The 60,948-nt window shown below is 35.6% G+C and overlaps 3 protein-coding genes and 1 pseudogene across 3 annotated transcripts; 2 read left to right on the forward strand and 2 right to left on the reverse strand.

Annotated features, from left to right (window-relative positions):
• The first annotated feature begins 10,386 nt into the window (after positions 1-10,386).
• LOC108328330 (UDP-glycosyltransferase 74G1-like) lies at positions 10,387-12,821 on the forward strand (annotated as a pseudogene).
• A 31,091-nt stretch (positions 12,822-43,912) lies between these two features.
• Positions 43,913-47,079, forward strand: LOC108326781 (acyl-coenzyme A thioesterase 2, chloroplastic). Its single transcript, XM_017560339.2, has 5 exons — positions 43,913-44,437; positions 45,055-45,232; positions 45,473-45,939; positions 46,318-46,446; positions 46,579-47,079. Exons 1-5 carry the CDS (start codon positions 44,027-44,029, stop codon positions 46,738-46,740), a joined length of 1,347 nt encoding a protein of 448 aa, XP_017415828.1. The 5' UTR covers positions 43,913-44,026; the 3' UTR covers positions 46,741-47,079.
• Positions 47,080-49,861: 2,782 nt separating this feature from the next.
• Positions 49,862-54,278, reverse strand: LOC108329615 (formin-like protein 1). The gene is made up of 4 exons (XM_017563917.2): positions 52,200-54,278; positions 51,774-51,973; positions 51,249-51,493; positions 49,862-50,951 (listed from the first exon to the last, which is right to left on the reverse strand). The coding sequence occupies exons 1-4, from the start codon at positions 54,023-54,025 to the stop codon at positions 50,124-50,126; spliced, it is 3,099 nt and encodes a 1,032-aa protein (XP_017419406.1). The 5' UTR covers positions 54,026-54,278; the 3' UTR covers positions 49,862-50,123.
• A 1,724-nt stretch (positions 54,279-56,002) lies between these two features.
• On the reverse strand, positions 56,003-60,646 carry LOC108326938 (rhodanese-like domain-containing protein 4A, chloroplastic). Its single transcript, XM_017560566.2, has 4 exons — positions 59,940-60,646; positions 58,864-58,966; positions 58,298-58,543; positions 56,003-56,185 (listed from the first exon to the last, which is right to left on the reverse strand). The coding sequence occupies exons 1-4, from the start codon at positions 60,569-60,571 to the stop codon at positions 56,135-56,137; spliced, it is 1,032 nt and encodes a 343-aa protein (XP_017416055.1). The 5' UTR covers positions 60,572-60,646; the 3' UTR covers positions 56,003-56,134.
• Between the last annotated feature and the right edge of the window lie 302 nt (positions 60,647-60,948).

Consider the following 60,948-nt stretch of genomic DNA (forward strand, 5'->3'; position numbering starts at 1 on the left):
AATTGGTGAAAATATGTTGAGTTATACTCGTTATGGTCAAAAATGAGTTTATAATATGAAGTATGATAGCTGGCGATATGTTTAATTTATTGACACCAAAATAGGTTATTGTCAAATTATGATTAGAGAATGAACATGATTGAGTTATGTGGAGAAGAGGTTATGAATTGTTGATTTGATGAAATGTTGGAGTGGATAAGAGAGTATGAAATGTTGATGTGATGAAATGTTGGAGTGGATATAAGAAATTATTGCTTATGAAATGATGTTTCCTACGGGAAGTAGTATGTTCGGTTATACCATGAGAGCTTGGTATGAACAAAGTAACACCTGAGGTTAATGAAAGCAGGCAGCAAGTGGTCTGACCATAAGGCTTTGACATAAATATGTGGTTCATAAGTTTTATAGAAGCAGGCAGAGAGCGGTCTGACCATAAGGCTTCAGAGAGTAAAACATAGTATACAGGTGAGGCTTAAGGAAGCAGGCAGAGAGCGGTCTGACCATAAGGCTTCGTGAGTAAGCATAGTATAAATTGTAAGGTTTATGAAATTGAGGAAGATGATTTTGATAATGATGAATTAATGACATCGGGGTAATAATATTTGAGTAATTGTAGAAATAAATGATTAAACTATGCTTATTACAAGTTTAATGATTGATTTGATATGGTTGGCTTACCCTTATTTGTTTATGCTATGATCATATAACTCATGTTATATGTGATTAGATAATGTTGCAGATGTGGTTGAAAAAGCTTAGAGATGAGAGAGATGCGGGGAAAACCTTTCATGGATTTTTGTAAAAAGAATAAATTTGTATTGGGAGGATTATGTTGTGTAAAATTTAAAAGTTGAAATGTCAACGGTGAATACTATATTGTTTAAAGTTTGTAAGTTTGGTATTGTACTTTGGAGTAATTGAAATAAAGTTTGATTGTTTATATGAGATATCGAATTAATTTAGTCTCTACTATCAGTAATACCCTTTAAAATATTTGGGTGTTACATTATGGTATCAGAGCAATGGTTTTCGAAAGTATTTTGGGACTATGGGGAGTGAAATTATTATTCTTAGTAAAACTATTAATTGTTATGATGAAAACGACTATTGGAGGAAATTGATATCATATGCTAAATTGTATTGTTATCTTTTTGAAGAAATCATTTAAACTCGACAAAGATGCAGCAACAACAAGTTGATCAAGTACCTCAAAATCATTCTAGCTTGAATGACTTCTTAAGGCATGATCCAACTAAATTTAATGGGGAGGCTACTCCGGATGAGGCTGACTCTTGGCTAAGGCAGAACGAGAAGATTTTTCGGGTAATAACTTGCTCAGAAGAACAAAAATTAACTTATGCATCATTTCTTTTGGTGGGGGAGGCTGAATATTGGTGGGAAAGTATGCAACAGTTGATGACGGTTCGTGGTGAGGCTGTGAATTGGGAGAACTTTAAGATAAGGTTCTTGGAAAAAATATTTTCCAAACAGTGCAAAATTTGCAAGGGAGGCGGAGTTCCTGACCTTACAACAAAGGAGGTTATCAGTACAAGAGTACGTAGTAAAATTTAATTATCTCTCGAGGTTTTATACTCAGAATATCACAGAAGAATGGAGATGTCGAAAATTCGAGGGAGGACTAAGGCATGAACTGAAGAAGGTACTTATGCCATTGGAAATACAAGAGTTTCCAGCATTGGTAGAGAAAGCCAGAATGATAGAATTATTGGAGTTTGATCCAAGTAGAGTTTCCAGACTTGCCAAGGGAGAATCTTCAATGAAATTCAACAAAAAACCTTATGAAAAACCACAATTATCATATCGAGGAACAGTGAAGTGTTTTGAGTGTGGAGGGGCACATTTCAGACGTGACTGCCCTAAACTTATTGGGGAAAAAGTTGAAGGGAAGAGATGTTTCATCTGCAATGATCCGGGACACTTTGCTAATGTTTGTCCAAAGAAAAAGAAGGTGGGAGAACCACGACAACAAGATTCTGCTGAAGTAAAGCCCCGGGCAACAGGGAGAGTATTCGCAATGTCTGCAGAAGAGGCTACTAAGCCAGGTACATTAATCTTACACACCTGTATGTTGTTAGGAGAATGCGTATATGTTTTGTTTGACTCTGGAGCCACACACTCCTTTATATCCCTAGCATGTTTAGAAAGACTCGGATTACCGATGCTTGATCTAGGGTGTGAATTAGTAGTTTCTACACCAGCATCGGGACCAGTTACGACCAGTTCAGTTTGTGTCGGATGCCCGATCCAAATTGCAGGACGCAAGTTCAAAGTGAACTTGATCTGCTTACCCCTTCAAAATCTAGACATTATTTTGGGAATGGATTGGTTGACTGCCAATCACGTTCTTATTGACTGTGGGCAACAAAAGATAGAGTTTCTAAATTTGAACGATTTAGAACTAAGCTCAACTCGAGTCGTTGCGAAGGATATCAAAGATGGAGCTACCTGCTTTGTGGTGTTAGCTCAGGAGAAAAGAGAGAATACTGAAGAACAAATCATCGGAATACCTGTGGTAGAAGAATATGTTGATGTTTTTCCAGAAGAAGTACCAGGTTTACCACCTAGTCGAGAGATTGATTTCACAATAGATCTAATGCCTGGAGCTGGCCCAGTTTCTATGGCTCCATACAGAATGGCTCCTGCCGAACTAGTAGAGTTGAAAAAGCAAATCGAAGATCTGCTGGAGAAGAAGTTTATCCGTCCAAGTGTGTCTCCATGGGGAGCTCCTGTATTGCTGGTGAATAAGAAGGATGGAAGTTCAAGGCTGTGCGTGGATTATCGACAGCTGAACAAGGTTACAATAAAGAACAAATATCCTTTGCCAAGAATCGATGATCTATTAGATCAGTTGAGAGGAGCAGAGGTGTTTTCAAAAATTGATCTCAGATCTGGGTATCATCAGATTCTGGTCAAGACGGAAGATGTGCAAAAGACGGCTTTCAGATCTCGCTACGGACACTTTGAGTACGTGGTAATGCCGTTTGGCGTGACGAATGCTCCAGCGATTTTTATGGACTACATGAACAGAATATTTCGGTCATGTTTAGATAAGTTCGTGGTAGTATTTATAGACGATATTCTTATCTATTCAGAGAATAAGGAAAAGCATGCAGAACACTTGAGGGTGGCGTTGGAAATTTTAAGAAAACATCAACTGTATGGGAAACTGTCAAAGTGTGAGTTCTGGATAGAGAAAGTACAATTTTTGGGTCATGTGATTTCTGCTCAAGGAATCTCAGTGGATCCAGCAAAGGTGGAAGCTGTGCTAAAGTGGGAGCGGCCGAAAACTGTAACTGAAGTACGAAGTTTTGTAGGATTAGCCGGTTATTACCGACGTTTTGTTGAAGGGTTTTCCAAGATTGTAGGTCCTCTAACTCAGTTAACTCGTAAAGATCAACCATTTCTGTGGACTGACAAGTGCGAAGCCAGTTTTGAGGATATGAAGCAACGACTAACGTCAGCACCAGTATTAATCATTCCAGACTCTAGCAAATCTTTTGAGGTGTACTGCGATGCGTCATATCAAGGATTGGGGTGCGTCCTAATGCAAGGAAGGAGACCTGTAGCTTATGCATCTAGGCAGCTAAAGGCGCATGAGAAGAACTACCCAACGCATGACATAGAACTTGCAGCAGTAGTATTTGCATTAAAGACATGGAGACACTACCTCTATGGGGCAAGTTTCCAAGTTTTTAGTGACCATAAGAGTCTAAAGTATTTGTTCGATCAAAAGGAGCTGAACATGCGACAAAGAAGATGGATGGAATATATGAAGGACTATGATTTTGAGCTTTTATATCACCCAGGAAAAGCCAATGTGGTGGCAGATGCATTGAGTAGGAGACAAGCTCAGATAACAACAATGATGGTGAAGGAATTAGAACTGTTAGAAAAGTTACGTGATATGAACTTGGGGTTGCAGTTAACCCCAGATCATATATGGTGTGGTCATTTAGTAATCACTAGTGACTTCTTAGAACAAGTGAAGGTTGAGCAGTCGATGGATCAAGAGTTGCAGCAAAAGATTAGGTTGTTGGACACCGATCAGGTTAAGGACTTCGTTCTAAGTAAAGATGGCATTCTTCGATTTAAGAACAGAGTGTGTATACCTGCAAAGAGTGAATTAAAACATTTAATTTTAGACGAAGGCCATAAAATTCGTCTTAGCATACATCCAGGTATGACTAAGATGTATAAAGACCTGAAAGAGTCATTTTGGTGGAATGGAATGAAGAGGGATGTGGCCGAGTTTGTAGCAGCCTGCTTGGTGTGTCAGAAGGCAAAAGTGGAGCATCAAAAACCGGGAGGGATGTTACGACAGTTAGACATTCCTCAATGGAAGTGGGACAGTATCTCGATGGACTTTGTAACACATTTACCAAAATCATCAAAAGGTCACGATTTTATCTGGGTTATCGTTGATAGACTAACCAAGAGCGCTCACTTTTTGCCCATTAATCAACGTATGTCTCTAGAAAAGCTGACGGAGTTATACATCAGGGAAGTAGTGAGGTTGCATGGAATACCTACAAGCATTGTGTCAGACAGAGATCCAAGGTTTACTTCAAGGTTTTGGCAAACGCTACAGAAGGCTCTGGGAACGCAGTTGAGGATGAGTTCGGCTTATCACCCTCAGACTGATGGTCAAACAGAAAGGACTATTCAGTCTTTGGAGGATTTGCTAAGAACTTGTGTATTAGATCATCTTGGAAGTTGGAATGAGATACTACCATTAGTAGAATTTACTTACAACAACAGTTATCATTCCAGTATTGGTATGCCACCATATGAAGCTTTATATGGAAGAAGATGTAGAACCCCGTTGTGTTGGTTTCAAGATGGGGAAGCACTAACAGTGGGACCCGAGCTATTACAGCGAACCACAGAAAAAATAAAATTAATCCAAGATCGGATGAAAGCAACTCAAAGTAGACAAAAGTCATATGCCGACAAAAGAAGAAGACCGTTAGAATTTGAAGAAGGAGATCATGTATTCTTACGAGTAACACCAACTACAGGAGTCGGGAGAGCTATCAAGATGAGGAAACTGACACCAAAATTTCTCGGACCGTATCAGATTCTCAAAAAGATTGGGCCAGTGGCTTATGAGGTAGCATTACCACCTGGATTGGCAAATTTGCATAACGTTTTTCATGTATCCCAACTGAGGAAGTATATTCCAGATCCAAAGCATGTGTTAGAAGTTGATGAAATTCAGGTCAAGGAAAATTTAACAATGGAAGTTGGACCAGTGCGTATACTAGATGTTCAAATGAAAAAGCTAAGAGGGAAAGATATTCGCACAGTAAAAGTACTTTGGAATGAAGACACACAGGAAATGACTTGGGAATTGGAAGAATTTATGATAAAGGAATATCCATATCTCTTTTGTAAGTAATCTTTTGTTAGATAGTCTTTGTTTAAATAAATAATTTTCGAGGGCGAAAATAATTGTTGTTGGGGAGATTGTAAGATCCTTGAAAAATATTTGTAAGTTAAATACTAGATAAAAAAAAAAAGTGAATAGTAAATTGTGAATAGTAAAAGGTGAATAGTAAAAAGTGAATAGTAAAAAAAAAAAAAAATATTTTTGGAAAGGATAAGTGTTCCACGTAGCTTTGAGATCAGAATTTATCAATTTGCAAATAAAAAAATTATTTTTGTAATAGTAAAATGAATAAAAAAATGAATAGTTAAAATGAATAGTAAAAATGAATAGTAAATTTTTTTGCTATAAATAGCCAAGGGGGGGAGGCTGAAAATTTACACCAAAGAACTTAGAAAATTTTTGAGAGAAGAGAGTTGGAAGAATTTCAATTTTTGTAAAGGGGATATTCTGGACGTTTTCAGAGTACGAGGGGATTAAGTCTGTAATAGAGGTAAGGGGAGCTAACTTTGAGTATTTCCTTTTGTATTATCTTGAGTCTTGGATATGCTATATTTTTCTTTTCTGATCTTATATCTTGAATATGGAGTATTTTGTTTCTGTATGATCTTAAATTTTAAATGAGAGTATGCTTTGTGTTGATATCCAAGTGTGATAGTTGTAAAATGTAATGTTGATTATGTTATGCCACTTGTATGTTATTAGTTGTTTATTTTTTTGTATTTTGGAAGGATTAGAAATTGTCTAACCGGCTCTGCCAGATTCAATTTCTTGTTTCCCCAAACATTCTATTGTTTTCCTTATTTAATTTTATTGTATTTTGGAAGGATTAGAAATTGTCTAACCGGCTCTGCCAGATTCAATTTCTTGTTTCCCCAAACTTTCTATTACTTCAGTTATTTATTTTATTGCACTTTTGGAAGGATTAGAAGTTGTCTAACCGGCTCTGCCAGATTCAACTTCTTGTTTCCCCAAACTATTTATTGCTTTACTTATTTATTTTATTGCATTTTTGGAAGGATTAGAAGTTGTCTAACCGGCTCTGCCAGATTCAACTTCTTATTTCCCCAGACATGTATTGTTCTTGTTATTTAATTATATTGTATTTTGGGATGGATTAGAAGTTGTCTAACCGGCTCTGCCAGATTCAACTTCTTGTTTCCCATGAATGTTTATATTAAGATTATTCTTATGATTGTCAAATATTGTATTCTTCTATGACCATGTATAGTAATATCTTATTATGGGTAATTGTTTATAATTATCTTATATGAATTCTATAATGAATGAGTTTCTTGGCTGAAATTGATCTTGTTGGAAGGTCTGGAGTAAGGATTCTGTAATAACTTGTATATGAGTATTAAATAGATGTAGTGATACTATTTGAGGTTGTTGTAAGAGGAAGTAAAAATATTAAAATTAGGCATTTTAGATTTAGAGCATAAGCGAACAAGGTAGATAATTTAAATAAATAAATTGTTAATTATTGAAAGCCTCCCTTTGTTGGTAGGATAGAGGAACCTTAAAAACCTGAGTTGGCACATCCCTGATCATAGAGCAGCCCTGGCCTGGTCCAATCAGTTGTGACTAGTCATATGTGTTGGCGTCGAAGGTGAGTTTGATGCGTTCAGACATCTGGGTCCTCTCCGGTGACCAATTGGGGTAAAGAAAGATCTCTAATAGGATGAAATTAAAATAAAATAAGTTAATTGGAGATGCATAAAGTTATCATGGTAAAAACTTCATATATATTTTATTTATCGTTACATTGAGTTCAGACTTTAATACGTAGTGGCTAAGATATGATGAAATGTTTTGGCTGATCTATGAATCTTTAATTGGTGAAAATATGTTGAGTTATACTCGTTATGGTCAAAAATGAGTTTATAATATGAAGTATGATAGCTGGCGATATGTTTAATTTATTGACACCAAAATAGGTTATTGTCAAATTATGATTAGAGAATGAACATGATTGAGTTATGTGGAGAAGAGGTTATGAATTGTTGATTTGATGAAATGTTGGAGTGGATAAGAGAGTATGAAATGTTGATGTGATGAAATGTTGGAGTGGATATAAGAAATTATTGCTTATGAAATGATGTTTCCTACGGGAAGTAGTATGTTCGGTTATACCATGAGAGCTTGGTATGAACAAAGTAACACCTGAGGTTAATGAAAGCAGGCAGCAAGTGGTCTGACCATAAGGCTTTGACATAAATATGTGGTTCATAAGTTTTATAGAAGCAGGCAGAGAGCGGTCTGACCATAAGGCTTCAGAGAGTAAAACATAGTATACAGGTGAGGCTTAAGGAAGCAGGCAGAGAGCGGTCTGACCATAAGGCTTCGTGAGTAAGCATAGTATAAATTGTAAGGTTTATGAAATTGAGGAAGATGATTTTGATAATGATGAATTAATGACATCGGGGTAATAATATTTGAGTAATTGTAGAAATAAATGATTAAACTATGCTTATTACAAGTTTAATGATTGATTTGATATGGTTGGCTTACCCTTATTTGTTTATGCTATGATCATATAACTCATGTTATATGTGATTAGATAATGTTGCAGATGTGGTTGAAAAAGCTTAGAGATGAGAGAGATGCGGGGAAAACCTTTCATGGATTTTTGTAAAAAGAATAAATTTGTATTGGGAGGATTATGTTGTGTAAAATTTAAAAGTTGAAATGTCAACGGTGAATACTATATTGTTTAAAGTTTGTAAGTTTGGTATTGTACTTTGGAGTAATTGAAATAAAGTTTGATTGTTTATATGAGATATCGAATTAATTTAGTCTCTACTATCAGTAATACCCTTTAAAATATTTGGGTGTTACACAATTAAACATTAAAATAATATGCAAAGATATGTGTAAGTTATTATAGTGAATTAATTCTAAATATATATTAATATAATAAGCAGTTTAAATTTGAATCAAATGTTAAGAACAATATTTTGAAAAATAATTGATTTTTAGTTTTTCAAAGAGTAGTTAACACGTGAAAAATATGTTCCAAAAACATATTTGAATAAGACGTGACATGAATGGACCCTACTGGGATCTTTTAGCCTGTGTTCGCATGAACAGATTGTACTGTTCATGCAAATTTGAGAGCGACGATTTACCAATGCATGGTTGTTCGTTTGAGCTGAAATGAACGGATCATCGAGAACGAATTTGTGGGATGCACTCCGTTTTCATCACTCGCAAAATTGAAGAGATTTGCGTGGATTGTTAATGAAAAGTCGTGTGTGCCCTCCACTTGATACGCAACACAAGGGTGGCGTAACCGGTTACAAGAGAGTCGTAACCGGTTACAGGGGTATGAAGCACATGTAATGGGAGGGGGTGGCGTAACCGGTTACAGAAACATGTAACCGGTTACAGGAGCTTATTAATTTTGGTGGCACACACGTAACCGGTTACGCAACGCGTAACTGGTTACAGATTTTTTTTTATATATTTATTATGCAAACTTATTTTTCAGTTTTTTTTATAATTATTTTAATATTATAATTTAAAAAAATCTACATCTTAATAAAATTAGGTATATTATATTTTTTAATTTATTAAAAATAAGTTGATTATTTAATTTTTATAATTTTTAAACATTAATTTTATAAATTATTCATAATTTTTTTTTCTTTATAAACATTTTTACAATTAAATATAACATTTATAAATAACATTTTATATTATTTTTATAACTAGGGGTATTTTGGTAATCTTCAATTTCTACCAATTAAACTCATTTTTAAAATCTACACATCAATCAAATCCTATACTAATTCTCACAAACTTTACTTCCAAATCCAATCTCAAATACCCACAAATCCACTCAAAAAAATGAACAAAAAAATTACCCTCAAATCTACTCAAATCCATTCAAATCATCTCACCCAAATCACTCTAAACGAACAAAGCCTTAGAGAAGTAAACAGGTACTATTATTTTGACATTGATTACCTAGTTTTAGAGATATTTTAGTCATTTAAAAAATTTAATTTTTTATTTATAAAGAAAGAAAAATAATGAAAGATAAAATAATAGATATAAAATGCATATAAAATTTTGTTAGGTTTCAAAATAGTCCTACTCAACATGTACAAGTCTTATTTATCAAAATTGGTTAAAAATATTTTTTTTAAAGTTGACCATATATGCAAATAGACTTTTTAAATTTTTTATATTAAACATTTTAAGTTAAACGTTTTTTAACATTTTTTAAATCTTGCAATGGAGATCAGTTATCAAACACAGAGTTTACATATAATTTACACAAGAAATTCTTAAATTAGCGATGACTAATTATTTTATCATTAATCAAATAGAATTTATTATGAATATTTATCGGATTAATTATTTACATATTTTAATCATTGGTAATTATTAATAATGTTTTCTATTATAAAGATAAAATGTATTGACAATTTTTATTGTTGGTAATTTTAATTTAAAAATAAATTGTATATAGTTTTTTTTAGTTGTGATTTATAATATTGTAATTCATGTGATATATACCACCAAAATTGCTTACTTATTATTACATGACACTACTTATTTAGATTTTCTCTCACAGTAAAATTGTCTATAATTTAACTAAAAACATTGCATTGGTTTAGCAAAAATGTTGTGATCTTCAAAACAAAATTAAAATACAATATTTCTCCATGATAGTGATAATTTGTTTTCATGTTATAATAAGAATAGTGATGATTGTGAAGGATTATTAATATATTAATTTAACGAAAGATTCCTATAAAAGTATAGTCGAGTGGAAAATAAAAATAAATTTTTATATTCATTTAATATTATTTTTTCTTATTTTTTATTTTATTTTAAAAGAAAATATAAAAATTAAATTTTTGTAATTATTGTGAAATGAACATAAAAATATGTCATTGTACTATAAAATATAAAATAGGTATAACATTTATAGATTTATGATTTTTCATTATAAATAGGGCCTCTGGAGTCCACTTGAGATGTAAGAAGAGAGAAGTTGTATAGAACACTAATGGAGAAGAAAAGCATAGCGACTATGGTGCACTGTTTGGTCTTAGCATATCCAGCTCAAGGGCACGTTAACCCCATGCATGACTTCTCCAAGCTCTTGCAGCAACAAGGTGTGAAAGTGACCTTAGTCACCACCTTTTCCTTCTTCAAAAAGTTGCAGAACGTACCCACTTGTATTTCACTTGAAACCATTTCTGATGGGTTTGACAATGGAGGGTTGGATGAAGCAGGTGGCTTCAAAGCCTATTTTGAACGTTTCTGGCAAGTGGGGCCAAAGAGTCTGGCCGAGCTTCTTGAGAAACTTCAGAGATCAGGTGACCCTGTTCATTGTGTTATTTATGATTCACTCTTCCCTTGGTCTCTGGAGGTTGCAAAGAGATTTCAGATTGCAGGGGCTTCTTTTCTCACTCAAAACATGTTTGTTAATAGTATATACGCCCATGTCCACCATGGGAAGCTGCAACTTCCCATCACACACGATCAGATTTCTCTTCCTTTCTTGCCCAAACTTCAACATCACGACATGCCCTCCTTCTTCTTCCCTACAGATGACACTTATCCAACTTTGCTTAATGTCTTAGTTGCTCAGTTTTCCAACATCCACCAAGCTGATTGGATTCTCTGTAATTCATTCTACCACATGGAAAAACAGGTATCTGTCTCTGTCTCTGCATCATGCATCTCTCTCTATATATTCTTACGTTTAAACTCTTTTTAATCTTTTTAATAAATACTAGGATATTATTGCAGCATTAATAACTTTAATGCATGCATTTAACCATGCGGGTCTACCTTCATTCGTTGAAAACAGCAGAAAACAAAATACAAAAAAACAGATTATTCAACTCTTCCAACAACCTATTTTTCATCATTTAATTCTCTTCAACAACTCATTTTTCATCATTCAATTAACCTATATAAACATTTTAAAAAAATATCAATTGATAAAAAATAATTACATCAATTTTTATATGAATTTTATATACTAAAAACTATTAATAAATAAACTAGTTTCTATTCATTATTCACCTTCAAATTATTTTTAGTCATCACGAAACAGAAAACCAACCCATATTATCCCTCTTCCACTACGACCCAACACATTGAACATTACAGAGGAACCACAAAGCAATTATAAACAGGGAGCAAGATAGGGAGAAGAGGGAGTCGCGGTGGTCGCAACGTCGGCGAATGGCGGTGGCATCCCGAGCTGAAGGCGTTGGGGGAAGTAGAAACCCTTGTTCGTTGGCGAAGGGAGATGAGTGGCGCAGCTGTTGTGCTGGTGACCACGCGTGGAGAGAACCCTAGCGTTGGTCTCGTGCATGATTGTGTCGCCAGCGCTGGTTGCAAGCGTGATGGCGACGGCGTGGAGTTTGCCGGAGTGCTGGTGCTGGTCCTGGATGAGTCAAGTTGACTCAAGCGGAAAATTCAGTCGAGTTAGCTTGCACTGAAAACACAGTCGAATCGACTCAAACTGAAATTTGAATGATTTAGTTCAGGCTAAAAATGAAAACGGTTCCGTAATCTCTTTCTTTGTTTTGATATGTAGGTAATTGACTCGACGAAGAAGATTTGGTCCAATCTCAGGACCATTGGGCCATGCATAACATCCATGTTATTAAAGAAGGCACTTGGAGACGATGAAGATGAGGATGGTGCCACACAATTTAACAACGAAGAATGCATGAAATGGTTAAACGGTAAACCAAAAGAATCTGTTGTTTATGTTTGTTTTGGGTCTATGGCAGTACTGGAGGAAGAGCAAATAAAGGAAATAGCTTATGGTTTGAGGGACAGTGAAAGTTACTTTGTGTGGACGATGAGGGCCTCGGTAGAAAATAAGCTGCCAAAAGATTTTGAAAAGAGGTCAGAGAAGGGTTTAGTTGTAGGTGGTGCTCCCAGGTAAAGGTGCTAAGTCATGAGGCTATAGGGTGTTTTGTGACGCATTGTGGTTGGAACTCGACGTTAGAAGCCTTGAGTTTAGGAGTTCCAATGGTGGCAGTGCCATGTTGGTCTGAACAGTTCTCAAATGCTAAGCTAATTGAAGACGTGTGGAAGATTGGAATCAGAGCTAAAGCTGATGAGAAACAGATTGTGAGAAGAGAAGTGCTGAAACATTGCATACTGGAAATACTGAAGAGTGAGAGAGGCAAAGAGGTGAAAAGCAATGTCATGGAATTGAAGGCTTTGGCTGAACATGCTGTCAGTGAGGAAGGAACATCTCATAAAAACACTCTTGAATTTCTTAATAGCTTAGCTGCTTCAGCTCAGAAGCACCCTGCAGGAGCTATTATTGACACCTTCAAAATTAAATAAAACAGTTCTATTAATTTCTGTTTGTACGAGGTAATTCTATAAGAAATTGAAATGTTGGTTTGTAATTTCTTTTGTTTGGACAGTGTAATTGAAGTATTTTATATTTTAATTTCATTATTTAGATAAAATAACTAAATTCCTTTTTTAAGATAAACTTTGCAATCAAATATTATCCAAATTTTAACATTTAAATGATATTTTATGTTTTTTTTTTCAATGTAAGAGAAAATAACTAGTTTTAAATTTTAATTTTCTCTTATATTGAATGAATTACAAATTTTATTATTTAGTTATTTAAAATAATTTCTGAAAATTCTTAAATTTTAATTTTGTTTTCAAACAACTCATTTAACACCAAGATTAATAAACTGATTTTCTTAGTATTTTAGGTTGATGACACTATGAAGTCTCTTGTGTAGCTTGAGGGAGAGAATGTTGAGGAGTCCTTATAATATTGAATCTCTTCCATAAATATTTTCAAAAGACCATAATAGTAGATGAATACCTAACCTTAAATTTAAAGTTATGCGTTTGAATTAAAATATAAAATAAGGACGTATGTTCACTGTTGACTATGGAAATTTCAAATACCTGTACAACTTCAAGTATTAAATCAGATTAAATTTAGAAATAAAATTATGAACTATAATAAAAAAAATTTAAATATTCAATATATATATATATATATATATATATATATATATATATATATATATATATATATATATATATATATATACCATATTACCTATGAACAACTCTATAAAACCGTCAGATAATTTTTAAAAAAGTCTCATAAATTGTTTGAACTAATTGTAAATTTCTTACTCATCGTTGGGTTGGATTTTTCATGAGCATACGCATGATTTGAAATGATCCTACAATTATAAATGTCTTCTTACACCTGTTATACCATATTAACAACGACTCTTTCCATGTTGCCAAATCAGATACATGGTGTATTATTGATTGTTTGGTCAACTACAGATCACACGATCAATCGTTAATCAAATGTTTGAATGAATTATTATTATTGATTGGACTATCACCAAGATCAGACAGTCATGAAGCCTGATTAATCGGTCAAATGTTAGAGTAATTCGTTTTAATGTTAAACAACTTAAGGTAAGTGTGATTACTACCAATTGGATCGTAATTAGATCGTTGCTAATGAAAGTCTCACTTCGAAATTTATATATATAGGTTTGAGATAAAAAGATAAGTAATTACATTATCATTAATATTTGAATGATCAAAATATCTGAATGATCAAAATATCTGAATGATCAAATGTTGAACTGATTTTGGTATTAGAGTATAAATAAACAATTACAGGAAACTTGGAATGAAAAACAACATTTAAACCCTCTGAACTACTTTCTAAATATTGGACATTAACCTTGAATGTAACACCTAAATATTTTAAAGGGTATTACTGATAGTAGAGACTAAATTAATTCGATATCTCATATAAACAATCAAACTTTATTTCAATTACTCTAAAGTACAATACCAAACTTACAAATATTTTACAATATAGTCTTCACCGTTGACATTTCAACTTTTAAATTTTACACAACATAATCTTCCCAATACAAATTTATTCTTTTTACAAAAATCCATGAAAGGTTTTCCCCGCATCTCTCTCATCTCTAAGCTTTTTCAACCACATCTGCAACATTATCTAATCACATATAACATGAGTTATATGATCATAGCATAAACAAATAAGGGTAAGCCAACCATATCAAATTAATCATTAAACTTGTAATAAGAATAGTTTAATCATTTATTTCTACAATTACTCAAATATCATTACCCCGATGTCATTAATTCATCATTATCAAAATCATCTTCCTCAATTTCATAAACCTTACAATTTATACTATGCTTACTCACGAAGCCTTATGGTCAGACCGCTCTCTGCCTACTTCCTTAAGCCTCACCTGTATACTATGTCTTACTCTCTGAAGCCTTATGGTCAGACCGCTCTCTGCCTGCTTCTATAAAACTTATGAACCACATATTTATGTCAAAGCCTTATGGTCAGACCACTTGCTGCCTGCTTTCATTAACCTCAGGTGTTACTTTGTTCATACCAAGCTCTCATGGTATAACCGAACATACTACTTCCCGTAGGAAACATCATTTCATAAGCAATAATTTCTTATATCCACTCCAACATTTCATCACATCAACATTTCATACTCTCTTATCCACTCCAACATTTCATCAAATCAACAATTCATAACCTCTTCTCCACATAACTCAATCATGTTCATTCTCTAATCATAATTTGACAATAACCTATTTTGGTGTTGATGCACGGGTCGCACCGCACACAAAAGTTGAGCATAAAAGAAATGCAGTATAGTTTACTAGGATTTGACTCCTAGGTCGTCTCCCAAGGGTCAATTTTATTGTGGTTCAGTTTTAGATCTTAATACGAAGTGGGGGGGGTTTGATTATTTTTTTTTTTAGAAAATTAAATTTAAATTAAAATCAAAATTTAAAAAACGTTTTCAGAAATTAAAAGCTGAAATAAAATCAACATACTGTAAAAACGAAATTTAAAATGGTGTGCAGAAAACATAAATATAGTAAATCCTGAAAAATACAAAATACAGTAAAAACTAAAAGCAATAAATTCCAAAAATGGTAAAAACGAAAATTGACTTTTGTAAGTAAACATGACAGAAAAACGAAAATCACCGGGCAGTAAAAAATAAACAGAAAAACTTAAATTGCAGTTGAAAATGTAAATTGGAAGTGAAAACTGACAGGATCAAACTTCGAAATAGGAAACATCATGAAACTTGATGAAATGAGTTGAGCAGAAACGTGAAATACAACAATTTGAAGTGAATTGGAAAATGGCAGTGATGAGATTAAAGATTTAAACTTCAAAAACAGAATTATAATTGACGCAGATCAAAATGAAAATTAAACATCAACTGAAAAACGAAGACTGGAAATTACATTAACACTAGAAATAAACATCAACAACACTGAAAAACGCAGACTGGAAAATTAAGATTCAGTACATCATCAAACTGGAAAACGAAAATAAACCCAAAACCTCCCCAAGGGGGGAGGGGGAAAAAATGAACTCCAGACTACACTACTCCTACGCTACTGGAATCTGTCTACTACCCCTACTCCTACTCTATTCCCGTTTCTTCTGTCCAAAGCTCTCCTTTTATTGTGGTAAGAGCCGTATCTGTGTGCCTGTTCAAAACAAAATGTAAGGGCCCTCCCTTCTGGTTCCACCACTTCACTCCCAAAAGATGATTGAAATTTTTGTCATCAGCTTCTGGACTGTGGAGCTCGTGAAGAATGGATGTCCGTAGCTCTTGTCTGGTTCAAGTCCGTGAGCATTTTACATGTGTTGCTGCTTCACGGCCTTTGCTGACTTTACTCAAAGATGTGACAAACAATTTCACCTTCTATGTGGGCCAAGGCCGTGGGTCTTTATTTCTTGCTGGAAATCCATTCCTTGATGCTCCTCTCTTCTTTGGACTTCTGATGTTTGTTGGAACGGAAGGATGAATACCATGAGCTCTTGGACGTTTCTTCAAATGGAGAATTCTGTGTGTTCAAAAGTAGTGGACAATGTGGGAGAGGCTGCCCACTTCCATGGACTTTCTAGATGGAAATCTTTGCTGTATATTGGATGTTTCTGGACGGTGAGGAGCTGGAGAAGAATGGATCCGTGAGCTGCTTCCAAAGACCCCGTGACTTCCTCCATGCGTGTTGTCTCTCATGAATTAGGTGGTGGTCCCTCTTGCTAGAAGCTGTGTGGAGTGTTCTTTCAAGCCAATAATTCTGAAAGCTTAAGCTCCCTTTTTTTTTACGTGAAGTGTTTCCTCCCCATACTTTGAGTGCATGCATATCTTTAGAAGAAAGAATATTCTCACATTGTGGGCCGTGACACCACTTCACTCTTTCTCTTTTATTTTATTTTTTTAAGCCATGTGCAGAGAAATAAATGGTAGATGTCGTGACATGCCTACCAAAGAAATAAAACTTCTCCATACCGTGACAGCCCTTATATGTTGTTAATGAATTTCTTCTTCCTTTATCCATGCACCCCACTATCTTTTCCAACAAAATATTCATCTCAAAAAGTGCTGCTGCCCATACCTTGTCTGCAAGTAGTTTTCCATGTCATCAGATCACCATTTTATTCTCCCTGCTTTTTCCACTATCTCGTGTAGAGGTTTCAAAATTTTGACATTACTTTCTTTTCCTTTCAAATAGAAAAATGTATTTCTCTACCAAGAATCCACTTACACCCATGTGCTGCCAATTTCTTTGTGGGTGAGATTCCTTTCTCAATCTTTAATGTTGTCCATCACGTGCACATCTAGACATTCACTCACGGGCACCATCCTCTGTAAGCTTTTCTTGTATCAATGCCGTGACCTCCTCCAATTATTCTCTTTTCATTCATGCAAAGTGATATTCAAATGCAGAATTCACGTGCATGGCTTTTTGGATGTTGCCATCTTCCTTTCTCCATGTGCGTGACATGGCCGTGTTGAACAAACTGCTGGAGGAGTTGGTATATGGACTGGACATGTTGACTCCCCTCAAGCATGTTGCAGCTGCTCAAAGTTGTTTCCCTTTGCTGCACCGTGCTCATCCATTCCTCCACCGTGGTGGCTTCTCTTTCAAGGTATGGCAGCTACTGGACGGACGTGTTGGAGAGCACCAACTGTTGGTTGGTTGCGGATGAAGATGGAGGTTGAACAGTGGTTGCTGGATTGGGCGGAGCTTGGAGGCTGCTGCCACCGTGAAGTGCTGGAAGCTCCTTCTCCCCTTGCAAGCTGCTGCTCCATTGGCCGTGATGAACGTCCAAGCTTCCTGGACTGGACGGTGGCAGCTGCTAGACCGAGGATGGCATGCTCGAGGAGTTGGTGCAAGCCGCCGTGAAGTTGTTTGAAGGTTCGGACGTTGGGCGTTTGAAGCACGGCTGCTGGTTTCTGAACTGGCCGGAGCGTGTTGGATTATTGATTGAAAGAGTTGCAAGCCATGGCAGCCAACTGGATGTTACAAGTCCATTTTCATGTTAACCCAACAAGAGTAGATACACATGTGGCACCACGTTCAGCAGGGATACACTTCATTATTCAGCATAGCTAAATGAATGCACCGTTTGCTGCTGGAATTGGTCCAGACGTGTTGAAGTTGGAGCTTTGGACAGTGGAAGGTGCTGCTGGTTTTTCTCTCCGTCTCCAGCCATCAACGTGTTCCTCCAAGCTGCTGGAATTGGTCCAGACGTGTTGAAGCTGGAGCGGTTGGAGCTGCTACTGTCCAGAACCGAGAGAGACCAGTGATGCGCTGCTGCCACATGAGGAGTGGTGGAGTGCTGGACCGTGAAGATGGAGTTGCTTCCAGCCCCCACCGTGCTGCACTTCCTTTTCTTTTTCTCCCAGCTGGATGCGGCAGCCACCTCCTCTTCCAAGATGGTGAACTCCTTCCAACTGCAACCTTCTTCCCTTCTCTCGTGCCTGCTGGACGTGTATGTGTTTGGTGGAATCCAACTTCATTCAAAACATGTATGAACTAAACTGAAAACAGCTAATGTGAGGGAATGAGATGGCCGTGTGCATGTTCTTTCCTTCCAGCTGTGTGACTTCAGCTTTGACCATTCATGATTAAAAACCAAATGAAATATCGTTTCCCAAAAGCAATTAAAGAGGACATCAATTTTCTTAAAAAAATGGAAAATAAATTGATCTAAAATTTTGCTCTCGGGATGCAGCAGCCATATGCCCTCCAAATATGACAAATTATTATCCAATAATTTCCTAGAATTAATAAGTAAATAATTAATCATAGATAATTCAAATTTAATCAAAATAAGAATTATCTATCAAATTAAGCACAATTATGAAAAACGGGAAAATACTGGACAATTAAGAACAATTTCCTGATTAAATCCGGTACAATAGACTAAATGTAGTGAACCAAATATTGACTCATCAAAATAGACCACACTTAGCCTTTTGCACTCCTGGGCAAAATTAAAACACAGATGAGGGAGTATTTTCAAAAGACATCCGGAAAGTGACAGACTCAGTAGAGAGAAAACAAAGACTCATACGAAAAATAAACAGATTTACACAATTCTCAAAAATTCTGGACAAAGAAAAATATGTAGATAAAATCAAAGTATTGAGATACTCATGAAATTATAGCATAACAAAATAATCAATTAATTTGATAGATGAATGAAAAGTGACAAAACCTCACAGATGTACTTATCAGTGTTTCTCTCACGTGTATGGGATAACCAATGTCAACTCGATGATCTCAAGAAAGAAAACACAGATAGATTTGGCAAGCCTCTAAAATTAATTCTTAGAAACATGCATATTTAAATCAAAGGGTCTTTTCAGGGTTGTAATGGGGCCAAGGACAGGGGAGGATAAATATGGATAAGTGGCTTGTAATTCAACAGAAATAAAGGAGCGGGGAACAAGTGTAAACATAGACAAATCACACCCAAAACTCTATTTCAATCATCTTCTTGACTCCCTTATTATTTTTTACTGTCTCTTTTATTTTCTTTCTTTTTAGTATATGACTGTAAGAGACAAGATAAAAATTGTAGAACCAATTTGCCAAATTTTAGAATTCCCAAGGAGACCACACTTGTTCGAAAAATTATTTCTTTAGCTCCAAAATTCCCTAAGGTTAAAGTAATCATTTTTTTTTTACTTAGGGACAGTGTATGGCTTGAAAATAAAGAAATTAGAGAAGTGTATAGGCTCAAAAGTGGGTATCAAAGGATTATAGCAGGGTAAGCTTATTTGGCTAAAGAGGCTTAAAAAAAATGCCTTTATCATTTTCAAATATGCATATTAATCAAGAAATATTAAGAGTCAAGCCAAATCATCTGTAAAAACGATCAAGAGTCATATCACACAAGAAAGAACAATAAAGTGGCTCAATTCTCACACAGGGTATTTTTGTCACAATTAATTCAATTTCTCAAACATTAAAATCATTTTCCCATGCAAAGAAAAACAAGAATTTTAAATCATAAGTATGAATGAAATGAAAGATATATCTACAATTTTTAAACAATGTCCAGAAATTAAGAAAAACATGCAAAATTTATTACGCAAAAGAAAAAAAAATTAACACACAAAATACAAACAAACAAAAAATTCAGAATTTCCCCCAGTAGACCACACTTAAACTACACAATGTCCTCATTGTGTTACAATCATCAGATTAACAAATTATAGCAGTCAAATAGACATGTGCAGTAAAAGTAGAGAAAGGGGAATCAGTGACATCCATCAGTAGATGTCATCATAACATCCATCAGTAGATGCTAATTTTTAAATTATTTTTTTATTTTAATTTTATTATTATTTTTTTTTTGTCATTGATATCCTTCAGTAGACACCAATGTTTGTCATTTTTATCGGCATCCATCAGCAGATGCCCAATCACCCAACATCCTTCAGTAGATGTCGTAGAAGCATCCTTCAGTAGATGCTATCATTACTGCCATCAGTAGCAGTATTGAACCTGAAAACTAAAACACACAAAGAAAGAAGAAAATTAAATCAAAACCAAACAATTAAATAAATTAAAAAGAAAAAATTCAGAAAAATTGTGCTATCATCCATCGTGACAACATCCATCAGTAGATGTTGTCATCTGAATCCTTTTAGCATCCCTCAGTAGATGTTGTCCAGGATTCATTAGCAGCTTGTTGCAGAAACATCCTTCAGTAGATGCTGCAAAACAAAAATCAAATCCACACACAACTAGGTCCAGAATTTCACCCAGTCATGCACTCAGTAACAACATCCCAATGAAAAGATAGTACAAAAATTTCAAAACACACAAAATTTCCAAGCAAACAAAACACAAAAATAGAAACCAGAACATATATTTACAAAACAAAAAAATCTAAAACTTTACCAACAAATGATTGATCCCCGGCAGCGGCGCCATTTTGATGCACGGGTCGCACCGCACACAAAAGTTGAGCATAAAAGAAATGCAGTATAGTTTACTAGGATTTGACTCCTAGGTCGTCTCCCAAGGGTCAATTTTATTGTGGTTCAGTTTTAGATCTTAATACGAAGTGGGGGGGTTTGATTATTTTTTTTTTTTTTTAGAAAATTAAATTTAAATTAAAATCAAAATTTAAAAAACGTTTTCAGAAATTAAAAGCTGAAATAAAATCAACATACTGTAAAAACGAAATTTAAAATGGTGTGCAGAAAACATAAATATAGTAAATCCTGAAAAATACAAAATACAGTAAAAACTAAAAGCAATAAATTCCAAAAATGGTAAAAACGAAAATTGACTTTTGTAAGTAAACATGACAGAAAAACGAAAATCACCGGGCAGTAAAAAATAAACAGAAAAACTTAAATTGCAGTTGAAAATGTAAATTGGAAGTGAAAACTGACAGGATCAAACTTCAAAATAGGAAACATCATGAAACTTGATGAAATGAGTTGAGCAAAAACGTGAAATACAACAATTTGAAGTGAATTGGAAAATGGCAGTGATGAGATTAAAGATTTAAACTTCAAAAACAGAATTATAATTGACGCAGATCAAAATGAAAATTAAACATCAACTGAAAAACGAAGACTGGAAATTACATTAACACTGGAAATAAACATCAACAACACTGAAAAACGCAGACTGGAAAATTAAGATTCAGTACATCATCAAACTGGAAAACGAAAATAAACCCAAAACCTCCCCAAGGGGGGAGGGGGAAAAAAATGAACTCCAGACTACACTACTCCTACGCTACTGGAATCTGTCTACTACCCCTACTCCTACTCTATTCCCGTTTCTTCTGTCCAAAGCTCTCCTTTTATTGTGGTAAGAGCCGTATCTGTGTGCCTGTTCAAAACAAAATGTAAGGGCCCTCCCTTCTGGTTCCACCACTTCACTCCCAAAAGATGATTGAAATTTTTGTCATCAGCTTCTGGACTGTGGAGCTCGTGAAGAATGGATGTCCGTAGCTCTTGTCTGGTTCAAGTCCGTGAGCATTTTACATGTGTTGCTGCTTCACGGCCTTTGCTGACTTTACTCAAAGATGTGACAAACAATTTCACCTTCTATGTGGGCCAAGGCCGTGGGTCTTTATTTCTTGCTGGAAATCCATTCCTTGATGCTCCTCTCTTCTTTGGACTTCTGATGTTTGTTGGAACGGAAGGATGAATACCATGAGCTCTTGGACGTTTCTTCAAATGGAGAATTCTGTGTGTTCAAAAGTAGTGGACAATGTGGGAGAGGCTGCCCACTTCCATGGACTTTCTAGATGGAAATCTTTGCTGTATATTGGATGTTTCTGGACGGTGAGGAGCTGGAGAAGAATGGATCCGTGAGCTGCTTCCAAAGACCCCGTGACTTCCTCCATGCGTGTTGTCTCTCATGAATTAGGTGGTGGTCCCTCTTGCTAGAAGCTGTGTGGAGTGTTCTTTCAAGCCAATAATTCTGAAAGCTTAAGCTCCCTTTTTTTTTACGTGAAGTGTTTCCTCCCCATACTTTGAGTGCATGCATATCTTTAGAAGAAAGAATATTCTCACATTGTGGGCCGTGACACCACTTCACTCTTTCTCTTTTATTTTATTTTTTTAAGCCATGTGCAGAGAAATAAATGGTAGATGTCGTGACATGCCTACCAAAGAAATAAAACTTCTCCATACCGTGACAGCCCTTATATGTTGTTAATGAATTTCTTCTTCCTTTATCCATGCACCCCACTATCTTTTCCAACAAAATATTCATCTCAAAAAGTGCTGCTTCCCATACCTTGTCTGCAAGTAGTTTTCCATGTCATCAGATCACCATTTTATTCTCCCTGCTTTTTCCACTATCTCGTGTAGAGGTTTCAAAATTTTGACATTACTTTCTTTTCCTTTCAAATAGAAAAATGTATTTCTCTACCAAGAATCCACTTACACCCATGTGCTGCCAATTTCTTTGTGGGTGAGATTCCTTTCTCAATCTTTAATGTTGTCCATCACGTGCACATCTAGACATTCACTCACGGGCACCATCCTCTGTAAGCTTTTCTTGTATCAATGCCGTGACCTCCTCTAATTATTCTCTTTTCATTCATGCAAAGTGATATTCAAATGCAGAATTCACGTGCATGGCTTTTTGGATGTTGCCATCTTCCTTTCTCCATGTGCGTGACATGGCCGTGTTGAACAAACTGCTGGAGGAGTTGGTATATGGACTGGACATGTTGACTCCCCTCAAGCATGTTGCAGCTGCTCAAAGTTGTTTCCCTTTGCTGCACCGTGCTCATCCATTCCTCCACCGTGGTGGCTTCTCTTTCAAGGTATGGCAGCTGCTGGACGGACGTGTTGGAGAGCACCAGCTGTTGGTTGGTTGCGGATGAAGATGGAGGTTGAACGGTGGTTGCTGGATTGGGCGGAGCTTGGAGGCTGCTGCCACCGTGAAGTGCTGGAAGCTCCTTCTCCCCTTGCAAGCTGCTGCTCCATTGGCCGTGATGAACGTCCAAGCTTCCTGGACTGGACGGTGGCAGCTGCTAGACCGAGGATGGCATGCTCGAGGAGTTGGTGCAAGCCGCCGTGAAGTTGTTTGAAGGTTCGGACGTTGGGCGTTTGAAGCACGGCTGCTGGTTTCTGAACTGGCCGGAGCGTGTTGGATTGTTGATTGAAAGAGTTGCAAGCCATGGCAGCCAACTGGATGTTACAAGTCCATTTTCATGTTAACCCAACAAGAGTAGATACACATGTGGCACCACGTTCAGCAGGGATACACTTCATTATTCAGCATAGCTAAATGAATGCACCGTTTGCTGCTGGAATTGGTCCAGACGTGTTGAAGTTGGAGCTTTGGACAGTGGAAGGTGCTGCTGGTTTTTCTCTCCGTCTCCAGCCATCAACGTGTTCCTCCAAGCTGCTGGAATTGGTCCAGACGTGTTGAAGCTGGAGCGGTTGGAGCTGCTACTGTCCAGAACCGAGAGAGACCAGTGATGCGCTGCTGCCACATGAGGAGTGGTGGAGTGCTGGACCGTGAAGATGGAGTTGCTTCCAGCCCCCACCGTGCTGCACTTCCTTTTCTTTTTCTCCCAGCTGGATGCGGCAGCCACCTCCTCTTCCAAGATGGTGAACTCCTTCCAACTGCAACCTTCTTCCCTTCTCTCGTGCCTGCTGGACGTGTATGTGTTTGGTGGAATCCAACTTCATTCAAAACATGTATGAACTAAACTGAAAACAGCTAATGTGAGGGAATGAGATGGCCGTGTGCATGTTCTTTCCTTCCAGCTGTGTGACTTCAGCTTTGACCATTCATGATTAAAAACCAAATGAAATATCGTTTCCCAAAAGCAATTAAAGAGGACATCAATTTTCTTAAAAAAATGGAAAATAAATTGATCTAAAATTTTGCTCTCGGGATGCAACAGCCATATGCCCTCCAAATATGACAAATTATTATCCAATAATTTCCTAGAATTAATAAGTAAATAATTAATCATAGATAATTCAAATTTAATCAAAATAAGAATTATCTATCAAATTAAGCACAATTATGAAAAACGGGAAAATACTGGACAATTAAGAACAATTTCCTGATTAAATCCGGTACAATAGACTAAATGTAGTGAACCAAATATTGACTCATCAAAATAGACCACACTTAGCCTTTTGCACTCCTGGGCAAAATTAAAACACAGATGAGGGAGTATTTTCAAAAGACATCCGAAAAGTGACAGACTCAGTAGAGAGAAAACAAAGACTCATACGAAAAATAAACAGATTTACACAATTCTCAAAAATTCTGGACAAAGAAAAATATGTAGATAAAATCAAAGTATTGAGATACTCATGAAATTATAGCATAACAAAATAATCAATTAATTTGATAGATGAATGAAAAGTGACAAAACCTCACAGATGTACTTATCAGTGTTTCTCTCACGTGTATGGGATAACCAATGTCAACTCGATGATCTCAAGAAAGAAAACACAGATAGATTTGGCAAGCCTCTAAAATTAATTCTTAGAAACATGCATATTTAAATCAAAGGGTCTTTTCAGGGTTGTAATGGGGCCAAGGACAGGGGAGGATAAATATGGATAAGTGGCTTGTAATTCAACAGAAATAAAGGAGCGGGGAACAAGTGTAAACATAGACAAATCACACCCAAAACTCTATTTCAATCATCTTCTTGACTCCCTTATTATTTTTTACTGTCTCTTTTATTTTCTTTCTTTTTAGTATATGACTGTAAGAGACAAGATAAAAATTGTAGAACCAATTTGCCAAATTTTAGAATTCCCAAGGAGACCACACTTGTTCGAAAAATTATTTCTTTAGCTCCAAAATTCCCTAAGGTTAAAGTAATCATTTTTTTTTTACTTAGGGACAGTGTATGGCTTGAAAATAAAGAAATTAGAGAAGTGTATAGGCTCAAAAGTGGGTATCAAAGGATTATAGCAGGGTAAGCTTATTTGGCTAAAGAGGCTTAAAAAAAATGCCTTTATCATTTTCAAATATGCATATTAATCAAGAAATATTAAGAGTCAAGCCAAATCATCTGTAAAAACGATCAAGAGTCATATCACACAAGAAAGAACAATAAAGTGGCTCAATTCTCACACAGGGTATTTTTGTCACAATTAATTCAATTTCTCAAACATTAAAATCATTTTCCCATGCAAAGAAAAACAAGAATTTTAAATCATAAGTATGAATGAAATGAAAGATATATCTACAATTTTTAAACAATGTCCAGAAATTAAGAAAAACATGCAAAATTTATTACGCAAAAGAAAAAAAAATTAACACACAAAATACAAACAAACAAAAAATTCAGAATTTCCCCCAGTAGACCACACTTAAACTACACAATGTCCTCATTGTGTTACAATCATCAGATTAACAAATTATAGCAGTCAAATAGACATGTGCAGTAAAAGTAGAGAAAGGGGAATCAGTGACATCCATCAGTAGATGTCATCATAACATCCATCAGTAGATGCTAATTTTTAAATTATTTTTTTATTTTAATTTTATTATTATTTTTTTTTTGTCATTGATATCCTTCAGTAGACACCAATGTTTGTCATTTTTATCGGCATCCATCAGCAGATGCCCAATCACCCAACATCCTTCAGTAGATGTCGTAGAAGCATCCTTCAGTAGATGCTATCATTACTGCCATCAGTAGCAGTATTGAACCTGAAAACTAAAACACACAAAGAAAGAAGAAAATTAAATCAAAACCAAACAATTAAATAAATTAAAAAGAAAAAATTCAGAAAAATTGTGCTATCATCCATCGTGACAACATCCATCAGTAGATGTTGTCATCTGAATCCTTTTAGCATCCCTCAGTAGATGTTGTCCAGGATTCATTAGCAGCTTGTTGCAGAAACATCCTTCAGTAGATGCTGCAAAACAAAAATCAAATCCACACACAACTAGGTCCAGAATTTCACCCAGTCATGCACTCAGTAACAACATCCCAATGAAAAGATAGTACAAAAATTTCAAAACACACAAAATTTCCAAGCAAACAAAACACAAAAATAGAAACCAGAACATATATTTACAAAACAAAAAAATCTAAAACTTTACCAACAAATGATTGATCCCCGGCAGCGGCGCCATTTTGATGCACGGGTCGCACCGCACACAAAAGTTGAGCATAAAAGAAATGCAGTATAGTTTACTAGGATTTGACTCCTAGGTCGTCTCCCAAGGGTCAATTTTATTGTGGTTCAGTTTTAGATCTTAATACGAAGTGGGGGGGTTTGATTATTTTTTTTTTTTTTTAGAAAATTAAATTTAAATTAAAATCAAAATTTAAAAAACGTTTTCAGAAATTAAAAGCTGAAATAAAATCAACATACTGTAAAAACGAAATTTAAAATGGTGTGCAGAAAACATAAATATAGTAAATCCTGAAAAATACAAAATACAGTAAAAACTAAAAGCAATAAATTCCAAAAATGGTAAAAACGAAAATTGACTTTTGTAAGTAAACATGACAGAAAAACGAAAATCACCGGGCAGTAAAAAATAAACAGAAAAACTTAAATTGCAGTTGAAAATGTAAATTGGAAGTGAAAACTGACAGGATCAAACTTCAAAATAGGAAACATCATGAAACTTGATGAAATGAGTTGAGCAGAAACGTGAAATACAACAATTTGAAGTGAATTGGAAAATGGCAGTGATGAGATTAAAGATTTAAACTTCAAAAACAGAATTATAATTGACGCAGATCAAAATGAAAATTAAACATCAACTGAAAAACGAAGACTGGAAATTACATTAACACTGGAAATAAACATCAACAACACTGAAAAACGCAGACTGGAAAATTAAGATTCAGTACATCATCAAACTGGAAAACGAAAATAAACCCAAAACCTCCCCAAGGGGGGAGGGGGAAAAAAATGAACTCCAGACTACACTACTCCTACGCTACTGGAATCTGTCTACTACCCCTACTCCTACTCTATTCCCGTTTCTTCTGTCCAAAGCTCTCCTTTTATTGTGGTAAGAGCCGTATCTGTGTGCCTGTTCAAAACAAAATGTAAGGGCCCTCCCTTCTGGTTCCACCACTTCACTCCCAAAAGATGATTGAAATTTTTGTCATCAGCTTCTGGACTGTGGAGCTCGTGAAGAATGGATGTCCGTAGCTCTTGTCTGGTTCAAGTCCGTGAGCATTTTACATGTGTTGCTGCTTCACGGCCTTTGCTGACTTTACTCAAAGATGTGACAAACAATTTCACCTTCTATGTGGGCCAAGGCCGTGGGTCTTTATTTCTTGCTGGAAATCCATTCCTTGATGCTCCTCTCTTCTTTGGACTTCTGATGTTTGTTGGAACGGAAGGATGAATACCATGAGCTCTTGGACGTTTCTTCAAATGGAGAATTCTGTGTGTTCAAAAGTAGTGGACAATGTGGGAGAGGCTGCCCACTTCCATGGACTTTCTAGATGGAAATCTTTGCTGTATATTGGATGTTTCTGGACGGTGAGGAGCTGGAGAAGAATGGATCCGTGAGCTGCTTCCAAAGACCCCGTGACTTCCTCCATGCGTGTTGTCTCTCATGAATTAGGTGGTGGTCCCTCTTGCTAGAAGCTGTGTGGAGTGTTCTTTCAAGCCAATAATTCTGAAAGCTTAAGCTCCCTTTTTTTTTTACGTGAAGTGTTTCCTCCCCATACTTTGAGTGCATGCATATCTTTAGAAGAAAGAATATTCTCACATTGTGGGCCGTGACACCACTTCACTCTTTCTCTTTTATTTTATTTTTTTAAGCCATGTGCAGAGAAATAAATGGTAGATGTCGTGACATGCCTACCAAAGAAATAAAACTTCTCCATACCGTGACAGCCCTTATATGTTGTTAATGAATTTCTTCTTCCTTTATCCATGCACCCCACTATCTTTTCCAACAAAATATTCATCTCAAAAAGTGCTGCTGCCCATACCTTGTCTGCAAGTAGTTTTCCATGTCATCAGATCACCATTTTATTCTCCCTGCTTTTTCCACTATCTCGTGTAGAGGTTTCAAAATTTTGACATTACTTTCTTTTCCTTTCAAATAGAAAAATGTATTTCTCTACCAAGAATCCACTTACACCCATGTGCTGCCAATTTCTTTGTGGGTGAGATTCCTTTCTCAATCTTTAATGTTGTCCATCACGTGCACATCTAGACATTCACTCACGGGCACCATCCTCTGTAAGCTTTTCTTGTATCAATGCCGTGACCTCCTCTAATTATTCTCTTTTCATTCATGCAAAGTGATATTCAAATGCAGAATTCACGTGCATGGCTTTTTGGATGTTGCCATCTTCCTTTCTCCATGTGCGTGACATGGCCGTGTTGAACAAACTGCTGGAGGAGTTGGTATATGGACTGGACATGTTGACTCCCCTCAAGCATGTTGCAGCTGCTCAAAGTTGTTTCCCTTTGCTGCACCGTGCTCATCCATTCCTCCACCGTGGTGGCTTCTCTTTCAAGGTATGGCAGCTGCTGGACGGACGTGTTGGAGAGCACCAGCTGTTGGTTGGTTGCGGATGAAGATGGAGGTTGAACGGTGGTTGCTGGATTGGGCGGAGCTTGGAGGCTGCTGCCACCGTGAAGTGCTGGAAGCTCCTTCTCCCCTTGCAAGCTGCTGCTCCATTGGCCGTGATGAACGTCCAAGCTTCCTGGACTGGACGGTGGCAGCTGCTAGACCGAGGATGGCATGCTCGAGGAGTTGGTGCAAGCCGCCGTGAAGTTGTTTGAAGGTTCGGACGTTGGGCGTTTGAAGCACGGCTGCTGGTTTCTGAACTGGCCGGAGCGTGTTGGATTGTTGATTGAAAGAGTTGCAAGCCATGGCAGCCAACTGGATGTTACAAGTCCATTTTCATGTTAACCCAACAAGAGTAGATACACATGTGGCACCACGTTCAGCAGGGATACACTTCATTATTCAGCATAGCTAAATGAATGCACCGTTTGCTGCTGGAATTGGTCCAGACGTGTTGAAGTTGGAGCTTTGGACAGTGGAAGGTGCTGCTGGTTTTTCTCTCCGTCTCCAGCCATCAACGTGTTCCTCCAAGCTGCTGGAATTGGTCCAGACGTGTTGAAGCTGGAGCGGTTGGAGCTGCTACTGTCCAGAACCGAGAGAGACCAGTGATGCGCTGCTGCCACATGAGGAGTGGTGGAGTGCTGGACCGTGAAGATGGAGTTGCTTCCAGCCCCCACCGTGCTGCACTTCCTTTTCTTTTTCTCCCAGCTGGATGCGGCAGCCACCTCCTCTTCCAAGATGGTGAACTCCTTCCAACTGCAACCTTCTTCCCTTCTCTCGTGCCTGCTGGACGTGTATGTGTTTGGTGGAATCCAACTTCATTCAAAACATGTATGAACTAAACTGAAAACAGCTAATGTGAGGGAATGAGATGGCCGTGTGCATGTTCTTTCCTTCCAGCTGTGTGACTTCAGCTTTGACCATTCATGATTAAAAACCAAATGAAATATCGTTTCCCAAAAGCAATTAAAGAGGACATCAATTTTCTTAAAAAAATGGAAAATAAATTGATCTAAAATTTTGCTCTCGGGATGCAGCAGCCATATGCCCTCCAAATATGACAAATTATTATCCAATAATTTCCTAGAATTAATAAGTAAATAATTAATCATAGATAATTCAAATTTAATCAAAATAAGAATTATCTATCAAATTAAGCACAATTATGAAAAACGGGAAAATACTGGACAATTAAGAACAATTTCCTGATTAAATCCGGTACAATAGACTAAATGTAGTGAACCAAATATTGACTCATCAGGTGTCAATAAATTAAACATATCGCCAGCTATCATACTTCATATTATAAACTCATTTTTGACCATAACGAGTATAACTCAACATATTTTCACCAATTAAAGATTCATAGATCAGCCAAAACATTTCATCATATCTTAGCCACTAAGTATTAAAGTCTGAACTCAATGTAACGATAAATAAAATATATATGAAGTTTTTACCATGATAAATTTATGCATCTCCAATTAACTTATTTTATTTTAATTTCATCCTATTAGAGATCTTTCTTTACCCCAATTGGTCACCGGAGAGGACCCAGATGTCTGAACGCATCAAACTCACCTTCAACGCCAACACATATGACTAGTCACAACTGACTGGACCAGGCCAGGGCTGCTCTATGATCAGGGATGTGCCAACTCAGGTTTTTAAGGTTCCTCTATCCTACCAACAAAGGGAGGCCTTCAATAATTAACAATTTATTTATTTAAATTATCTACCTTGTTCGCTTATGCTCTAAATCTAAAATGCCTAATTTTAATATTTTTACTTCCTCTTACAACAACCTCAAATAGTATCACTACATCTATTTAATACTCATATACAAGTTATTACAGAATCCTTACTCCAGACCTTCCAACAAGATCAATTTCAACCAAGAAACTCATTCATGATAGAATTCATACAAGATAATTATAAACAATTACCCATAATAAGATATTACTATAAATGGTCATAGAAGAATACAATATTTGACAATCATAAGAATAATCTTAATATAAAAATTCATGGGAAACAAGAAGTTGAATCTGGCAGAGCCGGTTAGACAACTTCTAATCCATCCCAAAATACAATATAATTAAATAACAAGAACAATTGATAATATTGGTACACCTTTTATAACCATTCGGTTGGGTTGCATGACCCGCTTTTGTAGTTATCCTTCCCTCTATATATCTCTCCCCTTTTCTGTACTCAGTGAATCAATCAATAATATTTTCTTTTTCTCTGGCTTATCTTGTCTCTCTCTTCTCCTCCTTTAAACCTTCTTCTCTCTACCGTGTTGTGAATCTATGATGGTATCAGAAGTTATTTCTGCTGCTCTCTGATTTCTCTGTTTTCTACCATCTTGTTCTTGTTTCTTTCCTCTCCTTGAATGGCTACCCCTGAAGCCAATACCCTAACCCACGATTCTACACATTCATATCTTTATCTTCACCCCAATGAAAACCCCGCCATATCCCTTGTCTCACCCGTACTCAACAATACAAACTATCATTCATGGAACAGATCCTTCGTTACGGCTCTTTCTGCCAAGAACAAGGTGGAATTCGTTCTTGGATCCGCGCCTCAACCTGCACAAACTGATGCTACGTTTCAAGCTTGGTTCCGCTGCAATAGTATGGTGGTTTCTTGGCTGTTACACTCGGTATCTCCTTCCATCCGTGAGAGCATCATTTGGATGGACAATGCTATCGACATATGGAACGACTTGAAGATCCGTTTTGCCCAAGGTGACCTTGCAAGGATCTCCACATTACAAATGGAAGCCACCACCTTGTCCCAAGGCGAATTTTCTGTCACTGAATTCTTTACCAAACTCAGAATCATTTGGGATGAACTTGATAGTTTTCGCCCAGATCCTGTCTGTTTATGCAAATCCAAATGTTCTTGCACTGTTTCTTCGATTCTTTCTCAACGGAAACACGAAGATCGTGCAATGCAACTTCTCCGAGGTTTGAATTCTCAGTATACCAATATACAATCTCATATTCTTCTTCTTGACCCTCTTCCTCCAATTTCGAAAATTTTTTCTCTTGTTATCCAACAAGAACGTCATATCATGACTGATCATGTTACTGCTAGTATGAAAACTATTTCCTCTTCTAATTTTCCATGTCAACCGAACGGTTCTACCACTATTACTTGCACCTACTGCAATCGGATTGGTCATCAAGAAAACACCTGCTTTAAAAAACATGGTTTTCCAAACCAAGATCACCGGAATGCAAAAACCACCAACAACAACAATCGAAAGATCTGCACATACTGTCGTAAAACTGGCCATACCATAGATGTGTGTTTCAAGAAACATGGATATCCTCCTGGCCATAGGTTTTCCGATAACAAACTTGGCCATATTCATAATGTTTCAACCGCCCGTGATGCCATTCAACCAAACGGATTGGATCCTGATCATTCTTCTACCGAGACCATTCAAATCACACCTCAACAATATCAAATTCTTGCCGACCTGTTCAACAAATCTGAATCTAATGCTCCCAATGTTCACATTAATCAAGTAGGGACACTCTCCACCAACACCTCTCCAGGTAATATTGTTTCTGCTCTTCACGTTCATTCGGATAATACATGGCTCCTTGATTCGGGTGCCACCGATCATGTTTGCATCTCTTTAAAATTTTCTCTTTTTATCAAAAGATTACCCCTATTTCGATAACATTACCAAATGGAAAAATTCTCCAAGCTCATTACAAGGGCACTGTTCAGTTTCACTCTAAATTCCATCTTTCTAATGTACTATATATTCCTGACTTCTCATTCAATCTTATATCTGTCTCGCAGCTTATTGCTAACACTAATTGTACACTAATTTTCTCTCCTTCTGGCTGCATCATGCAGGACACCCAAAGTCAAGAGAAGATTGGTTTGATTAGACATCACAATGGATTATATCTCTTTGACTCATCTGTTTGTAAAAATGATACTAGTTGTCGTCCTTTAATATGCTCTATTCAGACTCCAAATCTGTGGCATGCTCGTTTTGGACATCTTTCAAATGATAGGTTACATCTCTTGCAAAATAAACATTCTTACATAACAAATGACACTCAAATTCCTTGTGATGCGTGCCATCGTGCTAAACAAAAGAAACTTCCTTATACTACTAGTACATCTCATTCATCATGTTCTTTTCATCTTCTGCATATTGACATATGGGGCCCCAGCACTGCTTCTATGAATGGTTTTAAATATCTGTTGACCATTGTTGATGATTTTTCGCGTTACACTTGGATTATACCTATGCTAGATAAATCTTCTGTTAAAAACCATATTCTTACTTTTCTCTGCAATATAGAAACTCAGTTTAATAAAAAGGTTAAAATAATACGAACTGACAATTGTGTTGAGTTCAATATGCATGATCTTTTCTCAAATAAGGGCATTAATCACCAAACCACTTGTGTTGAAACACCTGAACAAAATGGTGTGGTCGAACGCAAACACCAACACATCTTAAATATCACACGTGCCCTCCTTTTTCATTCACATTTACCAACTGTCTTCTGGTATTATGCAGCTCAACATGCTGTTTTTTTGATCAATCAGATGCCCACACCTATTCTACAAAATGATACGCCACATGATCGTCTTCATGGGCCTTCTTGTGACCTATCCATGTTGCGTGTTTTTGGTTGTCTCTGCTATGCCAACACTATTACTGCTCACAGAAAGAAATTTGATGATCGTGTTGTCCCTGGAATTTTCTTAGGTTTTAAACGACACACAAAAGGTTATCTTTTCCTAAATCTCAAAAATCATAAGGTTGAAGTTTCCCGTAATGTTGTTTTCCATGAAAATATTTTTCCATATCAAAATATTCCAAAACCCGAGAACTCTTTATCCCTTCCTCTGCCAACTAACTACACCCATAATTATGATCATCTCCTACCGTACGGCCCCACCACTAATGCTATACCGCTCGGCTCTTCTACTGCTAATAGACCGCCCGGTAATTTGATTACTGACTTGTCGACCGGTTCTCACACCACACCTACAGATATCACTCAGCTTGATAATAATTGTAATGATACCTCTCAAAGTGTAAGGCGTTCTTCTAGACCCCGAACGACTCCGGCTTACTTAAAAGATTATAAAACTAATAGCATTGTCCGCTACCCCATCAAGAATTATCTTTGCTACAATCGTCTTTCAAATCATTACAAGCATACAATTTTGTCTATAACTTCTAATACTGAACCAAACTCTTATTCTGTTGCTTCTAAAAATCCCGAATGGGTTACTGCCATGTGTGTTGAACTTGATGCCCTACAGGCTAACAATACTTGGGTCCTAACCACTTTACCCCCTAATAAAACTGCTATTGGTTGTCGTTGGGTTTACAAAATTAAATACAATTCTGATGGCTCGGTCGATCGTTATAAAGCACGTCTGGTTGCCAAAGGATACAACCAAATAGAAGGGTTGGATTACTTAGAAACTTTTGCTCCTGTCGCCAAGCTCACTACCGTTCGGCTCCTTCTTGCCATAGCTGCCACAAAGAATTGGTCACTCAAACAGTTGGATGTTAACAACGCTTTCCTCCATGGTGATCTTCATGAAGATGTCTATATGAAAGTTCCTCCTGGTCTTACCACTTCCACACCGAATCAAGTTTGCAAACTGCAGAGATCTTTATATGGTCTTAAACAAGCTGGCCGACAATGGTATGCTAAGTTACATACTTTCTTACTGTCCCATAATTATAACTATTCAACATCTGACAATTCTCTTTTCTTGCAACATGATGGACAATACATTACGGCAATTCTCATTTATGTTGATGACATACTCATAACCGGCAACAATGATGGAGAAATCCAACGCATCACCAATCTTCTTCATTCAACTTTTCGCATAAAGAATCTTGGTGATCTAACTTACTTCCTCGGCCTTGAAGTCGCCCGCAACTCCAAAGGCATCCACCTTAGCCAACGAAAGTATGTCCTCGATCTTCTTGCTGAAACTGGCATGCTTGACAGCTCTCCTGTCCCTACTCCCATGGTTCACAAACATTCTGCCACTAATATCGATTCGTCTTTGAATGGTGATGCTGCTGCCTCTTATCGTCGTCTTATTGGGAAACTAATCTACCTTACCACCACCCGTCCGGACATTACCTTTGCCGTCAATCACCTCAATCAATTTATGTCTGCCCCTACGACTGCCCATCAACAAGCCACTACTCGTATCCTACGATATCTCAAAGGCACCCCTGGTGCTGGTATTCATTTTCCGTGCAACTCTACTATTCAACTGAAAGCTTTTTGTGACTCTGATTGGGCCACCTGCCCTAATACTCGCCGTTCGGTCACTGGGTTCACTATCTATCTTGGAAACTCTCTCATTTCATGGCGTTCCAAGAAACAACTGACGGTCTCCCGTAGTTCTTCTGAGGCTGAATACCGTTCGCTCGCCAACACTGTGTGTGAAATGCAGTGGCTTACATATCTGCTTCATGATCTCCACGTTACTTCCACGACTCCTGCCCTCATATACTGCGACAACCAATCTGCCATACAAATTGCTTCTAACCAAGTTTTTCATGAACGTACAAAGCACATTGACATTGACTGCCACATTGTACGTGAAAAGGTTGCAGCTGGGCTGATCAAGCTTATCCCCATCTCCACAACTATGCAAATTGCCGACATATTAACCAAACCGTTACCTCCCCCTATTTTTCAACTTCTTCGTTCCAAGCTGGGTCTCCAAAACATTTATGCCCAGCTTGAGGGGGGCTGATAATATTGGTACACCTTTTATAACCATTCGGTTGGGTTGCATGACCCGCTTTTGTAGTTATCCTTCCCTCTATATATCTCTCCCCTTTTCTGTACTCAGTGAATCAATCAATAATATTTTCTTTTTCTCTGGCTTATCTTGTCTCTCTCTTCTCCTCCTTTAAACCTTCTTCTCTCTACCGTGCTGTGAATCTATGAACAATACATGTCTGGGGAAATAAGAAGTTGAATCTGGCAGAGCCGGTTAGACAACTTCTAATCCTTCCAAAAATGCAATAAAATAAATAAGTAAAGCAATAAATAGTTGGGGAAACAAGAAGTTGAATCTGGCAGAGCCGGTTAGACAACTTCTAATCCCTCCAAAAGTGCAATAAAATAAATAACTGAAGCAATGGAAAGTTTGGGGAAACAAGAAATTGAATCTGGCAGAGCCGGTTAGACAATTTCTAATCCTTCCAAAATACAATAAAATTAAATAAGGAAAACAATAGAATGTTTGGGGAAACAAGAAATTGAATCTGGCAGAGCCGGTTAGACAATTTCTAATCCTTCCAAAATACAAAAAAAATAAACAACTAATAACATACAAGTGGCATAACATAATCAACATTACATTTTACAACTATCACACTTGGATATCAACACAAAGCATACTCTCATTTAAAATTTAAGATCATACAGAAACAAAATACTCCATATTCAAGATATAAGATCAGAAAAAGCAAAATATAGCATATCCAAGACTCAAGATAATACAAAAGGAAATACTCAAAGTTAGCTCCCCTTACCTCTATTACAGACTTAATCCCCTCGTCCTCTGAAAACTTCCAGAATATCCCCTTTGAAAAATTTGAAATTCTTCCAACTCTCTTCTCTCAAAAATTTTCTAAGTTTTTTGGTGTAAATTTTCAGCCTCCCCCCCTTGGCTATTTATAGCAAAAAAATTTACTATTCATTTTTACTATTCATTTTAACTATTCATTTTTTTATTCATTTTACTATTACAAAAATAATTTTTTATTTGCAATTTGATAAATTCTGATCTCAAAGCTACGTGGAACACTTATCCTTTCCAAAAATATTTTTTTTTACTATTCACTTTTTACTATTCACCTTTTACTATTCACAATTTACTATTCACTTTTTTTTTTATCTAGTATTTAACTTACAAATATTTTTCAAGGATCTTACACCACATATTCTTAGATCTATTGTGAAATCGATCTCTCGACTAGGTGGTAAACCTGGTACTTCTTCTGGAAAAACATCAACATATTCTTCTACCACAGGTATTCCGATGATTTGTTCTTCAGTATTCTCTCTTTTCTCCTGAGCTAACACCACAAAGCAGGTAGCTCCATCTTTGATATCCTTCGCAACGACTCGAGTTGAGCTTAGTTCTAAATCGTTCAAATTTAGAAACTCTATCTTTTGTTTCCCACAGTCAATAAGAACGTGATTGGCAGTTAACCAATCCATTCCCAAAATAATGTCTAGATTTTGAAGGGGTAAGCAGATCAAGTTCACTTTGAACTTGCGTCCTGCAATTTGGATCGGGCATCCGACACAGACTGAACTGGTCGTAACTGGTCCCGATGCTGGTGTAGAAACTACTAATTCACACCCTAGATCAAGCATCGGTAATCCGAGTCTTTCTAAACATGCTAGGGATATAAAGGAGTGTGTGGCTCCAGAGTCAAACAAAACATATACGCATTCTCCTAACAACATACAGGTGTGTAAGATTAATGTACCTGGCTTAGTAGCCTCTTCTGCAGACATTGCGAATACTCTCCCTATTGCCCGGGGCTTTACTTCAGCAGAATCTTGTTGTTGTGGTTCTCCCACCTTCTTTTTCTTTGGACAAACATTAGCAAAATGTCCCTGATCATTGCAGATGAAACATCTCTTCCCTTCAACTTTTTCCCCAATAAGTTTAGGGCAGTCACGTCTGAAATGTGCCCCTCCACACTCAAAACACTTCACTGTTCCTCGATATGATAATTGTGGTTTTTCATAAGGTTTTTTGTTGAATTTCATTGAAGATTCTCCCTTGCAAATTTTGCACTGTTTGGAAAATATTTTTCCAAGAACCTTATCTTAAAGTTCTCCCAATTCACAGCCTCACCACGAACCGTCATCAACTGTTGCATACTTTCCCACCAATATTCAGCCTCCCCCACCAAAAGAAATGATGCATAAGTTAATTTTTGTTCTTCTGAGCAAGTTATTACCCGAAAAATCTTCTCGTTCTGCCTTAGCCAAGAGTCAGCCTCATCCGGAGTAGCCTTCCCATTAAATTTAGTTGGATCATGCCTTAAGAAGTCATTCAAGCTAGAATGATTTTGAGGTACTTGATCAACTTGTTGTTGCTGCATCTTTGTCGAGTTTAAATGATTTCTTCAAAAAGATAACAATACAATTTAGCATATGATATCAATTTCCTCCAATAGTCGTTTTCATCATAACAATTAATAGTTTTACTAAGAATAATAATTTCACTCCCCATAGTCCCAAATACTTTCGAAAACCATTGCTCTGATACCATAATGTAACACCCAAATATTTTAAAGGGTATTACTGATAGTAGAGACTAAATTAATTCGATATCTCATATAAACAATCAAACTTTATTTCAATTACTCTAAAGTACAATACCAAACTTACAAATATTTTACAATATAGTCTTCACCGTTGACATTTCAACTTTTAAATTTTACACAACATAATCTTCCCAATACAAATTTATTCTTTTTACAAAAATCCATGAAAGGTTTTCCCCGCATCTCTCTCATCTCTAAGCTTTTTCAACCACATCTGCAACATTATCTAATCACATATAACATGAGTTATATGATCATAGCATAAACAAATAAGGGTAAGCCAACCATATCAAATTAATCATTAAACTTGTAATAAGAATAGTTTAATCATTTATTTCTACAATTACTCAAATATCATTACCCCGATGTCATTAATTCATCATTATCAAAATCATCTTCCTCAATTTCATAAACCTTACAATTTATACTATGCTTACTCACGACGCCTTATGGTCAGACCGCTCTCTGCCTACTTCCTTAAGCCTCACCTGTATACTATGTCTTACTCTCTGAAGCCTTATGGTCAGACCGCTCTCTGCCTACTTCTATAAAACTTATGAACCACATATTTATGTCAAAGCCTTATGGTCAGACCACTTGCTGCCTGCTTTCATTAACCTCAGGTGTTACTTTGTTCATACCAAGCTCTCATGGTATAACCGAACATACTACTTCCCGTAGGAAACATCATTTCATAAGCAATAATTTCTTATATCCACTCCAACATTTCATCACATCAACATTTCATACTCTCTTATCCACTCCAACATTTCATCAAATCAACAATTCATAACCTCTTCTCCACATAACTCAATCATGTTCATTCTCTAATCATAATTTGACAATAACCTATTTTGGTGTCAATAAATTAAACATATCGCCAGCTATCATACTTCATATTATAAACTCATTTTTGACCATAACGAGTATAACTCAACATATTTTCACCAATTAAAGATTCATAGATCAGCCAAAACATTTCATCATATCTTAGCCACTAAGTATTAAAGTCTGAACTCAATGTAACGATAAATAAAATATATATGAAGTTTTTACCATGATAAATTTATGCATCTCCAATTAACTTATTTTATTTTAATTTCATCCTATTAGAGACCTTTCTTTACCCCAATTGGTCACCGGAGAGGACCCAGATGTCTGAACGCATCAAACTCACCTTCGACGCCAACACATATGACTAGTCACAACTGACTGGACCAGGCCAGGGCTGCTCTATGATCAGGGATGTGCCAACTCAGGTTTTTAAGGTTCCTCTATCCTACCAACAAAGGGAGGCCTTCAATAATTAACAATTTATTTATTTAAATTATCTACCTTGTTCGCTTATGCTCTAAATCTAAAATGCCTAATTTTAATATTTTTACTTCCTCTTACAACAACCTCAAATAGTATCACTACATCTATTTAATACTCATATACAAGTTTACAGAATCCTTACTCCAGACCTTCCAACAAGATCAATTTCAACCAAGAAACTCATTCATGATAGAATTCATACAAGATAATTATAAACAATTACCCATAATAAGATATTACTATAAATGGTCATAGAAGAATACAATATTTGACAATCATAAGAATAATCTTAATATAAAAATTCATGGGAAACAAGAAGTTGAATCTGGCAGAGCCGGTTAGACAACTTCTAATCCATCCCAAAATACAATATAATTAAATAACAAGAACAATACATGTCTGGGGAAATAAGAAGTTGAATCTGGCAGAGCCGGTTAGACAACTTCTAATCCTTCCAAAAATGCAATAAAATAAATAAGTAAAGCAATAAATAGTTAGGGAAACAAGAAGTTGAATCTGGCAGAGCCGGTTAGACAACTTCTAATCCCTCCAAAAGTGCAATAAAATAAATAACTGAAGCAATGGAAAGTTTGGGGAAACAAGAAATTGAATCTGGCAGAGCCGGTTAGACAATTTCTAATCCTTCCAAAATACAATAAAATTAAATAAGGAAAACAATAGAATGTTTGGGGAAACAAGAAATTGAATCTGGCAGAGCCGGTTAGACAATTTCTAATCCTTCCAAAATACAAAAAAAATAAACAACTAATAACATACAAGTGGCATAACATAATCAACATTACATTTTACAACTATCACACTTGGATATCAACACAAAGCATACTCTCATTTAAAATTTAAGATCATACAGAAACAAAATACTCCATATTCAAGATATAAGATCAGAAAAAGCAAAATATAGCATATCCAAGACTCAAGATAATACAAAAGGAAATACTCAAAGTTAGCTCCCCTTACCTCTATTACAGACTTAATCTCCTCGTCCTCTGAAAACTTCCAGAATATCCCCTTTGAAAAATTTGAAATTCTTCCAACTCTCTTCTCTCAAAAATTTTCTAAGTTCTTTGGTGTAAATTTTCAGCCTCCCCCCTTGGCTATTTATAGCAAAAAAATTTACTATTCATTTTAACTATTCATTTTTTTATTCATTTTACTATTACAAAAATAATTTTTTATTTGCAATTTGATAAATTCTGATCTCAAAGCTACGTGGAACACTTATCCTTTCCAAAAATATTTTTTTTTTACTATTCACCTTTTACTATTCACAATTTACTATTCACTTTTTTTTTATCTAGTATTTAACTTACAAATATTTTTCAAGGATCTTACATTGAACATATTCCTCAAAACACATACATTACATCTTCATTATCCATCAATATTAGAAAATATTATTCAACTTTTAATTGTTTATTTATTAGTTTACTAAAAAATTTAGAATGATATCTTGATATAAAAGTTTTTATATTGATATGTTATCAATATATTTTCAAGATTATTTAATCTATTGAAACATTGTATGAATAATTTTAATATATTGAAACATTGTTGGACATTAACCTTGACCCTATTCGTGAAAACACATGCATTACGCCTTCATTATCCATCAATTTGCAGACTGAGATAATATTATGCAACTTTTAATTGTTTATTTATTAGTATTGATAAATTTTAATATATTTTTAAAATCATGACGCAAGTACGTTGATATATATGGATGACTTTTCAATATTAATTTAAATCTTCATTCGTGATAGAGTCATTTTGATTTCTTTTCAATATATATACTGGCAAAATTCCTAATCCAATGAATGAATCTTATTCTTTATTTATTTATTTTAATTTAAGCTTATACGAATGGATGTGAATTATGTCAAGACAATTTGTTTAGATACATTCATAATGGTACATTCACGAAAAACAAATCCTTCTTAAAAGTTTCCATTATATGATATTAAATTAATAAATGTTATCAAATTCGTTACAATAAAGGTGACTTTCCGTTGAATTGAAGAGTTTTCATATTTTTTAAATTAGTGACTAAATCTCCCCACGAAAGTAGTCAGATCTTGGTGAAAAATTCTCATACAATTTTATATATGTGTCTCTTTCGTCAAATTACAGTTACGTGAACCAATGTATTTCTTTTATAAAATTAAATATGTTCTTAATTTTTTAATGGAGAAGCGAAATTATAATTTTTCTATTTGAAATTATAATATATTATGGTTTTTAAATTTTAAAAATAAATAAATAAAAATTGTATTAACTGTAATGCCCCGACAATTTACAAGGAATATTGATTGTCCCTACACATCAACACGAGGCTTTCCAATTTAAGGTCACCCATAAATTATTCCTGGCTAAGCACGCTTAACCTTATGGGTTAGGCTACCAAAAAACAAATACATTTTGATGATATGAGTAGTCAAAATCAATTCCTTTAAGCTATCATTTAACTGTATAGTCTCATACCTATACAGTCTCTAGATCCCTCTCATTCCGGTGTATGTTCGATTCATCCATGTATCCCTTCCACTAGAAGCCTATCAAGAGTCGCTCCTTATTTGTGTTCCCTTGCACTTCGTGTTTTTTGCACCGATCATCACTCCCCGCTCTAGTCAGTGCCCGTGTCACATTAACTAAAATATAAATTTTTCTTTAGTGAAATGTGAATTATAAAAAATTCTTAAAAATGCTGTTGTTACCTGGACAAAAAGAGTGGAGGAGATTATCTGGACAACAAAATAAACGAACTAATTAACAATGGGGAACAGATTTTGCATTTCAAAAATCCAACATCATATCATCTAATTATCCCTGCACTCCCATTACAGATGAAGCCGTAAACTGTTGCAAACTTAGCTGTGTCAAATGGACATAATGCTTATCAAATACTGTGAGTTTAAATCCATGAATCAATTTGATCCATTATATTTTTAATTAGATTGAGTTTCAAAAAAATTGAGATTTGGCATTTGTGGGGTATAGTTTAATCAATTAAACTCTACTCCATAATCACAAATCGTGTTCCACAAAAACAGACAGTGTTCTATAGTTTGAAATTAATTTAATTATTTATTATTTTTGTTTCATTGTTATTATAAATAGATAAATGACTTAATAATTATCAATATTACATAATAATTTATTTTTCTTTTTTACTTTTGAATTGTATTTAAAATTTAAGATATTTTAAATTGTATTGTATTTTTTTATTTTAGATTATATTATATTTTTTTATTTTGAATTATATTTAAAATTTAACATTATTTTAAATTGAATTTTATTTATATTTTAATTAGAAAAAAATTGTTATTTTTTTTAATTAAAAAACTTATAATTAAGTAAGTGAATAAATTAATCCATTTGATCATTAAATTATATAAACTAAATCAGATTCAAAAAATTTAAACATTAATAAATAAACCAGATTAAATTTATTTACTAAATATCAATCCTTAGTAAATCAAGTCTAGTAAATCAGGTTGAATCGAATGACGTATTTTTACGATACCAATATCAAAGGACCATCGTTATCATCAGTGTACATGTTTTTCAATGATTTCTAAAGCACCACCTGTAGCAATTAAAAAACTGATTTCATTACTACCATTTGTCTTATTTTAACACTAACATGTTATTTTATATTAACTACAATATTATTTTATTTTAATTATTAACTTTTATATTTTTATTGATGAAAAATTAATTAAATTAACTAATTAAGATAATAATCACGTCATTTCACTGGTAATAACAATAATTAAACAGTAAAAAGTCAATTGATATAAAAAATTAATATTCAATAAAATCATAAAAATTTAATTAAAAATATTATTATTTATAAGATAATTGAAATTAATTAAGCTTAAATTTTGCTATAAAATATACTTACATATCCATTATTATTATTATTATTAAATTAGAGAAGAAATATCGTGGAACCTGAAAGGTGATCTGGTATACCTTGCGTAAATTGGGTGGACCTCTTCCTTTCAAATTTATGGCACACATTGCACCATTCACCAGCTCTACTATTACATTTTTTAATAAATATTTTCTTAATGAATCAAATAATTTATATATATTAACATTTCATGCATGTCTGATTAAAAAAAATTCATCTAGTCACAACTGATTTTGTTTCAGTGTTGTCTGTTTAACGTGAAATTATTTTTATTTTTTATGTTATTTATATTTTTATTTTATTATAAGCTACCACATATAATAATTATGTTAATCAATAATGACCTTAAAATTTATATTTAAACACTAATTTTTATTGTCAAATATTTGTAATTAGTTTATGAATTACTGATTTAGACGTTGAATTCGTTAAATCAGAAAATAATGTTTCTTAACACATTATTATTGTTTCCGAAACAACAACTACCAAAAACACTGTAAACAACAGAGGAAAGTAGAAGAACGGATTCATTCCTGTTCAAAGGGAAGTAAAAACATCAAAAGACTACAAAAGTACAATGGATTTGAATTCTTCTCCGTCCAACAACACAATTGCTGTGAATGGAACAATCCCGGTTGCTTCCACCTTCGCCAGCGCCACCGCACCTTTCGAGAATCCTCCGCCGGCGAACGGTTCGGGGGACCGGAAACCTATTGCTCTGTGGCCGGGGATGTACCATTCTCCGGTGACCACGGCTCTGTGGGAGGCGCGGAGCCAGATTTTCGAGAGGCTTCTTGACCCTCCGAGGGACGCTCCTCCCCAGAGTGAATTGCTCACCAGAAACCCCTCGCAGAGCAGGACCAGCATCTTGTACAACTTCTCCTCTGATTTTGTGCTCAGAGAGCAATATAGGGATCCCTGGAATGAGGTCCGAATTGGGAAGTTGCTTGAAGATCTTGACGCCCTGGCTGGAACTATTTCTGTCAAGGTACAGTCTTAAAGTTTCAATTTTTCTTTGTGCTATTGGGATATTAAAGTGGTTCATGGGGTTTTGTTATTTGGGTATTGTTTTTTAGTTATTTTCAGCTGTGTTTTCTGAATTTTTTAGGTTTTATGGAAATATTTTAACTCTCGTGTACACCCTACAAAGCCTTTACACAAGAAGTAGTCAAAATTCATGGTTGAAATAAACTTATATCATCTATAATTGAAATTGAATGATAGTAAAACACAAACTTTAGAGTCACATAGCGTTTTAATTAAATTATTGTAAGAATCGGATATCTGGGTAATGTTTGTAATATGATTTGGTCATTGAGTGTGGTGTACAGTGGTAAAAATGGTGATGATAAGGCATAACTTTCTAAGTTCAAACTAGGTTGAACTTTGATGACTGGCGTTTGTGGTGAATGACTTGTTTATTTTGTGGTAGGTCAAATGTAGTTTGATGCTTGTTTGTGTTCTAGAAGACAGGAAGGTTTCCCATTTATACGTAGTTAGTAGACTTTGGGGCGTTGTCTAGTTTGCTTCTGTAAAATGTAATGAAGATTTCATATGATGTACCTATTTTTTGACTGTGCTGTTTGATGTTTGATTGTGGAATAGCACTGTTCTGATGAAGCTAGCACAACAAGGCCACTTATAGTTGTCACTGCTTCTGTCGACAAGATTGTACTAAAGAAACCAATTAGTGTTAACGTTGATCTCAAAATAGTTGGTTCTGTTATATGGGTTGGGCACTCCTCAATAGAAATTCAACTGGAGGTTACTCAGTCCAATGAAGGTACATATATTTGGGATCATGCGGCTATGAAAATAAAGTAATTGATGGTTAATTCATAACAGTGTACACCATGTTGCATAGACCTTAAGTTTCTCTTCGTATCTTCCACATAAGAATTATACAAACCTTCATGATAGAATCGCATTTTCATTCTTTTGAACTTCCTCCAATACTAGTTATTTTCTTTTATATTTCAACCAAACTTGCTCCAGAACTTATGCATCGTCATAATATGTGCAGATGGCAATGATTCAGACTCCGTAGCACTAACAGCCAACTTCATATTTGTTGCTCGAGACTCTAAAACTGGGAAAGCTGCTCCAGTGAATCGACTTTTGCCAGAAACAGCTCATGAAAAAGTTCTTTTTGAACAAGCTGAAGCAAGAAGTAATCTGAGAAAAAGGAAAAGAGGAGGAGAAAAGAAAGAGTTTGAGAATGGGGAGAAAAATAGACTTAAAGCCCTTTTGGCTGAAGGAAGAATCTTTTGTGACATGCCGGCTTTGGCTGACAGGGACAGTATTCTTCTAAAGGATACCAGTCTTGAGAATGCTCTAATATGCCAGCCACAGCAAAGGAACATCCATGGTCGAATATTTGGAGGTTTCTTGATGCATCGTGCATTTGAATTGGCTTTCTCAACAGCATATGCCTTTGCTGGATTAGTTCCTTACTTTCTAGAAGTTGACCATGTTGATTTCTTAAGACCTGTGAGTATTTCATCCATCCTTTTACAAATTTCAAAATTTGACTGTTAATATGATTCTGTTTTTTATACACAGTTGGCACAATCTTTGATATTTCTATAACAAATTTGAATCAACTACAGTTACTTACAGAAAAATTGTTACAAGAGTTTCAAATTGTTTGAATTAACATCCAAAATCTAGATTCTAGAGGAATTATGTTTTGAGTTTGTGGAAGTGAGTGATGGGAAGGGAAGTATTACAGTTTTACAACAGTGTTTTTCAGGGTGAAATAGAACCTTTAATTTGTGATATTTTGAGTAGTTCTATTATAGGACCTTACATCTGCTATACTATTTTGCATGCATTCTACTCTTTGTGATAAAAGGAACCCTTGAACAGGTTGATGTAGGGGACTTTTTGCGTCTCAAATCTTGTGTTCTGTACACGGAGGTACATGATCCAGATCAGCCACTTATCAATGTTGAAGTTGTTGCTCATGTTACACGGCCTGAGTTGCGTTCTAGTGAGGTTAGTCTCGACTAAAAATGCGCTGTATACAATGCACAATCATTATCGCTTGCACTTTTCTTTCTTGCAACTTCAAAGCTATCAAAGATTGTAATCAGCATTGTCCGTTCTGTTCTTTTTATGTGATTACAGGTATCAAATGCTTTCCATTTCACTTTCACAGTACGTCCAGAAGCAAAGGTCACAAAAAGTGGATTTAAACTTCGAAATGTAGTGCCGGCAACGGAGGAGGAAGCACGCCGTATATTAGAGCGCATAGATGCTGACAACTTGAATGAATTCTTCAGAACATAAGAAGAAAACCAACAATTAGCGAGTAAAGTATTCAAGTTATCCACCCTAGTTATGTGAGCAGAAATTCAAAATATTATCTTTTATACAATAAGTTTTTCTGTTCCCATCTTAGAGGGCACACTAGTGTGCCTTTTTTATGTCTAGCATCATGACTTGTTAGAAGGAAATTGGTGCTTAGACAGACAAGTATATGAATCTGAATTCAATAGGCTTCTGTTGTGCAAGTAGTATAAGGAAAACATAGTTAAGTTAATGAAAGAAATTGTAGAATGAGTTATGTACAATCAATGATGGCTATAATCATTTGTTATGCATATGAAGCAAATTATATTATTACTATTTAGAAGTCTCATTCTATCTTCCGCATAACATAACAGCTATACAAACCATTTTTGTGCTTGTTGCTCTGTTGGAGAGGAATGTCATTGTAATCAGGAAAGGAGTTGCTGTAGCAATCGTTCAATGACTTCCATAGTTGAGGTTTATTTTTTCTTTGTTGTGTTTCTCTGTTTTCCAAACTGTGTTGGGGCTGATTGATTTTTTATTCTTTGTTTATTAGATAGTGTTTTCAAACTGTTTGTGGGGTTGAATGTATTATGAGGGTACTATTAGTGTCTTCATTGAGTGGTGTTTATCAAAAAAATATATTGTAGTTTAAAAACAAAAACCTTAATTTTATTGGATTAAATCACTTTTTAGAACGGGTTTGTATTTTTTTAATATTTTTATTTGTCATTTATTTCTAATTGAGAATATTCGAATATTCAACTAATAGTTTGAGTGTTTAATATGTAATTGTTATTTATAACTCTGTTTTCAAATTTGTCCAATTATATAATTCTTTCCTTAAAAATTGACACTAAGAAAAAAAAATGCTTGTTTTTTTAATAGTGAATTATTGATAATATTATATATATATTTTGTTGTGAATTTTTGGCTTAATATTATTGTTGGTCTTAATTTTTTTTAGCTTTGTTCGAAATGATTTTAATTTTTTTTAAATGTTTAATGTAAACTTAAACATAGTAATTTCTGTTTAATTAAGTTCTTTTTGCAAATGTTGTTTAAATGGTCAAATGTCCAGCTATGTAATCAGTGAATGATATGTCATTTAACTGCTGACTTGTCTTGACTGAAACATTATGTAGCCAAATAGAGACTACCACGTGGTAGTTCCTTCCCCACCCAAAAAATTAGGGTTTCTAAATGTAAGGCTTCCTAATGGTTGCTTGTCTACGATTTGGTTTCTTTCTACTTGTAGGTTTGAAGAGCAGCTTTGTGATGGCTGGAGAAGATGAAGATTGATGGAGAATGGCGCTTTTGTGGCGGCGATTCTGCTCCAATTAGCTTTTTCGTTCTCTGTATTTCCCTTTGCATGTTGAAGACTTGATGGAGAAGATGAGTTCACGCATAACTCACTGTCTTGTTGCAGCGGTCATGGTTGTTGTGACAAGATGTTGTTGGCGATTCACGATGGAGGAAGGGGAAGATGGTCATGGTTGGGTGGTTGCTGGACGGAGAAGATGAACAGCAGTGGTGGCGTGACCATCTGATTAAGGTTTCGAAATGTCTAATGATGGAGGTGCGAAAATGGTGGTTGGTCGTGAGCGTGGCGGGGGCGGTTAAAGTTAGGTGGTGACTAAGATTTTTGTGTAGGGGGAAATTAGGGTTTCTGGAGGTAGAAGATGATGATGACGTGTTAAGGGTGATGTGTCACTAATTGCACAACTGGACAATTGGCTATTAACGATTTAAACGGCGTTTACAAAAAGGACTAAATTGAATCCAAATTACAATATTTAGGATTACATTGAACATTTTAAAAAAATTAGGATAATTTCAAATAAAGCTGACAAAAATTGGGACTAACAATAGTATTAAATCCTGAATTGTTTTAAACAATGTGAGAACTAGTTTAAATGATGGTAAAATACAAAACTAATGAAGTTATACCTAATATAAACATAGCATTATATTATATAAATTAAGATGGTAAGCATATAGTTTTATCTACCGATGTTGAATGTAATAAAAACATTGAGTCGTAATATCAAGTTATACTTAATATAAGCATAATATATAAATTAAAAAAAGTGTAAACATCAAACTTCATTTAAATAAACACACTGTAAACAAATCCAACTTCATTTAAATAAACACACTGAAATAAAATATTTGGTGTAATAAATCTTCTTAATTATAGGTGTCTTTATCTATAATAATATATACAGAAAATTCTCTTATTTTACTTCTTAAATTATTATTTTTTTTATCTTACGTAATATTTTTAATTACAATGAAAAACTGGTAATAACAAACGTCAATGTAAAAATAAATTAAAGAATCAAGAAAAAACTAAAATACAGTTGAAAGAATGTCCTACATGGATTAAAAAACAGAGTAACTTCTCATATTCTACTTGATAAGATTAGGCTATAATGATTTAGGATTTTTATTTCATAAAATCAAACCTTTTATTACAACATAATTTTAATATAAAGTATAATAAATAATATATTTAATTATCTCATTTTTCATTGAATATAAATTTATATAAAATAGAAAATAATAATATATGTTTTAATTTATAAATTTTTAAAATAATTCTGATACATCATACTATAAAATGTTGAAAGAATAATTATAATGTATTATTTAAAAATATATATAATTCTTCATATGAAATATTTCAATTCACAAGAAAACATTATAATTAACAAAGATCTGAATCTTTCAATTCACAAGAAAACAGTATAATTAACAAAGACCAAGACTAATATAACTTTGAAGTTTTGTCGAAATTATAAGAAAAATACATAAATAAACACCAAATTTCACAGTATCTTCACTCCATTCAGAAATGAGCTGTTTTTAATACAAGCCCACCATAATAAGAATTATTGTTCATTAATTTTATATTTTGGCCTTTTCAGTTATCTTTTTATCAATTAATTTCAAACTTTGATATGATAAGATAAAATAACCACATATTAAAGAGAATAAAAGAATGCATATATGACAATATATATTAAGTTGAATAGATTTATATCTATAGATATTAATTCTTTTTTTTTTTGGATCTATATCAATTCAAAGAAAATGTATATACAAAACACTTAAGTTCTAACTGAATTTTCTTTTTCTTGGAAATAAATTGAAAAGCTTTATACGTGTTTACTACAACCCTATTTGGTACATATCCAGGCTTTCTCCCCCAAAGAAAATCTTTTACTACATAAACTGAAGTCTATTACAAGGATTTTTACAATTTAACAAGAAAAAAATAAATTACAACAGTTTCGGCCAGATCCATAAAAAATCACCTGGTTCCAGGTTTTGGGAGAAGATGCACAGCCAAAAAGTAACTTTAGTGAGTGATGTAACTAAGGTGATGGAGCTTCATCATCTGAAGAGGTATTGTTATTATTATTATTATTATATTGGTGGCTCTCATGTAATCCAGGAAGGGGTTGTGGAAGCATTGGATTAACTGGCACAGGGAATTTATGAGCTGAACTAACCATGGTTCTCTCATTTATCATTCCAACTTCTTTGCAGACACGGTCAAGAACTGCTAGAAAGTCTCTTACAACCATGAAGAGCCTGAATGGATGAGCTTCTTCTTTTGACAAGTTCCCATGAAAATACTCTGTAATCTCCTTCACAAGGGAGGAAGCAACACTTTCTTGGGCTTGAATTTTTGGAATTTCTTCCTCAGCCATTCTGATGAATTTCTTCACTGATTCAGTAAAATTCTGACTGCTTTCATCTGACCCCATGGTTTGGTTTAACTGCACAACCTCTGCTATGTTTGCAATTCCTTTGGAAAGCTTTAACACATCACTGCTGAGAACTTCGGAATCCATAGTAGCAGCCTTCTTCACATTTGATAGCTCTGAACTCAGGCTTGATACAACTTGTAGACCAAGCCTCCTACACTTGACATCTTCGTTCAAAGTAGTAGAGCTTGGAGTTTGATTAGTGTCAAAGAGACGTGCACCTTCGGTTCGAATTATTTCTTGTACAACAAAATGCAGTAGAGTGGTTTTTCCATCTGCGCCTTTGACATCAGCCAGCTTGAGAAGAGTATCGAGTTTGAATGCCTCTGCATCCCCACGGTTGGTCCCCACGTTCATGCGGTTCCCAGTTTTAAGTACAGCCTCCAACAGCTTCAAGAACATTCTAGAATGTCGCAGCTCTTCACAGGCAGCCTGGAAAAACACCGATCAGAACATGAAGACCATAACATAATCCAATGTAAACTTTCTAAGTATACTCGGAACATAACTGAATTCTTCTTGGCCTCTTATGAACAAACTATATTGAAATAAATAACAAATTGTAAACATATTTTGCTGGAATTGACATTTCAAATGAGAGTTGTTGAAGTACACTCTATATGTGCATCAAATTCTAGGTTCCTACCAACAAAGACTCGTATCAAATTCAGAACGAGAATGTCCTAAGATACTCCTGAAGAAATGAATAATCAGTGTGAGATTGATTACCTCTAGTGTTTGAAAGGATGTCCTAAGATAATCCACTTCAGACTCAAAACTGGCTATGAAAAGCATTGCCTCAATCCTTTTAAATGCGAAAGGTACATCAAGCACTGCCTTCAAAAATTTCTCAGCCAGACCAAGCTTGGTTGGTGAGTCATCTTTATGTTCCCTCAACTTACGTTCTTCTTCCTTGCTTGGTGCCATTCTTAACAAGCTTTCGAGTAATTCTGTTCCAAGTGTATCAGTAGTACCTGTAGAGAGATGCATTGAATTAGGTGCATCATCAGTACACAAGTACATAATCGAAAGTGGTGATTAGAATTATGTTCAATTAAGCAAACTAATCCTTCTGTTGTCCATTTTTATCATTACAAATCCATTATTAGGAAAAGGCGGCTGGCAAATGCTCTTGATAATTATTCTCTTCAGGGTTAATTTAATGGGTCCAATATATCAATCAATATCTATCGGCCTACCAAAAAAAACTACAGAAAACTATGTCATAACTGAAGGGGTGATGAGAAAATATACCTTGTAAAAGTGCTTCACACACTTCTTCTATAGTGACGTTAAGCGCTTTCAGCAAGATACAAATATTTTGAGACTTTTTAGGATCGAGTACTCTTTCCTCCTGATTTGGCGGGTGAGAAATAGAGTTTGTAGTTGCATCCTTGGCCTTAGGGTTTGGTGTGTTCACTACAAACAACGTTTCAATCATTTTCTCATTCAATCTGCAGCCAACCCAATTCAATGTTACTCAATTCAAGAACACCAATTGCAACATAAACAACCATTATCAACCACTAAATGTCATCCACACAACCAGGTAAGGGAATTAAGAAATTTTAAAACGAAACAGAATCTTGAAATCTTCGCATCCAATTTGGGTAAAATAGCAAACTGAAATAAAGAACTAGAAGGCTAAAAATCTAACAACCGTTAGAGTTGGAAGCTTACTTAAACGAACTGGACTTCATCTGATCCCACACCATTTCACGTTCAGAGCTTGTTCTCACTTTGTCCCAATGCAGGGCCTTCAGTTTTGGTTTACCAGTCTCTTCAATTTCCCTCAAACTCACCGGCAACTCAACATTGGTTGCTTGGTTTTGCAACACAAAAGGCCTCGAAGGAGGCACCAATTCTGGTGGCCTTGACACCGGTTGACCAACCGGTGTTGACGGACCCGGCGCTGGAACTCCCCACTGCTTCCGCTGCCGTGGCAACGGCGGTGGTGGTGGCGGAGCATGGCCTGGAATCTCCCAGTGCTTCCTCTGTGGCAAAGGTGGAGGACCTGGAACGGTTCCAATTTCATCAAACGGTGTTGTTATTGGCATTGACAGTGCTGGAATGCTCCAGTGTTTTCTCTGCGCATCAAAAGAATCTGTTCTCAATTCACTGAAAGCTCCTCTTTCGGTTTCCGGCGATGAAAGCAGGGCGGGTGATAAAGGAACCGATGACAAGCCAGGTAACATCAGTCCGTCGGAAACACTCGACATTCTCGGAGACTGATCGAAAGTATGATGACGTGTCACCTTCTCCGGCGAAGAGGGAAGAGAAAAAGCGGAAGACGAAGAAGCATCAGATAATCTCGGTGGTGGAGATGAAGGTAATGTATTTTCATTTTTCTCCAACGTTCCCTCATGCGATGATGATGGTGCTGCATGTGCATGTACACATGCACTTAACACCTCGTTATCACGTTCAGCAAAAACCCTATCTGGTGTTGAGCACATCGAAGAAGAAGAATGCACGTGCTGGTGGTTGTAATTTTCCGGTGATTTCGGCAGCGTGTTCCGATAACCCGAACTCGCCGGCGGCGGCATGTTCAGGACAGACCTTTGCGGCGATCCCGAAGAAGAGGAAGAACACGAGCTAGAGGTCACGCTTCGATCGACGGCGAACACTCGCCTGGAAACTGATCCGGTTCCACCGGAGCCTCCCAACGACGAACCTCTCGGCGAGTAAAATTCGTCTTCGTCCTCCTCCGCTGTCGTGAAACCCGCCTCGTCGCGGGGTGGAGGAGGAGGCGGAACTGAAGCCTGTCGCGCGAGCGGCGGAAGTGGCCGGAGCTCCGGGGATTCCATTTTCCGGTCTCCGTCGCCAACGTCGGCGTCCTCCATCATGTGAGAGTTCGCGACAGTGCCGAGGTATAGAAACTCGGAGCTGGTGGAGGACGTGTGCCGGAGCTTGCGTGTTTCGACGGAAGTTTCGGCATTGCGGCGGAGCGGGAGGAGGTCAGTGTTGGAACGGAGAACTTTGCCTGCTGGGGAGGGGGGAGGGTTCCGTCGGCGGCGGTAACAGACGAAGGCAGAGATAGAGACGGTGAGTGCGGCAGCGACAACGGCTGCGAGAGCGACGGGAAGAAGTTTGTTGGGGGAGGAATTGGGTTTTGGGGAGTGAGGGAGAATGAGGGAGGAGATATTGGCAGGAAAGGAGGCAAAGGTGATCGGAGAAGGAGGAGGAGGAGAAGAGGGGTATAACGGGAAAAATGGTGATTGTGTTGTTAATGGGGTTGGTGTTGTGGTTGTAGTGGTTGTTGGTACTGGTGTGGAGGAAATGGTGGTGGTGGGGATGATGGATGATGAAGGGTATTTGGGTTTTGGTTTTGAGGTTGAAGGAGAAGGATGAGGAGGTGGTGGTTTTGGTGGTTCAGAAGGAGGAAGAGAGGTCAAAGGAATAAAGGGTTCATGGAGGACCCTTCTGTTGAACAACAAGAGTTGTGAAGAAGACAATGCACATGACAAAAACAGCAACAACAAGAAGAAAGAGGAGGAGGCTTGCATTCTGTGATTCTGTGTGTTGTGGTTGTTGTGTGAAGTGAATGGTGAGTGAGAGAGAGAGAGAGAGAAAGTGAGATATGTAGTAATGGCAGTGGGGGACTTTTGGTGCAGAGAAGAAAAGAAGAGTGTGTGAAAAGGTTGAATTTATGAAGAGATGAAAAGAGTGTTGCATACAGCTAAGATTCTCTTGGTGGTTCTTCTGTTTCACTACTTGAAGGTTTTGCATTTGCATTTGCACTGTTCCATACTCTATGCAAATGCAACTTCTTCAAAGTGTGGTTGGATTGGGGGGTTTAACTTGAGTGCATGCCACTACAACACAACCCAATCATTGTTTCACCTTTCTCTTTGTCTTTTTTTTCTATCTTTTTCTTTCCTTTTCACCTTTTGACATTTTTGGTTAATTGGTACATGGGAACAGAGTGACAGGCCACGTTGATGAATATTTTTGCAGGTATTTTTGGTATGCAACATTCAAAATTATCCCCACAATCTACTCAGTATCTCTTACTTTCAATATGAAGACAACCAAAAGCAGTTTTCCAATCTTGAGATTAGTAGCTGGGTAGTGTAGAACACAAACAAATATTAGGTATGTACTTGATGCTACTCTGGAAATTTAATATATCTAAAATTTTATGATTAGATTTTACATTTTTAATCTAAAATAAACATGAACAGTTTAAGTCATCAGATTATGACCTAAAGGGTTGTTCATTAATTACTCCCTTCATTTAAAAATAAAATAAGAAATACGATGATAGATAAAGTTTAAGGAAGGTTCCATCATATTTTAATGGTCTTGTTTTGGTACGTGTAAATTAGTATCGTGAATTCAAGCGTTAGAATCTCTACAAACATGTTGAATACGGAAACGAAAATCCAGTAACACGATAATTGATGTTAGTTTTAAAATGGTTATTATAATGGTAATGCAGGGATTATATTAAGAAAGAGAAATGAAATGTGTGAAATTGTAATTTGATTTGACATGGTTGGTTGGTCATATCTCGAAAAACTTGGACTTTCGGTGTTTCTCTGACGCGGCGCATGAATTAAATAAATCTACGCTCCTTAAAAAGAATAGATGGAACAGTTTCTGGTTTGACAAAAAGACAAGGAAAAGAGCCAAAAATATACAAACTTCCCTAAAGTCCGGGGAAACATGTTTCATTAACCATGATAAGGATAGTGCGGTGAAAACTTATGATTTTAAAATAACCATTTTTTTCACTATTTTTCATTACTGGTCTAAGGAAGTAAAGTTTTGAGGCAGTGTGGAGCTAACCAAATGATTAATATTATAAAGTGGCAATTAAAAGTTGGAGTATTTTAATAGGAAGTTTGAAAGAAGGTCATAAAAAGGTAATATTAACATCTTTTAAGAAAGCTTTGGTCCCTTTATTTTTCCTTTAAACAATGAAAATCTAATCAAACAAAATGCGTGTGGATTATAGTGTTTTCTTTTTACATGTGGGGTAGCAGTAATCGTACCTCGTTCTTGTGTGAAGACCAATAACCTTGTGCTATGTTCACCCTTTTGCTTCAAGCTTTAAACACAAGGTGGAAAAAAGATTACCTACTGTTGAAAGTTGCCTCGTCCTATGAAGATAACGACATAGAGGAATGAATGTTGTAAAGCACAGAATATACAGAGTAAAACGTCTTTTCTCTTACTGGTAAAATCCATTTCTGTTTAATTATAATTAAGGATATCTTTCACAAATTTTTAAATCAGTCCTTTTAAGGGGAAAAATGTGAAGAAAAATATATAAGCATCTTCATATATTAAAATTAAGTTGCACACAAGTTAGAAATGAAAGTTGAAAAACTACATAAAAAACTTATACGTTAGTTATTTTAACTCAAAAATTTAATTTTTTTCACTTATAGAATAAAATTATGGAAAAAATTCATTCAAACAATTACATGTAATCATTATAGCCAATATAAGTAATATATTAACCAACCTCTATATCAAAACGTTTAAAACGGAATAGCAATTGATTAAAATAGAGAGGAGAATTCATATAATTAAATACATCGCATTAGTCCCATAAACCGTTTTCTATATATTAGTATTTCTGCCATACAGATGTCAGTGCAACAAAACTATTGTGGCTTTGATGGAGTTGGAGATGATGGTGGCTTCAAATCCGGGTACTGCAAAAGAGAAAGAAAAAAATGATGAGAATTTTTATTTATAAGACATAAAATGTAAAAGAATAGTAGTACACACACTTCACAAGTATTGACGTTTACAGTGGCTCTGTTTCATGTTTTCAAATAATGCAAGCAAATATGTTAATAACAAATGTACTGACAAAGTTGGAATCACTATAGTCTATTCTCCAATGGACCTTTCCATCAGAAGTCACCACCAACTGAGGTACAAAAAGTTCTGTGCATGTGATTATTTGAGATACAATTTCTATAAATATTCAACACTTGAATGTAACGTACGATTTCTCATTATTTAAAAATATTGCATAACTGTTAACTAGATAGTCATAACTTCCGCAGCTTGAAAGTGGTTGTTAACTTGAATCAGAATAGAAAGAAAATTGAAGAACGGATCAAAAGCACGCAAATGATTCCTCTTTTATTTTTATAGCCAGTAAGATTGCTATAATTGATATGATATCAAACCATCAGATTTACAGTGTTCTTTCCAACTATCATATGCACCCATATGCTCAGAACTGGCTTGGAACTTTTGTATTCCCTTTGTAAATATCTAACACAATTTTTAGACGGTTGGGTAGGGTACTCTGAAATTTGAATTATGACCTTAAATGATAAATAAAGTTGCTGCCACTGCCATAATACCAGTGAGTTGTAGCATAACCGGGTGCAGCTTAAAGGTAAAAAGAACAGGTCAATAAGTTACTCCATCATTACTACCAAAATCAGGGTGGTAAAAGCATGGTTGGAATCCTAGAGGAGTACGAAAAGGCCCATCAAGAGAATCACTTCCTAGGATTCTTTTAAATTCCTGGAAGGAGGGTATTCACTAGTCGATTAGCCTCAAGACACCAGGAGCAACTTCATCAATTCTGTGTCTTTTAAGTTATTCATATCTGTTTTGTTTTGATTTTTTTTTACATTCCTCAATAGCCCACGTGGTTTTGTTTAATGTAAATAGAGGATATGCTATTATTTGACAGAATGCGTAGGAGAAAAATTCACATTATCATTGAAGAGATTAGAATGATACAAAGCGGAAGCAATACAGGGTTTATATACAGATCAAAGAATGGTAAAGCTAACTCTAACAGTGACAACTGAAAAACAAAACAAGATATCTGTAATATCTCTATCAGGATAAGACTCCCAAAGTTGGAAAAAAAGTAAAATAGGTTTCTCAGACATCATACTCATTAGCCATAAGAAAACTTGAGTACTCGAAAGTTAAAATTTTGGGATTGCGTCACTTCTCCACTCGATTGATAGTGAAACTACTTCTTGACAGTATTTCAACACTATATCAACATACCTCAACTATGTTTTCCTACGATCAGTTGTCATGTTAATCAGTATAACAAAACAATGGACATAAAACACCAGTTGCACCATGCAGTGAGAATAAGCACAGAAGCTTAAACGATTGTTTGGGAAGAGAAATAGAGAGAGAAGCATTGAAGTGAAACAATAACAGAGGTATTCTAAGGTTTACAAACCTCTAAGATCTAAACTTTTTATAATACAACTAAAAGATGCTGAATACAGATCCTTAATACTATTTATACCTGGGCTACTTGCACACTACTAAACCTAGTCTAATCTTTCAAAGCCTAAATAACCTTAAGGTCAACACCTCATTAAAATATTTCATTCTTGTCATACTGCAACTAATTATTCAGATATCACGATAAATTCAAAACAAAATAAACTGCAACAAATATGTATAACTAGATTAGTGAAGGAGTTGCTCCTGCACCCACCAACGGTGCATTTAAGCCAACCTGATCGATATGGAGACAAACACATCAAACCAAAGTGTGAAATTTGTGAATAAATTTCTGAATAGAATGAAAACTATTGGCATAATTAATATGGCCTGAACATTTATCAGTGTGAACCCAAATACAATACACTTTTGCTACAGTAATAATTTCATAAAACACATGAGCTAAATAACAGTGATGTGGAACAAATTTCAGAAGCATAACCCATCGATCAAGATTAACTAATAGACAATTCCTACTTTAACTATTAAACATACCCTTTTAGAACATGAAGACACATGATATGAGAGAGTTGAGGATAACATACATTGGGATAAGGAGAGGAGGACACTACAGCACCAGTTTTCACTTCTGGAGTAGACTCTACAGAGCTTTTCACATTACCATTGTCCATCTTTTGGTTTCCAACAGAGGAGATCTCTTGGGATAAGGAACTCTTATTGTTACTATCTTTTTGCTGGATGGCACCATTTCCATTTTTATTGAGTTCCTTTGAAGATTTTACCCTTTTCCTTATATGCACAGAAGGGGGCAAAAAGGAATCCTGTATAGCCTGCAACCATGAACACTCTTTTTCATTTACTTTGAACAAATTTTCTGCAACCAGATTTGTAAACTCCTTTTTGGGCGTCAAGTTTAACTGACAAACTGAATTACCGAAAAATTGATTTCTGAATCCACTACTTAGATCTTTCTAATACTCTATCTTTTATAGCTTTTTAGGTTTTTTGATAGAGAGAATGAAGAAACCAACTTAAATACAATTTAAAAGGTTTCCCTAATGTGAAGAAAAAATTTATAGAAGGTAGGCAGATGTTTGTTCTGCACTTTCTGCTCAACAAACGCAAGTGAAAGAGAAGATAATGGGCATACCATCCAACCTTGCTCGCCTCTAACCCCACCTTTGATTGCATAGGCCTCTTTGAAACCATTCTTAAAGAGTAATTCGGCAACTTTCATGGAATTATCATCAAAACTACCTTACACTCAAAAGAGAATCAGGTGAGGAATTTTGCAGACATGTATGGTATGGCAGTTAAAGAAATTATATTATTCTCATTAACAATAAGATTCCTTTGTTCTTAGTCAGAGCCATATTGTCAGCAGATTTTTTTCCCCAATCTTTAGTAAAATGTAAAATGTAAAATATGAAGAAAAAGACAACATAAGTGAAATGTACAGACAAAAGCTTTAATTAAAAGAAATCAGCCAATTGAAGGAAAATGAAAAATGAAAAGTTGCAGATGGGCTAAAGATCTCCAGGCACTTTCCCAGCCAGATAACCATGGTTTGAATCGGTCCTCTATTCATTCCACAACAGTATGAGGTAGATAGTAGCTATCAATCAAGTGCAAAGTGAACAGAAATTTTTCTCATTAAAATGAAACCAAGACAAGAGAATAATGGTAAGGAAACTGGATTGCTACCACTCCAAATTGTATGCCCACAACATTACATGGCACTATAATGTATCTTATTCAAATGGAAAAATTAAATATTGTTTAGACATTTATTATATCCCGATTTGGGGAAAGCAAAACACAATGTTGTTAATTCATTCACAACCTTAATTGCCCTTTTCAGTTAAATTCAGTACATACTCACTTAAATCATATTCAATTACTTTCACTTAGCATATCTTAAGCTGAATGGACATTTACAGGAAAACACCAGAGCTATTCCAGTATATGCCAAATTAAACAATCCAGAATATACACTTTTGCTCTACACTTCAAAACGCACACATCGATTTCTTTCCCCTTTACTGTGAAACAGAACTATTAACTAGTTTCCTTTTTCCACTTCAATTATGGTTCAGAATTCAACTTCGCAGAGAAAACAATGTTTTAAACCGCGTGTTCGAGATTTCAAATACCAAATTCTAAGATAATTGCAACATGCAATACTATTCTCTCTCTCTCTCTCTCTCATTCTCTATTTTTATTTACCTGTCCAAAACACAGAGAACAGTGTTCGACGCGTCCTTGAACCTCCCCAATACCTTCTTCAAAAACTCATCTTCATTCCCACCATCAGTGAACTCAACCTGCACCACTTCCTTCTCAATAAATTTCAAATTCGGCGACCTCAGAAACCTCAAGCTCTTCTCATCCCTTATGTCCAACAGCTGCGAGTTCGGATCATCGCGGAGCCTCCTGAAGGCGTCAATCGCCGACACGAACTTGCACTTCTTGAAATACTCCTCCGCCAGCGGAATCGCCACCAGCCAAATGAAGGCGCACCCGCCCACGAAAAACGGGTACCGGTTGAAGAAGCCGTCGATGGAAACCAGAACTGACTCAACGTTGATTTTTCCGGCGTCTTCGGCGGCGACGTCAGCTATGCAGGGAAACTGAGTGAAAATGTTGAAGAGGGTGAATGAGAAGAAGGGTTTTGCTAATGCTTTGGGAGAAGGTCTTTGGGGTGAAGAGAGTGAGATTGAAGAATATGATTGAAAAGGTTGAATTGTGGAGTGTTGAGGATTCTGGCTTGAGAAATGAGAGAAGGTTTTGAAGGTTTTGGGTTTGTGGGGTTTTGGGGATAATGGATAAGGAGAGAGAAGTAGAGAGAGGGAATCCATGAGAGGGTGCTTTTGCAGAGAGACCAACACACACAGATAGTGTGCTCTTTTAGAAGGTTTTCACTATATTCGCATATCATGTTTATAATTTGTATTCAATTTTTACTTATAATGATGTACCGCAAAATGTTAAAAACCCTTTCTTAACAACATTTTCCGAAATATTCTAATATGAGATGTGCTGGAAAAGGAGATTTTCATAAAGTTTTATATAACTAAAAACTTTAATTATAAATTTTAATCATATATATATATATATATATATATATATATATATATATATATATATATAATTATTATTATTTTGTTATTATTACTATTTATATTACTATTATTATTATTATTAAGATAATCCATTACTACTATTAATATTATAT

The sequence above is a fragment of the Vigna angularis genome, chromosome 2 (genome assembly GCF_016808095.1).
Source record: "Vigna angularis cultivar LongXiaoDou No.4 chromosome 2, ASM1680809v1, whole genome shotgun sequence".
Classification (NCBI taxonomy): Eukaryota; Viridiplantae; Streptophyta; class Magnoliopsida; order Fabales; family Fabaceae; genus Vigna; species Vigna angularis.

Excerpts from the sequence above, each read along its gene's own strand:
- LOC108326781 (XM_017560339.2), top strand. The coding sequence starts at position 44,027 with ATGGATTTGAATTCTTCTCCGTCCAACAACACAATTGCTGTGAATGGA. Across the intron at positions 44,438-45,054 it reads CTGGAACTATTTCTGTCAAG|CACTGTTCTGATGAAGCTAG; the intron begins GTACAGTCTTAA and ends ATTGTGGAATAG. Across the intron at positions 45,233-45,472 it reads GGTTACTCAGTCCAATGAAG|ATGGCAATGATTCAGACTCC; the intron begins GTACATATATTT and ends TAATATGTGCAG.
- LOC108329615 (XM_017563917.2), bottom strand. The coding sequence starts at position 54,025 with ATGCAAGCCTCCTCCTCTTTCTTCTTGTTGTTGCTGTTTTTGTCATGT. Across the intron at positions 51,974-52,199 it reads ATGAAGTCCAGTTCGTTTAA|ATTGAATGAGAAAATGATTG; the intron begins GTAAGCTTCCAA and ends GGTTGGCTGCAG. Across the intron at positions 51,494-51,773 it reads GTGTGAAGCACTTTTACAAG|GTACTACTGATACACTTGGA; the intron begins GTATATTTTCTC and ends ATCTCTCTACAG.
- LOC108326938 (XM_017560566.2), bottom strand. The coding sequence starts at position 60,571 with ATGGATTCCCTCTCTCTACTTCTCTCTCCTTATCCATTATCCCCAAAA. Across the intron at positions 58,544-58,863 it reads GAGGCGAGCAAGGTTGGATG|GCTATACAGGATTCCTTTTT; the intron begins GTATGCCCATTA and ends TCATGGTTGCAG. Across the intron at positions 56,186-58,297 it reads CCTCCTCTCCTTATCCCAAT|TACCCGGATTTGAAGCCACC; the intron begins GTATGTTATCCT and ends TCTCTTTTGCAG.